The sequence below is a fragment of the Arachis ipaensis genome, chromosome B10 (genome assembly GCF_059453495.1).
Source record: "Arachis ipaensis isolate K30076 ecotype BB chromosome B10, ASM5945349v1, whole genome shotgun sequence".
Lineage (NCBI taxonomy): Eukaryota > Viridiplantae > Streptophyta > Magnoliopsida > Fabales > Fabaceae > Arachis > Arachis ipaensis.
Genome location: NC_142435.1, coordinates 4,571,908 through 4,632,855, shown reverse-complemented (window position 1 = coordinate 4,632,855; position 60,948 = coordinate 4,571,908). Strand labels below are relative to the sequence as shown.

The following is a 60,948-nucleotide window of genomic DNA, read 5'->3' as shown; positions in this document are numbered from 1 at the left end:
TCCGAGATTTTTTGTAACATTCATAAAAGAAAGAGCAGGATTATAAGGAGGTTACAAGAGATTACAGCTTGCATGAATCTCGAAAGTAATATTTTTCTTCAAGAGTTACAAAAGTCTTTATAGGCTGAATATGAAGATATTCTCCTGCAAGAAGAGATTTTATTGTTACAAAAATCGAGATGTAATTGGCTAGAGTTTGGTGACCGCAATACAAAATATTTTCATGGAAGTACCATGGCAAGAAGGAGGAAAAACAAAATTGAGTCCCTTCAAGGGACAGATGGCAGCTGGATTTCTGATAAATTAGTTCTGGAAGGTATGGTGACGACTTTCTATCGTAACCTTTTCACCGATGACATCCCGGGTGGTCCGTTTGTCCTGAATAACCACTTTCCTCCCCTCTCCAATGATGATTTGATGATGTTGGGAGGTTCTTTTAACCACCTAGAGATTAAGAATGCCATTTTTCATATGGGAAACCTTAAGGCTCCAGGCATTGATGGAATCCAAGCTATATTTTACTAGAATTTTTGGGAGAAAGTTGGCTCTAACCTCTGCATGCTGTTGATGGTATTTTTCGAAATCCGAACAAGGCAGAAGAAGTTAATGAAACTTTACTCACCCTTATTCCTAAGGTGGAACCGGTCACGGATCTGAAACAAATGCGCCCAATCATCCTGTGCAACGTCTCATACAAAGTGATTACTAAAGTTCTAGCTAACCACCTGAGAAGGATAATGGATAAAATGATCAACCCAAACTAATGTAATTTTGTGCCAGGGAGATAGAGCTCTGATAATATTATTATCTCGCAAGAAGTTATTCACTCTATGAGGCAGAAAAAGGTAAGAAAGGGTGGATGGATATTAAGATTGATTTGGAGAAGGTCTATGATAAATTGAAGTGGTCTTTTATCAAGGATACTCTAATTGACACAGGTATTTCGGAGCATATTATCAATTTAATATATTGTTGCATCTCAACTATGAAGATGAGAGTCCTTTGGAATGGGGAAGCTCTCAATGAGTTTGCTCCTACTCGGGGCATCCGTCAAGGCAACCTCATTTCTCTGTACATCTTCGTCCTTTGCATGGATAGATTGTCCCAATTGATTAATGCGGCAGTAGAGCAAGATTTCTGGAAGCCGATACAATTAACCAAAAACAGCCCCAATCTTTCGCATATTTGATTTGCGAATGATTTCGTCCTTTTTGCGGAAGCTAATACGAGACAAGCTGAAGTCATTAGAAAGGTTTTGGAATCATTTTGCTTGAGTTCGGGTCAGAAGATTAGCAATAACAAAATCAGAATTTTCTTTTCCAAAAATAAGGGACATAGTATTCGGGAAGAAATAAGTGATTTCTTGAACTTCAGGCGAATAAAGGACCTTGGCAAATACTTGGGCGACCCTCTCATTCATTCTAGAGTCACAAGGAATACTTCCAAAGAGGTGGAAGCAAAGATTAATGCAAGACTAAATAACTGGAAAGCCTCATCCCTATCCCTAGCTGGTAGAACCACTCTGGTGAGATCTGTCCTTTCTACTATTCCGAGTTATACTATTCAAACTGCTTTTCTTCCTGTATCTACTTGTGATTTTATTGACCGTAAATGCAGAAATATTATTTGGGGCGAAACAGAAAACTCAAAAAAAGTTCATCTCTTGAACTGGAAAATAGTGGGTGAACCTAAGGGAGCTGGTGGACTAGGAGTTCGGCATGCCAAGGATCTTAATCATGCATATATGATGAAAGCAGGATGGGGTTTTATCGAAAGGAAGGATTCCTTGTAGGCTCGGGTACTTAGAGCTAAGTATCGGTGTGGAAATGATACTGTTCCAAATGTTACTAGGAGACTAAATGGCTCTAATCTTTGGAAAGGCATATGCTCTTCCTGAAAAGACATTGAAAGCAACTTCATATGGAGGATAGGAAATGGGTCCTACATCAAATTTTGAAAGCATCAATGGGTGTCCAATCTTGGGTGACTAGATCAACAGATTCCGCAGGTAACTAATCAATTAGAGTCTAGATCCTCACTAACGGACTTCCTTTCTGTTTCAGGTGCTTGGGACATAAATAAACTTAAGGAATGGCTTCCTGAAGCTATGGTGCATAAGATCGTTTCCCTGTCCCCGCCCTCTCCGTGGAAGCAAGAGGACCACATTGCGTGGGCTGCAACCCCGGATGGTGCTTTTAGTTTGAAGACAGCATACCAAGCAATAAAAGAAAATGATGGAACAAATGACCAACTCTTTAAGCTGATTTGGAAATGGAAAGGTCCGAAAAGAGGTAGATTTTTCCTCTGGCTCGTGGCCCACGACGCAATTCTATCCAATGCTAAAAGGAAGAGAAGACATATGACTAATGATGCTGGATGTTCTCGCTGCAACCACAATGATGAAACGTCCCTTCATGTTTTCTGAGATTGTCCGTTTGCAACCAAAATATGAAAAATTCTGAAATCTCAAGATCATGATAGGAACTTTTTCCGACAAAACAGAAGAAATTGGTTGATAAAAAATTTGTCTAGCACTGATGAGTGGTCAAACCAATTTGGCATGACCATTTTTTCTCTTTGGTTCGAGAGAAATAAGCCAGTGTTTGAAGGCACCATCTCTCAACCTGCGAATGTTGCTGAAGGAATCAAGACCCGATGTAGAGAATACACCAAGGTGATGAAGAAGCAAGTCATGGCTCGTAAGGTGACCACAGATCCTGACACCTTAATCCGATGGTATCCACCTGTTGTTGACTACCTCAAGGTTAATGTGGACGGTTCTTTTTACTCTCAAAATGGAAATGCTGCTTGTGGAGGAGTTTTCTGTGACAATCTTGACAGATTTGTGAAAGGTTTTGCCTGCAACCTAGAGAGCTACTCGATTATGCATGCAGAATTATGGGGTATTATCAAGGGTATGCAAATCGCTATTGACAGTGGTTATAATCGTATTGTTATAGAATTCGATTCAACGATGACCATCAACTTCATCAAAAAAGAATGCCCAAGACATCATCCTTACTTTCCTCTGTTAGATGATATAACGGTGCTGAGCAGGCGCCTAATTCAGTGTCGTGGAAACATATTCTGCGTGAGGCCAATAGTGTTGCTACATCCTTGCCAGGAAAGGCCAAAACCTTCCGGTCGGCCTCTAGATTTTTGAATCTCCTCCCTCCAAAATTGTTCATAGTTTATATGTTAATAGCATAGGCTCCCTCAAGTTGAGGGGTTGCCGAGCGCTGTCCTTTTGTTTTTGTTGTCCTTTCTTCTTTACTGGGATCTGTGATCCCCTTTTTTCCACAAAAAAAAAAAAAAAAAGAAATACGAGGGAGACACAACTACCTTGATGTAACGTTCTTTTAGACACACATATATATCAAACACCCTTCTAAATCTTAGATTAATTTGCATACGTAGCCATCAAAGAAAGAGATTTTATAAGACTCACGAATAAAACATTAACACCCTCTCAAATTCATAAAAGAGCTAGTGGATGTTTCTTTGTCACTCTTTTTACGTTCCGTTCTTATCCACACTTCCAAAGTAAAGGCGTATTCCTTAGGCATTTACTATGGCGTTGCAACTTTGCTATCCCCTTTTTCTTTTTTTTTTTTTTTCAAAAGGAGAATTGCGTAAATCATGGACAATTTTTTTGGATACTAATAAAACTAAATACAATAAAAGCATTTAATAATTGTTGGGCCATCCTCTAGTTAGCCCAATGATATAATGGGTTACATCGTTTGGGCATAGAAGCTTTTTTGTTTAAGCACACTGTACAGAAAGATTTCAACCGGGACATGCAAGAGAATGTTTTTTAGAATGATATATATATATATATATATATAGAATTTAGGGTAAAACACACGATTAAACCAAACCCAACTCAATATTACACAATTCACCCAAATGAAAAAACGTTACATAGATCTCTCTATTCATTTCTCTATGTAAATCGAATGAGCTAGACTAGATTTAGCTTTCTATGTAAATCTAATTAGTCTGTTTCGATTTATGCATGCATGCATGCTATCCTAGTAAATCTAATCACCCTGTTTTGATTTATGCCCCTAGTAAATTTAAACAGGGTGATTAGATTTACTAGGACAGCATGCATGCATGCATAAATCAAAACAGACTGATTAGATTTACATAAAAAGTTAAAATAATGTTTAAAATTTTAAATTTAACTAAAACGAAAAAAAATTGAATACGAGAACAGAAATTTAAAATTTTAGTTAAGTTTAAAATTTTAAACATTATTTTAGATTAATAGTGTACACAAACAAAAAATTATTAATTTCTAAAAAAATTGATGTGATTTAAAATTGTTCATTTGAAACTAACATATTATTTTTATAAAAACAAACACATTTAAATTAGTATTAAAAAAATTAGTATTCCAAAAGAATAAAAAATTATAAAAAAATAAAAAATTTTGATAACTTTTATTTGAACATATATAATTAAAAATCCAAATGTGTTGGTTTCTAGAAATATAATGAGTTGGTTTTAAATGGATAACTTTAAATCACTACTTTTACGTAAATTCATCTGTTTTTCTAAAAACTAGTGATTTTTTACGTGTACGCTAGTAATTTAAAACTAACCGTCTATCTTTATCGTTATTTGAAATCATCTATTTTAAAAAGTTCAGTAGAAATAAACATGAAAAAGTTATTAATTTAAATTTTAAAATATATATGAGATATATAAAAAAATAGCCTAATTTTGTTGATATAGTATTTTAATTATTTTTCTCAAATTTAATATTGTAAATCTAATCAGCCGGTTTCGATTTATGCATGCATGCTGTCCTAGTAAATCCATGCATAAATCGAAACAGATTGATTAAATTTACATAGAAAGTTAAATCTAGTCTAACTCATTCGATTTATATAGAGAAGTGAATGAGGAGATTTATGTAACATTTTTTTATTTGAGTGAATTGTGTAATATTGAGTTGGGTTTGGTTTAATTGTGTGTTTTATCCTAGAATTTAATTTTAATGCACTATCAGTGTAAAATAATTTTATATATGTATTTAATTTATGTAATGTCACATACGTCACTAAAAATAACTATTTTACTGTGTGAATGATCATCTAAAAGAATTGATGTAATTATACGACAATAATCACAATATAAAATGCTTTATATTGTGAGTGAATATATATGTGTGTGTGAAAAAAATTAAATTTATTGCAAACATGAAAAAATAAATATACATGTGGTGTACCTGCCGACAATAATGAGGGGAAAAAAAAGGAGTTTTGCATGTTATATATTCTTCTACTGCTGATTATTAACCACTATTATCTAACGTTAACGATAGATACAAATCATCAAGCTTAGAGAAGATTCCAACTATTGTGTACCACAACAACTACCTAATAAATACGGTATAATATACTCTAGTTGGAGCTGGGATATATTCATCAATGTACCATTGGAGATGGACCAGTCACAATGTTGTCACAGTCCCAAGAAATTTTTAGATTAAAGCCACTCTATTGCATGTGTGGATGGAACGAAAAATGGACCAGTCACAATGTTGTCACAGTCCCAAGAAATTTTTAGATTTAATAGCCACTCTATTGCATGTGTGGATGCAAAGAAAATATATATATATTCAAACGATGGGAAATGAATGATGTTAAAATATAATTAGGATCAATTAAAATTATTTAGTATATCTAAATATTTATTATAAAATATTATATTTTTATTATTACGATTCTCTTAGTCTCTATAAATATATTTTTTTATTGTATCATTTCAGAGACAACTTGAATAGACAACTTAAATAGACTCAATAATACACAAATTCTTCATTCAATCTAGTCTCTTGTTTTTAACATGGTATTAGAATCATGGTATCCTTCTTGAAGATGATAAATTGTTTTCTTGCGGTGAAATTACCATAGTTTTTGCACTTTTCTTTTCATGCCATTTTTCTTTACCTTTTGTCACTCCTTTGATGTTTTTTCACCTCTGATTAGTCTATTTTCTCCGTCTTATGTCTTTTCGAGTCGAATGATCAAACACCAATGTCATCCGCTGTTTTCCTATTCTCACGAAGAAATTATATAGTTTTTGCTCTCTTTTGGCAGTTTCGTCTGTGTTCTCTCGTGACAGTTTCGTCTGCGTTCTCTCATGGCAGTTCCGTTTGTGTTCTCTCGTGGCAGTTTCGTCTACGTTTTCTCGTGGCAGTTCTACGTTTTTTCCGATAGTTTCGTGTGCGCTTCCTTCCGGCAGTTCCGTCTGCATCCGTTTTAGAGAGTTTATGCATTTTTTTCTCTTTATTTTTAAATAAGTTTCAAACTGAAGTTGTCACTTGAGTTTGAGGGAAGATGTTAGAATATAATTAGGATCAATTAGAATTATTTAGTATATCTGAATATTTATTATAGAATATTATGTCTTTATTATTATGATTTTCTTAACCCCTATAAATATCCTTATATATTGTATCATTCCAAACAATTTAAGTAGACAACTTGAATACACTCAATAATACACAAATCCTTCTTTTAGTCTAGTCTCATATTTCTAACAAATGATATATAGTAGAGATATATATAATATATGAGAGAAATTTATGGAATCAGTAATTTTTAATATTTTTTGTTATTATTTAATTAGTATAAATATTAAATTATTTTTAATAAATAAATTTTATTAATTTATATATATAAATTCTAAAAAAATATAAATATAAATTGTATTAATTTATGTGTGTAAAATTTTGATAAATATAAATATAAATTATATTAATTTATACGTATAAAATATTTATAAATATAAATACAAATTATTATTAACCAAATACTAACAAAAAATGATAATATTTTCTAACAATATAATATTTTACTCATAATATAATGCTGTTAACGGAGGCCAAGTTGCAGCTGATTGCTTGAAATTTCGAACACAAATCTGATGAACATTCTTAACAAACTCTCCATTGGCTGCATTACAGGAAAAATATTATTTATTCCAACCTATCTTTTAGAAAATAATGTTTGGGAAATAATAATACAAAATTATTTATTTAGTTTAATATTTATAATTATATATTTATTATATTTAAACTTATCTATTTATTTTAATAATAATTAATGACTATAAAATAAAAAAAAATAAATTATTTTAGACTGAATTTTATCATTTAGTAAATATTTTTTTTTAAAAGTGATAACTCAGCATCATATCATATCACATTAATAATACTGGCCTCATCATCCTAAGATGGCAAGTGAGGGAGGAATTCAATAATTAAACAACGACAAAACAAAATATACATTAAAAAAACTATACCGATATAAAAAATATCATTAAATTAGTTATTATGTATTATGTATAAATATATATTATTTAATTTATTTTTAACATATATTTTATATTAATAATTAATTTAATAGTTAATGTTTAGTGTACATCTATTATAATTGAAAAAAAAATTTATTTCACAATTATTATATAGAAAGCCTTGGTTTTTCTTCTAATAATTTAGTTCCGTTAATCATATATCCTAATTAAACACATTAGTCACATTAATTAGAGATTTATTTTAGTTATGTATTATATATTAAGTTGTCTTTATTTAAAATTAATATTTGATAATATTAAATTATCTAATAATTTTTAACTATCAATTCTATACAAAAATAATTGTACGCGTGAGTCTCTATTTTTTTTTTCAGAAAAATAAAAGTAATCCAATCCGATAATATTTATTCACATGTGATTCACAATCTTCATATGATTCAAGTTTTACAGACAAATTATTTTGTGTACCACACAAACCTCAAACTTGTATATATATGTACACGAAATTAAACTACTTTCAATTTGGAAGTTTCTAAAATTCTGTTACTATAAATAGGTTTCATTATTCATTTTGGCACATCTTAAGTCAATAAGCTACTACTCTATAACTATAGCACTAGCATTGTGTATACATACATACATACATACATACATACATACATACATACATACATACATACATACATATAAAGTTATAGTAACAAATACACACTTTAGGGTTTGTTAGAGTTGAAATTGAGAATTGAAATGAGGATGGTTAAGGAAATTTTGGGACGAAGTGTAGTGGCTGAAGCATTTTGTTTTGAAGTTTCTAGAAGATGTTACACTCATCAAAATAATAAGAAACACAAAATTTCAATGTTTCCGAGTTTCTCTTGCTCGTCAATTCTGTTGCCCATTGTGAAGAGGAGAACCACAACCACCGTTGATAATTTGAATAGTAGTAATAAGAGTCTCCATGATGGTGGTGGTGTAACATTGACGATAAGTGCAAGTGTAACTATAAAGAATAGTAAGGAGTTCATGGCAATGATGCTTCATTACTTTGATAGTTTCAGCCATAATACCACTGGGGATAGAGGAATCGTCATGCAGCTAGTTAGCACTCAAATTGATCCCAGTAAGCATGCACTTTTTTTTTACATAATTCTAGAAAATATTATTTTTTTTGATAATTATTATGTGTTTTTATCTCTTATTTTTGTTTTTCAACACTATCAAATTAAAGATTAATAAAATAATAAAATACTTACATATTTTTTTAAATTTAAAAAATAATTCTGTTAAGCAAATTATAACTATTTTTTTATTAATTTTCTCTAGTTATCAAATATTTTTAGATAACCAACTAGCATATCAACCAACTACAGAAACTATTAGTTGAGTTGAAAAAAAAATCTAAAAAATACCAAAAACATGTAATTCACTCTAAAAATTTATTTTTCTCTGAAATTCTAATCACTTCACTTTTTTCTTCCACATCTTTCTTTCAAAAAAAATCTCATTTTGCAGCATTTTCTTCCACTGTGTATGCATTTATTACAATAATATAGATTATTTTTTAGGGTTATATGTGTAAAAAAGAATTAAAATTTATCAAAAAAAATAAATTTTGACACTATTTTAACTATGAAAATATGTTAATAAAAGTTTTGTCAAAAATAATATTTTTAACGTATAAGTAATTATAAAAAAAGATTAAATTTTATTTTGATAAATATTAGCTATCAAAAATAATGTTAGAAAAATTTGAGAATATATTTTCTGTGATATTTATTAACCGTAAAAAATATTATTTATTTTGACACTTATTGACCATAAAAAATTTTCTACAAAAATTTTTAATAAAGAATGAGATGAGATCTTGAAATTGAAGAATAAACTGAAATTTTGAAGATAAAGAATGAGTAGTATGATTTCAAACTGAGAACAATGTGATGCCAAAATTGACGGAGCCTAAAAGAAAAGAGGAATAATGGAGTAAATTGAAAACAAATGAGTGTCAAAATTGAAGAGTAATTTTTTACGATCAAATTATTTATCAAAAAAACATAAAGAATTTGACATTTGTGATATTGGTCAAAAATATATATTAATTTTTACATTTAATTATGGTTGTTAAGAAAACTAATGTTAAAATAGTTCTCTTTTCTTGTAGTGACTTCTTTCGCCATGAGTATTGTAAAATACTTACATATTCTCTCCAAATTAAAAAAATCTTTAATATAAATAAAATTATAAACTGACAAAAAAAATTAATTATTATTAAATTTGTAATTTCTGTCAAATCTCAATTTTATTATTAAACTTTTTTTTTTATCATTTTATTAACTTTCTCACCTGCAAACATTTTCTCATAAAAACATGAAGCTAGACCAATATGAATGATTATTATTTGTGTTGACCTGAGTTGTGTGATTTGCCCTAATTGAATTAAAGCAACAATGGAGGGAAAGCTGAGCAAGAGAGCCGTACTGGATTGGACAAGAGAATTATTATTTAATGGAGGTGGGGATAGTGAGAGGTCCACTCACAAAGTTGACTTTGAGATTGACTCTAATTTTGGATTTCCGGGAGCCATTACAGTCACAAACAAATATAACAAAGAGATCTTCTTGGAAACCATCTCCATTGAAGGAGGCTTTGTGGAATTTTCTTGCAATTCTTGGGTTCAACCTGAAAAGGTTCACCCAGACAAAAGAATTTTCTTCACCAACAAGGTAGCCATTTGATTATATATTATTATATTTTAATTTGATTATTATATCCACCACAAATAAATTAAAAAATTAAAATTGTGCATTGTTTATTATTAGGCATGCTTACCATGTGACACAGCAGAGGGTGTGAAGGAACTAAGAAAAGAAGAGCTGAGACAAAAGAGGGGAGATGGAAATGGAATGAGAAAGGTGATGAGTGATAGGGTTTATGACTATGATGTCTACAATGACTTGGGAAATCCAGACAAGGGCATTCAACATGTTAGGCCAATTTTGGGAACCAAACAGTACCCTAATCCTAGGCGATGTCGAACTGGTCGTCCACCTGTCATAACCGGTGAGTTTTATATTCATCTTAATTGCTCTTTAATGGTATGATGTTTTCATATGAAAATATAGTAAAAAACTACTAAATAATTTAGTATGTTTGATTAAATTACTAAAATATAATATATATCGATATTTTAGTTATCATTTTCACACGAAAACTTTTATATAAGTAATCTATCACTGTTAAAATACTTAATATGTGCATTATCGTTAAGGAGATCACTTTGATAAAGACACTAAAAATGTCTTTTTTTTAAAGACATTTACATATATCATAATATTATTGGATATCTTTATTAAACTGGTTAATAATTTATTTTTTAATAAATTAGAACAAAATCGGTTTATCATAGCAACAATAATAAATCCAATTGTCCGCGCTATAATTATTAGATTCGATTTTATCCGACCGATTTACACAATCTTAGCAAATTATGTTTAAATTTTTTGATAAAAAGACAAATATATCTCTGACTAACCAAAAAAATCCATAATCTAGTGGGTTGTGTAAATTGGTCGGTTTGACCAGATATGATAACAATTGGGTTTATTGTTATTGTTATAAAAAAATCGATTTTATTCTAGTTTGCTAAGAAATTCAAAAATAACCGGTTCATTAATACGTCCAATAATAATGCGACACATAAGTGTCTTTACAAAAAGACGAGCATCCTCCTACTATTAATAAATATGATTAAACACATTTTACATAATTTGTAACCATATATATATGCATGTGACAGACGAGAAATATGAGTCGTGTGTGAATGCATTCATGGAAACATACGTGCCAAGAGATGAAGTGTTTGAAGGAGTTAGAAAGGAGGCACTTGATGTGGAGAGAGTGAAAGGTGTAACAAGAAATTTGATTCCCTTCATAAGAACTCATATAACTAAGTGTGGAGTCTTTAAGGAGCTATCAGAGATTAAGAACATATACAAAAGAAGGCATCAAGTGGATGCAATGAATCATACTAATGAGGAGAATGGAACACTTTCTATTGATGTTAACAAGTTATTCCAAGATTCCTTGGAAGAGTACTTCAAATTTAGCACTCCACACATTATAAGTGGTATGTCAGCTAATAATAATAATAACTTCAATGACTCAACGTGTTAAATGACAATTAAGCAGTTTCAAATTGAATATCATAATGAAGAAAATTTGTTTAAAATTTTATAGGGAATGGTTGCTGCATAAGAGATGAAGAACTTGGGCGTCAGGCCTTGGCTGGCGTCAACCCTCTAAGCATAAAAAGGGTTCAGGTATATTTAATTTTACTATTTGAATCAATTTTGAGAAGAAAATAATAATTCTCCATAAAATTATGTTACGTATATAAATGATAATGAAAAAAAAAAAAAAAACTATAGGAAGTTACAGCTGGCAAGTACCAAGTAGGAGATCAAGATATATAGTTAGTTAGTTAGTTAGTTATTTAACTGATATTTTTTTTTTCACGTTATATTTCTAACTACAAGAAGCAACCTTTCTCAGCCAATTATTAGAACATGTCAAGTAGTTAATTATGTTTTGTCACGTTCGTTTTCTAAAACTTTTATTCTGATTATTTGACACGTTTGTTCTAAAATTTTGTAGACTTTTCCACCGATGAGTGATTTGGACCCCTCCATGTATGGTCCACAAGAGTCCGCTCTAAAAGAAGAGCACATAATTAGCCACTTGGACGGCATGTCCGTACAACAGGTATACATACATAGTTTACATACACATATACATGGCCTTCTATGAATCCTTCTACAATTTATATAACACAAAATTATTTCTTTTTTGAATAGGCTATAGAGGAAAAGAAGCTATTCATTTTGGATTACCATGATGCTTATATGCCATTTCTAAAAGGGATCAATGCTCAAGAGGACCGAAAAGCTTATGCAACTCGTACCATATTGTACTTGACTAGAGTGGGAACTTTGAAACCTATTGCCATAGAGTTGAGTCTTCCTGAGGGGGAGCACCAACAACAACAATCCAAACAGGTTCTAACACCTCCATTGGATGCCACTTCTTATTGGTTGTGGCAACTTGCCAAAGCACATGTTTGCTCCAATGATGCTGGAGTTCACCAACTTGTTCATCACTGGTATGCAACTCAATTAAATCCTTACCTTTTTTATACTCTCCATCTTGTAATATTCATCGATCAAATGAACTCTATAACGTATAAAAGTAATACTTGAATATTTTTATATCAACATATTTATTATTTTATTTTGTCAAAAATCGATTTTTAAAGAGTATTCTTAAAGTATATCATGGAACTCTGTTGAGCTTTTTTTACTGTGTAACAAAATTTTAGCTTTCAAACATTATAAACCGAAAAAAAAAATTATAAATGTTTTCAATAGACACGTTAAATATGTTTTAAAAACATGAAGTAGTTCTGATTTTACACCATGTTATGAAAAAGAAAAATTATTAATGAATTTCTTATGAGAATAGGCAATTCTTTTTATTGTTTTGTTTAACAGGTTGAGGACCCACGCGTGCATGGAGCCATTCATCATAGCAGCACATCGCCAGATGAGTGTCACGCACCCCATCTTCAAGCTCCTAAAGCCTCATATGAAATGCACACTGCAGATAAATGCATTGGCTCGCGAGGCTCTTATCAATGGTGGAGGCATCATTGAATCTGACTTCTCTTCCGGCAGATACAGCACTGAGATTGTCTCGGCCGCCTACAAAGATTGGTGGCGTTTTGACATGGAAGCCCTCCCAGCTGACCTTATTAGAAGGTACGTGTACATTAACGATTCTTATTTAGGAACCTTTAAACATAATCTCATGATCATTGTCCTGAACATTATGCAGGGGACTAGCAGAACCAGACAGAACACAACCTCATGGGATAAAACTTACAATTGAAGATTACCCTTATGCAAACGATGGGCTTCTTATTTGGTTTGCTTTGGAGAGGATGGTTAGAACTTATGTGAACTACTACTACCATAATGGCCTAATGGTACGGTCGGACACTGAACTCCAAGGGTGGTACAATGAGGTTATCAACGTAGGCCATGGTGATCATGCACATGCTACTTGGTGGCCAACACTTGCCACTCCCAGAGATCTTATCTCAGTCCTCACCACACTCATTTGGATTGCTTCAGTTCAGCATTCAGCAGTGAATTTTGGGCAGTACCCTCTTGGCGGGTACGTCCCGATGCGCCCGCCGCTGGTGAAGAAGCTGCTACCCAAGGAAGGAGATCCAGAGTACAAGGAGTTCTTGGAGGATCCCGAAGGTTTCTTGTGTTCTTCCCTGCCAGATATGTTTCAAACCACCAAGTTTCTTGCAGTGCTTAACATACTCTCTCAGCATCCGGAGGATGAAGAATACATAGGGCAGAGAAGGGACTTGTCAGATTGGATTGGTGACCCTAAAATCATAGAGGCATTCTATGATTTCTCCATAGAGCTAAAGAGAATAGAGAAGGAGATTGAGAAGAGGAATAAAGACCAGAATCTTAGAAACAGATGTGGTGCTGGGATTCCACCATATGAATTGCTTATAGCTAGCTCTGGTCCTGGAGTAACTTGTAGAGGGGTGCCTAATAGCATAAGTACATAGATATCACACAATTGTGGCGTAGGATTTACCCAATTGTTATGAAACTAGGTAGTGTATATCGGATAGAAATAGTGCCAAGATACAAAATTATGTAATTATGTAGCAGAGGAATTTCGATGAACAAAGCTGAAAACCACTCGAGCAATTTATTTATTTTTCCACTGTAACTCTTAAAAGGGTTCCTAATGATGTTAGTATATGGCATTGTGTTAAACATAGATCTTGAGGGAACCATGCTTTTCACAGAATATAGAATGTAAAGACTTTCAACGGACCAAAGTTAGCTTTTGTATCTTCAATAGCTATCTGTCTACATATCTTCATTTCCAGAATGAAGAAGTGCCATTTACAACTATATGTAATAATACCTAGTCAGAGCCGTCCAACAAGAACCAATGCTAATGTACTCAGTTGCTTCTAACTGGTATTAGAAACTGACGAATGTCTGCGGAAGTGAACATCAGCTACATGAATGAAACCCTCTGCTTTAGAACAAACAGTAGCTCAAAGGGAGAACAGTATAATCTTATGATGACCAGAACAAGGAGCATCAGAAGCACTAGAAGTATGGAAATACAACGCATCACCTTAGATATTCACTTACACACAGTTACTCCACATTTGTGCACTATTCAACAGTAACTGCCCTATGATAGTTACTCAGTTTCAGATCAACTCCGGTCTCGCTGGGAAATGGTCACAGCAAATTTATACCTTCTTTGCACCACCTTAGATAAATAAACATCTCCACTCAACAGAACCAGAAAAACAATCGCAAATATGTCACAGGGATAGTTTACATATTAACACACAAAAGGTAACGTGACTTTGTTTTTCTTTTTCATCAAGGACTCTTATACATCAACATCACATTGGAGATCACTAGCTAATCCTAACTTAAAAAATGTCTTGAATGCAATGCGGATGACGAAAAATGTGAGGATAAGTAAGAAACAAAAATGATATGCATTGTAAGTAAATACAAGCTAAAGATTTCATCCATCTGGTGACCTTTAAGGATCCGATTTTACAGTTTGTATGATTTAAACAGAACTTAATAATACACAAATGGCTTGATCAGGACAACTCATCAAATTGCTCTTTCGAAGTAAAGGCATGAGAACATCAGTAAAATTCAGACAGTTTCTCACCAATAATTTTTTCCATTAAACAAATCTTCAAAACATAGCAACAAGTACGACCATCAATTTGATTAAAGAATCAGGTAAACTTCTACAATTAAGAAACAAAACCAGCACAAATCAACAGCAATCAGAATAAAAACGAGAAAAAGGAAAATTGATGAAAGTTTCAATGAGCTGCACTTCAGAAGACTGAGAAATAACATCAGGTATCATTTCCGATTTGAATTTTTCCTTTTTTTTTCCCCCCACCGTAACAGAACACACAGGAATGCAATTCACAACTTATAATCTATGTCTAAATTACTCAATTCGATCGAAAGAAGAAACAGAAGGGGAAAAAAAATGTAAGATCCGATTTTTTACAGAGTAATTCATTCAAATCGAAGGGGAGGAAAAACCAAAAAAGGTGGATGTTAAATCAAATTAATCAATCATACTTCTCTCTCCAAGAGTAAACGAGGAAGAAAACCCAAGAAAGGGCCAAGACAATGTCACCGACGGTTTGCCGGAGCCAATCCCAGGCGAGATCCTCCACCTTGCGCTCGAAGTAGATCCTCCATATGGCCATGAACACGTGCAGGATCATGCAACCTTTGGCGAAGAAAGACTGAAAGTCACGGTCTTTGACGAAGGAAACCATGAAGAGGAGGAACCCTATGGCAACGAGAAGCAATCCAGAGAAGGAATCGGAGGTCTTGATGAGGAGCTGATCGTGCGGCGTAGAGCCGAGGAGCTTCGTCGCGGTCTGCACGCCGTGCCCGAAGGTGTATACCTCCTTCATGTAGAACATCATCAGTGCACCGCAGGTTATGGCGATCAGCGAATGAAGGATACAGATCACGAAGAATGCCGACGACGATCCCATCGGTTCGACGGTGGAGCAGCGGCGATTGCGGTTTATCAGGTGGTGGTTGATTTGGATTTTGACATGGCTGGTTCTGCAAAACCCTAACCCTCTCAGCTCACGTTTTGGGGAAGAAGATGATTGCAGGTCGAATGATGTTTATAAAAGCTTGTTTATTTTATTTTATTTTATTTAAATTGATGAGTTTAAGGCAAAAGATTCGAAGGGTAGTGTGACGTAAGCGAGAGATTCTAGGATAAGGATCTGGTGGGGCCTACCTAACGTAATACTGATGACTAGATGTCCTGCAGGGTGCCACGTGGCAGAGCTCTTGTAGTGCCGACAGAGGAGATTCTGATCTGATCTCTACTGACTCGGTGGAGATTGGAGTTTGTGCCCTTTTGTTTTCAAATATTACGGCAAATTCTCTACACTGCGGCTGTTTTAATGCCATTAATTTCGGGATAATCTACATTGGGCAAATTTTTCCATTTACAGAAGTCGATCCTCAAGTTATAAATGCAACGATGGTAATGTAATTTTTACAAATTCGCCAAATGATTTTTATAAAAAATTAATTATTAATTCTTATTAATAAAAACTTTAAGAACATAATGTATTTTTATTTAAAAAAAAAATCAATTTTAGTTAAACCCTTAAAGAAACGTGATATATATGACAACATAAACTCATATGTTAGTAATAACTAATAAGATAAAACAACGGAAACAGAACCGTACAACGGAATGTATAGGATCCTTGGTAAATTTTCGTAACCTTTTATTTAATAGAAAGTAAGACGATGAATTTATCTGTAATGGGGTATTTGAGAGTGCAAGTACACTTTCTCCTATGGGTAATGGAACAACAAAATGGGTTACCACATTTGAGGGATTTGGGGGTAGGTGGTAAGTGGTAACCCACCTGATAAGATAATTATTCAACTTTTTTCTTTTTACTCTATATACAACAAAAATTATCAATAACAATGGAACAGTTGCACAAAGTGAAAGTAAGAACGCTCATCTTGCATATTTTTCCCTTCCAGCTCTGCCAACGAATGATTTGATCTTTGTAGGTGTGTATGCCAAAAAGAAAAAGGAAAAAAAATGGTATAACCAATCACCCAAAAAAACAATGGCTATTGAGTTGCTGCAATGTATCTATTTCCATACACAACTCTGGGACGGCGCCTTCTTACACGCCTTACAGGGCCTCGCCAAGGGCCTTTCCAGGGTCCTCGCCAAGGACCTCCCCTAACTGTTGGAATCACAACCCTTCGAGGATGAGTTTCAAGCACCGGCAATGGAGGTGGCAGAGACGGTGTAAGTGGTGGGGGAGGACTCGCTGCAGCAGAGTCTGGTGGAGACTGGCGCTCTAGTAGTAGATCCATGTGGTATTTCTGTAATCACAAAAGGAAGATAATTTGAATCACAGTAAGGTTGAGTGTAAAATAATGTTGCAAGGGAACTTTGAATAACAATAATAGTTATAACTTATAACAGAGGCCTTAGCGTTATGAAAACAAGGTAAAAATAATAATTGCCTGAACTACAAAGTTGCGCCTTTCACAATCCAGGAACATGGCAAAATGAAAATCAACCCTGGACAGGAGTTTGTCTCTGACAATTGCAAAACTAATCTGGTCCCTTGAAGTAAATCGGTCAACTTCATTGTGCCAAAGACAGGTAAAGAGGTTGCTAATAGGAACGAGCTCTCGTACAATTACACATCCTTCAGGAACATCTGCAATTCAACCATCAAGGTTTGGAGAAGATGTAAGTCCAATCTGAATCCTCAATCCCACAATGGAAGAGCTAGTTTAGCCTACCGCTTATTATACGAGGAAGTTTTGCTTCTGTGTATGGAGTCAGTCCCTCTTTCTTGTAAAAGTCTATCTGAAAGTCAATAGATGCGTTATCATACTTTCCAGCAGCTTTGTTTGCCTCGGCCTCAACAAATACATCAAAGCGTTTATAATGTCTAGATATTGCAAAAGTTGCATTCCTCCTCCACAAAAACCTGTAAAAGGATGAGAGATAAGAGTAACTTAGGTGCTGAAGCATGTACTGTAGCAAGACAAACAATAATAAAGCTAGTTCGCCCTGAGTATACACTACACATATAAATACACTCCCAACTAAAATGTATAGTCCTGAATGCAAATGAACTAGAAGGCCTTGGAAGGTGAATTCTCTCCATCTCCAGCATAAACAGAAACCAGAACCACAATGACATTCATTTAAGTTTCACATTTATCCACGTTTTCCATTGCCAAGCTCCCAAAAGTGACAATATTTCAGTTTGTAACCCACTTATAAAATACAGGAACAACAACCAAGTCTTTCTCCACTAGTTGGGAACAGCTCATGGATTAAACAATGCCTATGCCTGATGCAAACCATGCCTATGGACAACTAACTCAGAAAGATACAATAGGAGGGACTTCAATCAGTTTGGCAACCATCTTAAGGCCAGAAAGTGTATGTCAAGACCAGTCATTCATTTTCATCCTTAAAACTTATATCCATAATCAACAACTTATCCATAATAAATGCGGAAGCATTTTTGTGATCTAGAATGATTAAAGAGGCTAGTCATTCATTGTGGTAAAGAAATAAATATTATACTTTCAAAAATTTCAATGCCATGACAAAAAGAACCAGAAGAGATATTAGGAGCAACAACTGCAACAATCACACTGAATGAGAAGTACACAAATAAAACTTTCTTGGTAAAACCAAGAGACACAAGTTATAGTGAACTGACATTGTGGTAACAACATTCACTCAAATAAAAAAGAGATCCTGAAGTATACCTTTCAAGTATTTGATATGGATCAACAACAAGCTCAAGCTTCCCATCAAGCCATATAGAGTACCGGGCATTTGGAGTCATCCTATGAATCAGAAGCTTTGGAATCTGTGGGAATGGTAGTTAAAGTTACAAGTAAACAAGAATACTACTTATGCACAATAAAATATAAGGGTCTGGATTTGATTTTTGGTCATCTTAATCTTAATTCATATCAAAAGCCTATAAATATATTCTGAATGAAAAAAAAAAAAAAAAAAACATCATAATGCTCAGACAAGGAGATCAAGCCAATAGCTTTTTGTTTCTCTTCCATTTATGTGTTAAGAAGGGATGGTCAATATTGCATTTAAGTCCATCAACATCTAATGTATAACGACAGCCAACAATTTTAGCTTTCTATACCAATGACCATATCGAAAAGAAAGTATAATGATTTAAAGCTTAAGCAACAAATATGATTAGTAATCCCTGTGTAAGTTTCTATATTACAGTCGCACTGGTGCTTGGGAACTTATAATACTGACCTTTCCTGTGCGTCTTGCATCTGTGTAAGGAATATTACGAGCAACAATAATTCTCCATAATCCAATCCTTTTGTTGATCCCCAGTAGGCCAGATGCCCTCCAAGCTTTTTCTGTTTCTTCATCTATAAACATAAGGAAGCATACTGTCTTCTTTGAATAGTTACTAACGTTTGATGGCTCATTTATCGCATCAAAATTTCCTGAAAAACATGTTCAATGGATCAGCAAAACATCAGCCTAAACAACCAAGTAAAGTTAGAACAACATGATACACACCAAATATGGCTGATGCAACAACTACACCACGGCACTGCTCCATATGATAGAGGTCGTCTTCATCCATGTCAAATCCTGTGTTGCGGCCAGGTTTAGGTCCTTTTACAAATCTGAATGATCACAACATCATTGAAGATGCAAGAATCGACAGATGTGAGTAAAAGGGTTGGACGTATATCCTTTATAACCGGCATAGAAAACTTTATGCCCACAAAAAAACTCTTCAGTGCTTAATAGCTAACAAAAGGTAAATATCCAACAAAAATGAAAACTTACCCACAGTGCACACTCATTGACTCTCGTATATCAAAAGAATCACTTCTCTGTTTCAAAGTGGGGTATCCACCAAAGTCTGAACCACCAAACTCCCCATCTCTGCTTAGATTTTCCTCCCAGATATATGTTAGATTCTGAATTATTGGAGAAGGTGAGGGAAACTTCGGCATAAGTGCAATGGCTTCTTCAACGGGAAGGTAACATACAGGGCATGCTGAAACATAAACGGATATTTTGACCAATTAATTGATATCTTCACAGGCAATTGACTCCATTGCAAATTACTAAGTATATAATAACCTAACATCAGAGATGAAGGAACCAAATAGTTCAAGTAGGACTTACGCCGCGGCCCACTACGCTTCGGATCTGCTGGTGGTGGAGGAAGAGTGAAACTATTACATGGATGGCCAGGAGGAAGAGTGTAACCCAGAAAATGGCTCGGGGGAGGAGGGGGTAACACCAAATTCGTGGCGAAGCCCATGATATTCGCCGTAGAGATCGTAGATGGTGAATCACTCATAGAAATACTTCCTTTAACACTGATGTCACTTGCCCCATTCCCTTCTGGCGAATCACCTGAAAGAAGCAAGCCATACCACAAAGATAATGCCTCGTTCAAAAGCTAAAAAAAAAAAAATCATTATCCGCATGTAAATGAAAAAAACAAGTTTTCTTCCTTGAATATAGCAATTGGAATGCATCCCTAACAATAATGGTTACTCCTAATGGTTAATCAGATTCTACAACTTGTGTTATGAGACCAAGATACCTACCACCTTGACCAATGGTTAATCAGATGAGATGAATCCTAAAAACAATCAACTTATGAAAATAAAAATCAAACAAGCTAATTAAACTATGTATGTTCCTCTAACGTCATTACAATCCACTGAAGAATATGCAGAATTGAAATTCGAAACAATAACAAAAGAGGTGAGGGAATTAAGGAAGGTCACCTTTTCCAACGTAGAGAACCCAGACGAAAACGGCGGCGGAGATGAGAGAGAGGATGAGCATTCCGACCTTCCTCCTGCCGGCGAGCTTGCAGATCCAAAGGAAGAGTCTCTCTTTTTCTTTGAGCATCTTGGAAGGCTTACGCGCTGATTGAATAGCTGAAACAACAACTCCGTTCTGTTGCAGTTGCAGCTGTTTCTCCAAAGAACCATAACTCGCAGAACGAAACTCCAATGAACCGTTACTCATTTTCTCATCCTTCACCTCTTCAACATCAACAACAACACTTCATCAACTTGCCCCAACTTCTCGGAGCAGCACTCAATGCAGTTTATTACCAATGCCGCACTCACTTTTTCAACTCAGCTAAGAAAATTAGTTTTCGTCAATTTTGAATCAGAGAGAAAAAATTCAATCGAGCTTGCACTCCTACCTGAGTTTTTGAGTTCACAATTACGTGCCACCGAAACTAGCTCCCAGTGAAAACAAAATTCCCCGGTTTTTTCCTTTTATTTTCAATCAGCGAATGAATCTAGGGTTTTCTTTTTAGAAAATCTGATTGACTCTGCAGGGATTTTAACGAGAAAATTCTTTTGGAAATCTGAGAGACTTTGAAGAAACCAAAGGATCTTCTTCGAGTTCAAGTACTAGTATTATTATTATTATATATTTTTTTAAAAGAAAAAAAGGATAAAAAGAAATCAGAAAAGTGATGATCTGAGAGAAGAAAATTTCACGGGATATTTATAGGAGGGAATTTAGGGGGTGAGAATTATTTTGTTTTATTTTATTTTTGTTGGATTAAAAAAAAAAAGAAAATAGAAAAGTTTTGATAGGTTAATGTGCGCATATGCCCAAAGTTTGCAGGTTCAGACACTGATATGCCATGTCATATTCATACCCAAAGTCATTGTTTCTCTTTCAGTATTTATTATTAAAAAATTGTGGAACTAACTCTCTCTAATTAACCACAAATCACCTTGGATTCTTGGAACAATAATTTACTATATTTACTATACTACTACTAAATGCCTGATCCCTCATTCCCAAAACAACTTTTTTTTAATTAAATTTTAAATTTAAAAATAAAACTATATATTTTAGAAAGAACAAAATAATAAATATTAAAAAATAAATATTTTTTTCCAAATTTAAAAATAATACTCGAACCCTAAATGAGTATAAAAAAATTATGTCATTTAAAAAACTATGTCATTTAAATATTACTATTTTTTTATTAAATTTTGGTATACATGTATTCGTTTATTGAAAATATTATCATCAAGTTAGAAGTAATAATATATATTCTTGAATTATTAGTCATTAGTAATTACAAATAATTTTTAACAGTGTAGAATTAAAGAGTAATTAGTAATTCGGTAAATATTTTAGGAATTAGTTAATATGTATCTTTAGAAAGCTTATTAAGAAACTAAAAGTAATTTTTTTTTTTTTTTTGTGTTTTTATACATCTAATTATTTAAAAAGTGGATTAAAAATGTAAAAAATAATGATTTTCAATAAAAAAAATTTAACAAATTTCTTATATATTTTTTTAGTACATATTTTCAAACCTAGACCTGGGTGATGACTGATGATTTTACTTACTAAACAAATCACAGTTTGTGAATACCAAAATAAAAAAATAAAACTAGAGTTTGTTATAATGGACTTAACGATTTGCCGCATAACGTTTTGTCTTAACGTTGATTATTGTTTTCTACTTTTAAACATGGCATTACACAACACCTAATTAAGAGGAATGTTATTGTTGAGACTTGAGATACTGGCCTTAAGGCTATGTAAAGCAATTTTTAAAATAGTTTAACCTAAAACCAAGTCTTAAGAAGAAGAATAACAAAAATGTGCCACTTGACTTGAATTATTAACTCATTCTTTCTTCATTCCTATCAAATTTCAAAAGTTTTTATATTTAGAAACAAATTCAATTATTTTTAGAGATGATAATACTATCTAAATTTGCATATATTCACTCTGTCTTTAATTGTTTAATGCAGATAATTATCTACTTTAGAATAGATTTTTAATGAGATAGAATTTTGGGCGAACGAAACGAGGCCAAATTTAGATAATATTCGCCCTATACGTCTTAGTATATATATAAAATAATTAGTAAAATATTAAAAACATTATATTATTGTTAAGTTTTTATTTTAATTTATATTATGTATGTGATGATAGTTATACAAAAATTTAAATTTTAATAATTATAGAGATAGAGCAAATTAAATATCCATAAAAATGGATTAAAAATTAATTTTTTATTATCTATGAGTAAAAACAAAATAAATTCTATACAAATTATTGTTAAATAAGATGAAGTAAGATAAGATAAAAATTCGGCCCAATCATACTCTGGTATTACCCCTAATTATTTCATGATTGCTCTTTTGGATTGTGTTACTAAAGCACCAAGAATGAGATAGAAATGTTTCACATTTTGCTTTTAATGGAGAGAAATGGAAAATTATATTTGGTTTGGTTTTTTAAATTTTTAGCATGTAGAATTATTTAGATCGGCTATAATTTGTAAACTTTGTTTTCAACATATATGCCAAAAATATAAACAAAAAAAAGAAAAGAAAATAGTTCGATATTTTTAAGCCAGTTATCCCTTTTCCAATTTGAGTATACCTATTTATTTATAGGAACCAGGATAATAATATTCTTTTTCCTTTTTAAGAATTGCTTCGATACCTTTCCTTTTCCTTCAATACATCAAAAATTAACAGGCTATACATAATGAGAAAAATACAACAAAATGCTGACACAAATTACAATATCACCCCTCAATTTCTTCTCTTATTTTATGTATGTAGATAAAAAAAAATAATATATGACAAATGCGAGTTTAATTAATTTTGATCCCCAATTATATATATTGTTGCAATTCTTTTTTAAAAATATTTTATCAGCTGAAATGCTTAATTGAAGACACACTACACCCACTCAAAAATGATGTAATGTTTACAAAAACTATTGAGGAAATGAATTATTTAATTTCTCTTAAAATTAAATTTGAGTGAAGGATAATTTTCTATGAAGTACGCACTTTACTGAGTTGCTGTTTCTGCGTGTCGGACATATTTTGAACACGACACTCACCGACACTCGTCCGACACATGTGTCTGCTGTGTCCAAACTGTGTCTTAATAAAAAATAAAAAATTCTTCATCGGACACACCTAAATACCATCACGTGTCAGCGTGTCCAATCTTATTCTTAACATATATTTTTGAAATAAATTTAGATATAGTATATATTATTATTTATTAAAATAAAAAATATTTTAAATACTTGATATAATTAAAATAAGATATTAAAAATAATTAAAAAATTATTTTATATTTTAGTATCAATAAAATATCAAAATACTATTATGATTTATCAAAAAAATACTTTATATTTTGTATGTATGTATGTCCCTGTGTCTTATAAGATTTTAAAATTCGCGTGTCAGCGTGTCCCGTGTCGTATCGTCCCGTGTCAGTATCATTGTTTGTGCATCATAGATAAGTTTTCAACCGGTAATACTAAGGAGGAAAAAAAAAAGTTAGAATTTATTTTATTTAACGTTTATTAATTATTGTAACAATTAATACAAGTAAAATAAAATTTTAACTATTTTTTATTATCAAATATTTGCAATTTTTAGCCTTTTTTTTTCAGAGCATAGGACTTTCATAATAATGAGTGTCCAACTTTAAAACTTATAATTTCACTACCAACAATAAATTGAAGAATAGGATGTTAATTGTAGAAGAGACCCCCCGCAATTAAACCCTGGATTGTGATATGAATTTGTCATATATTTATTATCATTAATTACATATGTTCCTGAACCATGCATCTATAAGGAAGTTACCTTCCATAACTCGTCTGAATGTGTGGCATGTGAATAAGTTGAAAACCATGCCATTCTCATAATTATTATGACACCAAACCATCTTTCCTTTTGAATAATAGGTCAATTCCTCGATGATTTGGATTCTCTAAAGTTTAAATTTCACGTAAAGTATGATTTTTCATAATTTATTTATAAGTAAGACAAAAAATAAATATGAGAGAGAAATCATTTAAATGTAGAAGATTACACTTTACTCTCTAAAGTACCAATTTAAAATTTAGATAATCCAAATTCATTTCTCTAAGATCTCGTATTATTCATCTCTCTATATTTTAAATTTATGAAAATGTGAAAAGAAAAAAGTTAATACCCGTGAATGTGATTATTTATTCACTATTTTATTTATGTTATAATCTAAATTTAATTAATAAGTAATAATAATACTTGTTCATTCAGTAAAAAAAAATTGCCTACTATGGAGGTTATCTCCAGAATTAATTTACCTGTCTTTACTATAAATACCTCTACATTTTAGGTATTATATGTAATCCATTTTTAACTACATTCTATTAAAATTTTTGTTGACTTAGATATTAAAATTTTGTGTAAAAATTTGTACGTATCACTGTCTAAACATAAATGAATGAGCAATTTTCAAACGATTTGAGTCTAATTTAAAGGTCTAATTTTTTATATTTCATTTTAAGTAATATCTCGAAATAATATCTAACGTGTGAAATTAATCAATAAGATAAAATTTTATGGTTAATAGGTTTTTATATAAAAATTTAGATAAATTCAGCATAAAAGAAGGATATTATTTTAGTTTTAAACAAGTGTAAAACAAATTGAAACAAAACTATAAAAAGAATTATATATAAAATAATTTAGATGAATTCAACATAGAAAATAAACTATATAAAAAACATCAAAGGGATAACTAATGTACAGTTTTAAACTTTGACTTGATTACAAAATTATTTTAAGGGTATTGCTAACCAAATATTTAGGGAAGGGAAAGCTTTTGTACTCTTTTATTTTTTTTGTTTATTTAATGCATGCATGCAAATGCATGGATGGTTATTCTTATTTTAATTCAGGCTCATGCAACTTTGACTAGATGATGAAATTAAATTATTTCCAAGTAAACAATGATAAGAAAAATCAGTACACATTTTTTTCATACATAAAAAAGAAACAAAAAAAGACAAAAATAAACTTTCAAAAAAGAATATTTTTAAAATATTTAAATATCAATATAATTATTATTTAATTAATAAAAAATTTAATTATTAGTCATTATTTCACATTTTTATTTGCCATGATTCATAAGGAACCGAATCATGGATCGCTGAGAAGCAAAATATACTTTAGTGTCAAAAAATTCCATTATTCCATCTGATTATAAATAATTAATCATTTGAACAAACTCTGCAAATTAATATATTTATTTGAACACAAATCAAATTGTGTTTTTTTTATCAGATGGATTAGCTGCAATCAAATTGTGACATTGTGTATAAATTCATTAATTATTTTATGTATTTTAATTTGCCTGGATATAGAGTTATTTAATTTAATATAAAAATTAGAAGTAATCCATTATTTAATTTGGTATCGGAACTTAGAAGTAAAAAGAAATACGGAATAATGCATTTATGCATTAGCATATGATATTATCAGATTAATTTCTCTCTTAAATCTTTATGACACCACCGACTATATCTTTTGAAGAAATTAAGCAACTTCATTTCTGAACGCATTTGCATCATACAGCTCATCATGTTCCGGTATCAGTATAATGTATCACCATACCCAACTCAATGATTTATTGATGCAGCAATTTTAAAGTGTGCCTAATTAATAGGAGCCACTAAGTTAAGTTTATTATAGACCAAACTTAATTAAGGAACTTATATCAATGATTAATGTCTCCCTAATATAACACTCCTCACGTGCTTGTTCAATGCTTCATTTTTTGTTTTTGGGCGGGACGTGGGGATTTTGTTTGTTTTTGGTCAATAGGGCTTGAAATTTATTAGCCACTTGCCCAGTGGGTAAAATGTTTGGGCTTTAGCAATGTTTAGGGATTTTTGGTAGACCCAAGATAAAATTAAAATACCAAAAGAAAAAGTTTAGGCCCATAAGAGAAGAGGAAAAAGAACAACATAAAAGGATTTTTCACTCCAAAAAATAAAAGGATTTTTTTAATATAAAAAAGGATATTTTTTTGAGTTATATTTGTTATATTTCATTAAATTAAATTTATTTTTGAAGAGCCAAAATATTATTTAATTTCTTTCTTTTGAAGATTATTTGTCAAAACTTTTTGAAGATATGAACACCAACAAAGTCTTGACAATCAGTTCTGTTTAAGTGCTGTCTTTTAAGTCTGAAATAAAAAAAGAAAATAAAATAAAATGTCACCTTTTGTATTAAGATACTTCATATTCATATGTAATTTCGATATTTAATTAAAAAACTAAATGATTTATCATATTTAATTGAACTATAATTATTTTTAGAGTCTAATTAAAATTAGGACTTATCAGATTTTTTTTTTTTATATATTTTGAACCTTGGGCCGAAAACAATTAAGACTTGTTACAGACTCACACGATCCAGCCCAACAATCCAGCGGGTCGGGACCGCCGCCCCGACCCAAAGCCCGAACCATCCTCCATAATAGGGAACCTGCGCGGATCGGTCCCCCGCGTCCAACCCGAAGCGCGTGCAACCACGCCCAGCAAACTGGTCGGGTCAGTATCCTCGGGGCAGCACCCGAAGCCTCGACACAAACTCCAAAACGACCTACTCCCCCTACGTGGACATGGACAGCTCACAAGTATCATGACCAGTGGGCTAGGTCATTTATGGGCCCGTCCAACATAGTATATAAGGGGAGAGGCCAGCTCTCCCCCCAAGGTACACATCACCTTACCTAATTTGGCTATCATCTCGTACGGACACTGACTTGATCGTCGGAGTGTCCTTGCAGGTGGCCACCCCTTCGCCCGCTCTACCTCCGATTTTGCCAGTCTTCGGTTCAAGCCCGGAAACCCGCGCCAGGTCACTCCAGGGTCTCACCCTCTCATCCTTCCACCATCTTCCGACCCGTCGAGTACCCGAGATCTTCAGGTAACGAACATTGGGACCGTCTGTGGGGACCCTGGAACAGACATGGAGCGACTCCCCACGTCGGAAGAGCTCCGTGAAGGAGGCGGGGCCCGCCTGAGCAGGGCGAGTTCGACAGCTCGTACTGGCCAACAACCACGACCCTCTGTGCAACCAAACCAACCAATCTACACCAAGATCCCCGAAAGACGTCCTTTCGGAGGAACAGGAGCCGACAGCGCCAAGATCATGCAAGAGCTCAGACACAGAGTACAAAACCTTGAAAGGGAGCTGGCAGCGAGGAGTCGATCCCAAGGCGACGTCAGCCTATCCCACGATGACGCCAGCCGATCCGCACCCGCACCCGCTCCCCCTCCCGAAGATACGAGAACAGAGAAAGGAGCCTAACAAAGCGCGACGAGACACATACACAGGCGACCTCTCGACCTACCCAAGGCAGGTCCGAGAGCCACGGGGAGTCCCAAAGAGGGAAAGCCAAGAAACAACAAGAACCTATCATCATGGGAGCCACTCCTTTCCACTCCTCGATCCTCAAGGTCCGACTTCCGAAGAATTTCGACAAGCCAACGGACATGAGGTACGACGGGACTAAGGATCCCCAGGAGCACCTCACAGCTTTTGAAGCAAGGATGAATTTGGAAGGAGTAGGCGACGCGGTCAGATGCCGAGCATTCCCTGTGACGCTGGTCGGCCCAGCGATCCGATGGTTCAACGTACTCCCGTAAGGATCCATCACGGCCTTCGCGGACATCTCCCAGAACTTCCTGGCTCGGTTCACGACATGCATAGCCAAGGTAAAACACCCAATTAACTTACTGGGGGTTACCCAAAAATTCGGGGAGCCGACCAGGAAGTTTCTGGACAGATTCAACGACGAATGCTTGGAAATCGACGGCCTTACGGACTCAGTCGCTAGTCTCTGCCTAACGAACGGCCTGCTAAACGAGGACTTTAGGAAGCAGCTCACTACCAAGCCTGTCTGGTCCATGCAGGAAATTCAAAGCGTAGCTAAGGAATACATCAATAATGAGGAGGTGAGTCAGGTTGTAGCAGTCAACAAACGGCAGCTCCCAAACCCCCCAGGTCGACAGGCCCCCCAGGTCGACAGATACAAGGAAGCTCCCAGGGACGGCACCCTAACCAAGCAATCCAAGCAACCCCCACGGATAGGAAGGTTCACAAACTACACGCTACTCACGGCACCCATAGTGGAGGTTTACCAACAAATTACAGACAAGGGAATCCTATCCAGACCTAGACCATTGAAAGAAAGAACGGAAGGCAACAAAAGCCTTTACTGCGATTACCACAAGGGATTCGGTCACAAAACCCAAGATTGCTTCGATCTCAAAGATGCCTTAGAGCAGGCCATCAAAGAAGGAAGGCTGAGCGAATTCTCACGGCTCATAAGAGAGCCGAGGAGACGGGAACGAGAATGCTCCGAGGAAGATCGTAGCCGGACTGTCAAGCCAAGACAAGAACCCATAGGGGATGCCAACAACCCCCTAACCTTTGTGGTCAACATCGTGGTCGGGCGCGACAGCCCTCCTAAATCCAAGTCGGCAGCAAAAAAGGATACCCACATCCTCTTCATCTCGACAGAAGGTCCCGTCGTCAGCAGAAGACCTCCCACGATATCCTTTGGCCCAGAAGATAAATGGTTTCACGACCTTCCCGAGAACCCCCATGGTGGTTACAGCGATGGTCGGGACAAGGTTAGTCAGACGAATCCTCGTCGATACAGGGGCTGACTCTAACATCCTATTTAGAAACGTATTCGACGCCATATGGCTCAAGGAGTCTGACCTCAAGAATCACCAGCACGGGGTCATGGGACTAGACGATAACTACATAAAACCCGACGGGACGATCTCCCTCCCAATTTGCCTAGGAAATGGTGACGCCAGAAAGATGGTTATGGCAGACTTCGTAGTCCTCAGAGACTCCACAGCCTACAACATCATCATGGGGAGAAAGACCATCAATGAATTCTCAGCCGTAATATGCACTAAATTCTTGACAATGAAGTTCATAACAGACAAGGGAACAGTTGGCTCCATAAGGGGAGACCTAGAAGCGGCGGTCGCCTGCGACAATGCCAGTCTCTCCCTAAAGAAAGAATCTAAAAAGGTAGCTGGAGTGTTCTTGGCAGACCTAGACGTCAGGGTGGAGGACAAGCCGAGACCAGAACCAGAAGGGGACATGAAAAAATTTCAGATAGGAAAGTCGGGAGACCATTTTACCTTTGTAAACAAGAACCTGCCCCACGAACTCAAGGGCCCCCTCATGGAGGTCGTAAGGGAGAACGGTGACCTCTTCGCATGGACACCATCAGACATGCCAGGATTGGATCCCGAGGTCATGTCCCACCGACTAGCCGTAAAACCAGACGCCAAACCGGTAGCTCAGCGGCGAAGAAAGATGTCTCGAGAAAGGGCCGACAAAGTTGCCAAACAAACAGTCGGGCTGTTGGAAACAGGATTCATCAAAGAACTCGAGTACTCGACATGGCTGTCCATCATCGTCCTAGTAAAAAAAGCTAGCGGAAGGTGGAGAATGTGCGTTGATTATTCCGACCTGAACAAAGCATGCCCAAAAGACTCTTCCCCCCCCCCCCAACATCGACACCTTGGTAGACTCAGCGGCAGGATATCGCTTCCTCAGCTTCATGGATGCATACTCCGGCTATAACCAGATCCCAATGCACCGACCTGACGAGGACAAAACGGCATTCATAATCCTAGGAGGCACCTATTGCTACAAAGTAATGCCATTTGGGTTGAAGAAAGCAGGAGCCACCTATCAAAGGCTAATGAGAAAAATCTTCCCCGACGTCATCGGCAAGACAGTAGAAGTGTATGTCGACGACATCTTGGTGAAAACAGCAGAGCCGAACAAGCTAATAGACGACCTCCAAGCTGTCTTCAAGGCACTAAGGAAATTCAAAATGAGGCTCAACCGACTCAAATGAGCATTCGCCATAGAAGCGGGAAAATTCCTATGATTCATGATAACACAAAGAGGGGTGGAGGCCAACCCAGACAAGTGCGAAGCTGTCCTCAAAATGATAAGCCCTGGGTGTGTCAAAGACGTGCAGCGACTCACCGGGAAGCTCACGGCTCTATCCCGGTTTCTCGGTGCCTCGGCAGAAAGGGACATCCCATTCTTCAACCTAATGAAGAAAGGAATCGCCTTCGAGTGGACCCCGGCATGCGAAGAAGCGTTCAGCCACTTCAAAAAGATACTCTCAGAACCTCCCATACTCAGCAAACCTAGAGAAGGGGAACCCCTGTACTTATACCTAGTTGTGACCACACAAGCCATGGCGACAGTCCTTGTCCGAGAAGAAGACAAGACTCAACGCCCAATATACTTAATCAGCAAAGTACACTAAGGGGCGGAGCTGAAGTACACCAAATTGGAAAAGTTGGCTTACGTCCTACTAACCTCATCCAGAAGACTAAAACAGTACTTCCAAGGGCACGTGATCATCCTAAGAACCGACCAGGCTGTTCAGCAAGTCCTTCAAAAACCCGACCTCGCGGGAAGAATAATGGCGTGGACAATAGAGCTGTCTCAATACGACTTGCAATACCAACTCAAGCAGGCAATTAAAGCCCAAGCCATGGCAGATTTCCTGGTAGAGGTCACAGGGGAGGCTCCCGACATACCGAACACACGGTGAAAACTCCACGTTGACGGAGCGTCCAACCAAACGTTTGGAGGGGCTGGGATCATTCTTGAGAACTCGGCAGGAGTAGCTTATGAACAATCAATCAAGTTCGATTTCCCAGTCTCCAACAACCAGGCAGAGTATGAAGCCCTGATAGGAGGGTTAGTATTAGCCAAAGAGGTCGGAGCATCAAGGGTAGAAGTTAGTAGCGACTCCCAGATCGTCACCTCTCAGATAAACAGCAGCTACCAGGCCAGGGACGCACTTCTACAAAAATACCTGGAAAAGGTAAAAGAGCTATGCAAAAGCTTTGAGGAAGTCATAATTCAGCATGTCCCTAGAAAGAGAAAAGCCCGAGCCGACCTCCTTTCCAAACTAGCAAGCACCAAGCCCGGGACGGGAAACAGATCCTTAATCCAAGGGCTAGCAACTGAACCTGCAATCATCCTGTGCGCAACCTAAATACCGAACCCCCCCTCTTGGATAGATCCCATCCTCTGATATTTGGAGCATGGCAAAACTTTCGAGAATGAGAAAGAAGTGCAAAACACCAGAAGGGAAGCCTCCAAATATGTGATCATACAAGGATAGCTGTACAAACGAGGGCTCCACCAACCCTTACTCAAATGCCTACACCCCGACCAAACGAACTACGTCCTAAGTGAAGTCCATGAGGGATGTTGTGGTCATCACATCGGAGGAAGATCGTTAGCAAGAAAGATCATCAGAGCAGGATATTACTGGACCACAATGATGTCAGACGCCCAGGAGTTCGTCAGAAAATGCAAAAAGTGCCAGGAAAACGCCAACTTCCACAAAGCTTCACCTGAAGAACTCAGCCTGATGATGGCCCCCCGACCTTTCGCGCAATGGGGGGTCGACCTCTTAGGGCAGTTCCCGCCCGGGCCTGGACAAGTAAAATACTTGATAGTAGCCATAGATTAATACACCAAATGGGTAGAAGCGGAACCACTAGCTAGCATATCTTCAGCAAATTGCCAAAAATTCATGTGGAGGCACGTGGTCACCAGGTTCGGAATCCCAGAAACCGTCATATCGGACAATGGGACACAATTCACCGACAAAAAGTTCAAAGAATTCCTAGCAGGACTGGGAATCAAGCAAAAGTTCTCCTCAGTCGAGCACCCCCAAACCAACGGCCAGGTAAAGGCAGCCAACAAAGTCATCTTAAAATGGCTAAAGAAGTGGCTTGAAGGGAAGAATGGCTCTTGGGCAGACGAGCTAGCCTCAGTCTTATGGTCCTACAGAACCTCCCCCCCAATCATCTACCGGCGAAACCCCCTTCCAAATCACATACGGGGTCGACGCAGTCATCCCAGTCGAAGTCGAGGAGCCGAGTCCAAGATTACTCCTTGGAGGGGGTAGCGAGGCAGTCGAAAAGGATCTGATTGATGAAACAAGACAAATGACACACCTAACAGAGACAGCAATCAAGCAAAGGATAGCCCTAAGGTACAATGGCAAAACACTGAAAAGAAGTCTCGAAGAAGGCGACTTGGTCTTACGACGCAACGACATAGGTCCACCAACCCCGGGAGAAGGAAAATTGGCCGCGAACTGGGAGGGCCCCTACAGGGTAAGAGAAGTCCTCAGCAAGGGCGCCTACAAGATGGAGAGATTGGATGGAAGCGAGGTACCGAGAACATGGAACATGGCAAACCTAAAGAGGTTCTACTCATAAGAAGAAGCAACCACACGATCTAACAACCTCGACCCCTCCACTTTGACCTCCTTTTGCATTCCTTTTTTACTCCCATTTCTTTCACTTTATTATGTATTACACTACTTTCTTTGTTTTAAGTTCTACATATGTGTATATAATAAGTTTGTCTTTTTGCAAGATTTACGTCAAAAACGAAAAAGCGACGAAAAACAATGAACGGTCGACCTAACGGAAATCCGGAACTGGTCATCCCGGGAACCAAAGGGACCCAGAGCAAAAAAAACAACTCGAAGCGACAAGCAACAAAAATGGTAAATACCATAAAAACGGTAAACCAAAAGGCCGCGATGGCCCGAGCAAGCAAACAATAAACAAAAAACGGCCTAATCAAAATAAAGTGCCAAAGTGTTCATTACAACTAAAAGGCGCCTTAAACAGGCCCAAAGATAAAAACAAATTACAAAAGGTAAAGCAAGGAGTACAAAAGTTAAAAGAAGTATCCATTTCAAGGCTTGAGGATATCAACAATCTTCTTGTTCTCAACTGTCATAAGAGCTCCAACCTGAGAAAGATCGAGCTCAGGAGCCAGCACGGCCACTTGGAGCTTAATCCCCTCCTCGGTCAGCTTCACGGCCTCCCGGGCCCCGTTTGCAATCTCCTTATTTTTCTTCTTCAAAGCAGCTATCTCCTGACGAGCAGTCGCTGCCGAGCTCTCTGCCAACTTCAGCTTCCTCTAATTCCTTGGCCTTCTTCTGAGCAGCGGCAGTCTCACCACAAGAAGTTTTCAAATCCTTCATCAAGGCGAGGTCCCGATCCACCAGCCTATTGATCTCTTTGGCATCCTCCTCAGCCTTCTTCTTCTGCTCAGACAACTTTGTCTTCAAAGACTCCTCCCGATATCTTGAATCTGTCAAGTCTTTCTGGGAGTTTCGAAGTTTCCCTTCCAAAACATGATAATTTCTCAAGACAGGTTCCACCTTCTTGGCAATAGCAGCAGCTCGAAGAAGACTGCGATGGATCTACCTCGCCTGCTCAGAGAGGTCGACATCCCGAAAAAACTCTTCAGTACTAGGAAGTAACTGGGATTCGATGAAACCCCCGGCATCGAAGTTCTTTTCCATAATAGAAAGGGCCTTCCCGGAGTCCCGCTTCCTCTTCTTCGGGTTGCCAACGACCTTCAAGTCGTCATCACCAAACCCCAGATCCTCCTCATCAAAAGGAATCTCCGCCTCCACACTCGGGTTCCCCGAGGCATTCTCAGGAGGGACTTCAACCTTCTCCGGCTGGGCTTGGTCAACCCCGTCAGCCCGACCACTGCCTTCCCCGGCATCCTCCTGGTCCTGACTCGTCAAAGAAGTCGTCGAAGAGTCCTCATCACCCCCATCACCCTCATGGATAAGGTTCATCAAGTTAGCCAGGGTAGTCTTCCCGCCAGCCATGGAAACTGCAAGCAAAAAGCAAAGGTGTGAGCAATAAAAGGGCAAACACTAAATAAAATACAAAAAAGGTAAAGAACTCACCAACATACGACCGACCGGCCTCCCGTTCCCCCATAACCATACGAGGGTTAAGATTTTTCTCGTCAAAACTGGCCAACAAGATGTCGGCGATGTTACGCTCTTCCGAGCTCAACCAATCATATTATATTTTTATCAGATAATCGGATCCCGCCCCAAAACTCCAGTAAGTCGGGACCCGCCTTTCCCCCTCGGCGGTAAGCCAGAAGGGTTGATGACCCTCAATTGGCCTGACCTTGAAAAAAGTATATTTAAATCCATGAAAGGAGTCCTCAAAAAGGCCAAAGATCTTGCGACCTTGTTGGGCCCTGAAGGACATATACCCCTTCTTCGTCTTCCCCTGCCTAGAAGGGTTCGTAAGAAGGAAAAGGTAGAGGAAAACGTTTATAGAGATCAGAAGCTCCAGATACTCACAAACCATCTCGAAGCATCGAATGGCAGCCCAGCTGTTCGGGTGCAGTTACGACGGAGCAACATCACAATGGTTTAGCAAACCCATGACAAAAGGAGAGAAGGGTAAACGAACTCCCAAGGACGTGAACATGGGTTCATAAACCCACAACTAGTCAACAACTCGTGGAGCTGCCAGGTTCTTCTGGCAAACACGCTCCTAACCAGCAGGAACATAAACTTGATACAACGCTTCCTCGGGGCTGCCTCCACACAAGAGCCCAGCCTGGCGCAGATCCTGGAGGCTCTCCTTTGTGACCTTGGAAGGGGTGTCCTTCACGTCGAAAGAAACCCAAGCATAATGGTCAATGAAATCGGCTAGCGGCCGCTGAGCCTGATTCGGAAGAACGAGGTGCTCAGCCATACCTACAGCGGGGACACAACTTAGTCAGAACGGGAGGTCGGGAACCCGTAAAGCAGTAAATCAAGCTGCAACCAAAACCACCTCCTAGACACCCCTACGCTAACCCAGAACTTAAGCTAAACCTAGAAAAGTCCAGTGGCGCCCCCTCTAAAGAAAGAAGCAACGAAAAGCAAAAAAAAAAAAAAACCCAGGCATGCACAAAAAACGCACAAAGGCACCAAGAGAAACCAGAAAAAGAAGAAAAACTGTAACAACGTACTAGAGAAATGCAGAATCTAGAAAAGTTGAAGGAAAAATCCAAAAAAACCAAGCAGCAGCAAGAACAGGGAAGAGAATAGAAGCAGCGGCAATACGAGAAAATAAAGGAAGAAGAAGAGAAAATAGAGTTATGAGGGAGTTGAAAGATAAAAAAAAAGGCAAAAAGCGTAACTGCCGAGGAGAAGCGCCAAAAGACAGGGGCACATTTGTCATTTCGTGTAAATTTCAAAATCACAAAATGATGGGCATTTAATGCCCAGCGCAGAAGCCAAGGAGGCATCACGAGGGAGAAGCGAGATGACCACGCGTGGAAAACACGAACGGCATCAGCAAGCTCCCAAGATGAGGGATACGTCCCGACTTGGCGAGTAAGTCAAACGCGCCCAATCACGAGCTTCACACCTCAAGACTGACGCATTTGGGGGCACTGTTACGGACTCACACGATCCAGCCCAACAACCCGGCGGGTCGGGAACATCGCCCCGACCCAAAGCCCAAACCATCCTCCATAATGGGGAACCTGGCGGGTTGGTCCCCCGCGCCCGACCCGAAGCGCGTGCAACCACGCCCAGCAAACCGGTCGGGTCGGTATCCTCGGGACAACACCCGAAGCCTCGACCCGAACTCCAGAACGACCTACTCCCCCCACGTGGACAGGGACAGCTCACAAGTGTCCTGTCCAGTGGGCTAGGTCATTTATGGGCCCGCCCAGCACAGTATATAAGGGGAGAGGTCAGCTCTCCCCCCAAGGTACACATCACTTTACCTAATTTGGCTATTATCTTGTACAGACACTGACTTGATTATCGGAGTGTCCTTACAGGTGGCCACCTCCTCGCCCGCTCTACCTCCGATTTCGCCAGTCTTCAGTTCAAGTCCAGAAACCCACGCCAGGTCACTCTAGGGTCTCATCCTCTCATCCTTCCACCATCTTCCGACCCATCGAGTACCCGAGATCTTCAGGTAACGAACAAGACTTAACACCATCCCTTATAAAATTAGGATTTAATTTGACCGCTCTAATTGCAACTTGTAAATCATATTCATAAACTGAGGTGGGAAAAGCATCAGCTATATTTAGTTATTGACAATTCATTCATGAATCATGATCTGGGCAAAAGAAATCAACCATCGACAAACAATTTCTATTACGGCGCAGACATATGGAAAAAAGTCAGACATTTATAGTAAACTGTGAAAACAATGTGGCGGTTTATTTATTATTCCTTAAATTATTTGTGTTTTTTATGCATATACAATATTTGAGACAACAATTAAATTTTCTAAATTATTTTTAGTAATATTTTTAATAGTTATTCTAATTTTTTCTTTACATTTAATAGTAGAGTATATAATAAGTAAAAATTAATTAGTAATTTATTAAAATTATAAAACAATACTTAATTTGTAAAAAAATAAAATCAAATGAAACAAATAATTTGAAATAGAGGGAGTATTTTCTTTTACAAATATCCTGAGATTATTTGTTAAAAAGGCACAAAGAATTATTGATAAAAAGAGTACTTTTTAAGGATATCACAAATAATAAATTTAATTAAAAAATAATATTTTAACTTTTTTTTCTTATTTTAGTACTTGTTATATATAAGAATTTAATTTTAATATAATAGTGTAAATTTTTTTATATTATTAGATAATCACATCTATTTTTTAAATAATTATTTATATAATTAATATAAAAAATAATTATTTTTATATTATATAATTAAATATACCTATAAAATTATTTTATACTGTCAATGCATAAAAATTTAAAAAATCCACAAAACGTGTCGTAATCCTTCCGTACAAGGAGGAGTCATGGAGCTTGGAGAGTGAAAGTTTGCATTGAATTGTATCATTGTATGGACTATGGATTCCGTGTTTTCTTTGTCTCCGTTTTCTTCTAGTCAAAACCTTGTGCAGTTCCCATTATAATTCTAGGCCCATTCTTCAATAGGGTATAGCAAAGAAAAAATTATTCAATTTAAAGATTTTAGATTTTATTTATGTTTTAGCTAAGTGCATTTGTTAAGAATACAAGAATATTAATTATTTCTTAACAAGCATTTTGTTAACAAAATCTTTTATTTGGTATACGATTTATTTTTAAATTTGCTAAAAAGAAGTCAATACTCTCTTATTATTTTTATAGGTGAAATGGTGTTAATATTTTTGTTAATTGTTAAAATTTATTTTAAAGTGTATCCGGTGAATGTAGAATACTAGAATTAGTCATTTTTTTAAAGTCAATAAAACTCTTTTTTATTTTAGGGAGTAAATATTGATGTGAACCTGCCAATGAGTAATAGCTCAAATGGTATAAATTTCCCATACTCATTTAAGAAGTTGTGGGTTCGAGTCTTCATATTTTTGATAAAAAAAAATGTTTATGTGAACCTGATATTGGTTATCTCATTAAGATTAGATTATATTAATTATTTGTAAATTTAACCATTATAAATATAGGATTTTTTTTAGACTTGCTATACATACAAGTCTTTTTGGCATACAAATCTAGATAAATCAGCTCAAATCCAACAAAAACAACTCTCAATTTAAAGAGCGTGTAAACATGCGCTTCCTCAACTTTGAATATCACAAAATCAGAAACGGTTCTTCTTCAACGTTTGTATTCCACGTTTTTCTTCCTCCTCCTTCTCCTTCTTCTTTTTCTCCTTCTTTTTTGCATTCCTCCTCATTTTTTTCGCATTCTTTCTTCTTCTTCTTCGGTTTTCATCCTCATCGTGGTTCTTTTTATTGTTGTTATTGTTGCTACATTTTTTTCCTCCTCCTCTTTCTATTGATTTTGCAACATTATATATATTTTTTTCTTTATTTGATTTTTTCTCCCATGAAGAATTATAAGAAAACGAAATAAGAAGTTGAGGAAGAAGAAGCAGTAGAAGATGAAGAGGAGGAAGAGGAAGAGTTTTGAATTATGCAGAACTTATCAGAATAAAAATACGCCCAAATATCTTCTTGTTACACCCAAATTTGCTGCAAATACAGAAAAATGTTTCATCTAATGCTGCATTTTTTTTCTTCTTTCTTTCTTTGTTTTAGTTAAATGAATGTAAATTCATCCTCTTTCAAGTAATTTTGCAACATTATGTATTTCTTCTTCTTCTTCTTTGTTTGATCTTTTTGTTTTTATTCTTGTTAAGAGAATAAAACAAGAAGAAACTTGAGAAGGTAAAATAAAAAGAAAAAGATGAATAAGAAAAAAGAAGAAGAAGATGGTGATGATGATTAAATAAAAAAAAAAGAAGAAGCAGTAGAAAATGAAAAGGAGGAAGAAGAAGAGTTTTGAATTATGCAGAACTTATCAGAATAAAAATACACCCAAATATTTTTGTGTTACACCCAAATATCTCCGTATTACACCCAAATTTGCTGCAAATACAGAAAAATATTTCCTTTAATGCTACATTTTTTCTTCTGAATTGAACCACACCTCGAACGAGAATGTGCAGTAACGGCATGAAGTGCGTGAATATAAATGACTTATAAAGACTTGTATAGGAAAAAACGCTTGTATGTGGAGAATAATTCTTTTTTTTATATATAAATTAAATAATTCTATTATTTACCGATTTGAATAATTTCCAGCGTTTTTACCAAATTGCGTCGCATCTCACAATTCATTTACAGAGTAAACGAATTAACTTTACACGTATTTCGTTTATACTGTAAACGAAATACTCGAAGAGATAATTCGTTTACTGTGTGAACGAAATAGCAAAGGACAAATTCTTAGCGGCTATAAAAGGATGTGCAACCCATTGTATTCTTCACAACAAGTTCACTACTTCTCCTAAACATTATTCTTTCCCAAACTAGCTATAATGTCTACTAGTAGCAGATATTTGATTGTATACATCCCAATTGCCTTATAAGAAATGGTGATAGCGGGGTCGTGTTTGAGTGTGAGAATCCCGTTCTGTTGCGTACACAGCGAGTTACCTCGTTGTCGGAGTTGAAGAGTCTGATATTGAGAAACGTCAATCATAGTGGGAAAAAAGAGATTGGACGGGTAGGGTATAGGCTGCTAGCCCCGCTGGGAAATGGAGTTTTCCAATTTCATTTGTTTTGGCTGCATGGCGACAAGCATGTGCGGCTGATGTTTGACATTCATGGTAGAATCATGGCCAAACAAGTGATGGAGCTCTCCGCAGAGGTTGGTGATGTTGGTGGCAATGGATCTGGGCAGTCGAACTTTGTGCAGGATGATGTGCCTCTCACATCGCTGCCTATCCATGTTGTTAGTCCGTTGGATGACATGGACGTTGACGGTGAGGAATCTGACGAGGACTATGTAGCGGATAGCAACGACAGCGATTTGACACAAGATGATGAGGAGGAGCTTGTGCCCGAGACTCTGGTGCAGCCATCATGCCGGTATCTTTTGCCGGCCCCGCACCCAATTCTGGCATTGTCGTCGGTGCCAAGTCATTATCATACGTTGGACATGGATGCGATGTAAGAGAAAAATCCCATTTCCAACACGGGTGAAGACGATTACAAGTTAGATGGGGGTCTGGAACTCAGGGTGGGCCACAGATTCAAAAACAGAGATGTAGTGCTGCAGGGGGTGAAGAATTATAGCATCCGTCGAAGTGCATAGTACCGAGTGCTGGAGTCTGACCGATTAAAGTACCATGTGCGTTGCCGACAACACGAAGCTGGCTACCCTTGGAGTCTCCGCGTTACTCTCTGACAGAATCTTGGATATTGGTAAGTGTAAATGTCATCTATATTCTTCGCCGTTACTTTTATGGTAGATGTACATGTAAAACAATCTAGTTTTATTTCTTTAGGGAGGTTCGTAGGGTGGGAGGTGTGCACACGTGTCTTGCTCCCACGATGTGTCAGGACCACCGACAGTTGGACAGTACTCTCATATGCCTTGTCATCCTCCCGTTGATACAATCCAACCCGTCCGTGAGGATAGCCACCCTACAGGGAGCAGTTAGACAAAGCTATCACTTCAAACCATTGTACAGAAAGGTGTGGATGGCGAAGCAGAAAACTCAGATATACGGCGATTGGGAGGAGTCATATAACAAGGTGCCGAGGTTACTGCAGGCACTAAAGAATTGTTGTCCCAAAACAGTATGTGATATCAGTGTTGTTCCATACTATGATGGTCATTTCCTGCTGCGTGAATGCAGTATGTTTGACAAGGTCTTATAGGCCTTCTCGGCATGTGTAGAAGCCTTCAAGCACTGCAAGCCATTCATATCCGCCGATGGCACGCACCTACATGAAAAATACGGTGGAGTTTTGCTTATGGGAGTAGCAAAGGACGGGAATGGCAACATACTGCCCGTTGCCTTTGCAATTGTGGAATCCGAGACGACATAGTCAAGGTCTTTCTTTTTGACCAATCTGAGACATGTCACGCCACAGGAGGGTCTGTTGATTATTTCAGACAGATCTCAAGTAATAAAGGCTGCACTGCAAAGGGACGATAGTGGATGGCTGGCTCCTAGATGACAATGGTATCAGTTTACACAGTGGCTCCTGTCAGTATTAAAAAGAACAGGGATGAAATTTCAAAGATGCGCGTCATCCACTGTGACAGACGGGCGTCTGTGTTTCTCGTGGAGGAGTTAGAGCCTTTTGAGGGTTGGTCACAAGGATCTTTTCGGGTTTGGTTGACTACTGACACGTGCGACTGCGGCCATTTCCAGTCACTCCAAAGGGAATGGTACGTCCATGCTAGCACTGCAGAACCCCATGATAAGGAACAACACCTCTCGAAATCATCTAGAAGCAGGAGCCATCGGAGATGCATAGTGTTGTTCTACTTATCAGTCAGTAGGTAGCCCCCGATCATCAGCATGATATAGCACCTCGCATACTGTCGCAAGGTGTTTGGATTGGAGGCATCCGGTGGCATCTGTCGGAGCCGATCTCGCAGCCATGTCAGCTTTAGCGAGAACGCCTCTGTCCTCTGAGCTCCCTGCTGGACTACTGCAGGTGGCCTGGATCCCAGTAGACGCTCGACCAACCCCCAAGCCCCGGTATGGTACCAGGTCTGGAAGTCACGAAAGCAACCACCAACAGGATTACCGTCTGCGCGCAACCCGAGGTGGTAGGCGACGTCCTGGAGTGTGATCGTGCACTCACCCCAAGGCATATGAAAGGTGTGAGTCTCTAGACGCCACCGCTCGACAAACGCTATGATAATCGAGTTGTCGAAGACAAAGTCCCTCAATAGCACTGCGTCGCCAAATCCAGCCTTCATCAAATAGGAAAAAATGGCGTCCAGTGGTGAGACTCTGTGACTAACTCTTCGGGGGCAGAAGTAGACGTCCCAACTGGTAAACCAAAAAAAAAAATTGATACTCCAAAGTTAGCTATCATCCTATAAAGCCATAAAAAAAAAATTATACCTAATTCACATATATGAATAAATTTTTTACATAATACGCATCAATGTCGTATATTATTATTAAAATATTTTTATGTGAGTTAAATTTTAATATATAAAAAGTGTAAAATATTTTATATAATTATTTAATAATATATTATTTTAAATTATTTATGTCACTGATAAAAAAATAATTACTTTTATTAAATGTTACATTACATAATTAAATGTATTTATACAATTACTTTAAATTTTAGTGAAATCAATTACATTTGTAAAATATTTTTAAGTTTAATATAAAATATCTAGATAAAAATTTCGTAATTAAATCAACTAACGTTTATGTAATTTACAGTACATAGACAAAATTACGTAAACAAATAATAACATACATTTTTCATCTAATTCATCTGCTATTTTACATAAAATCATATAATAAAATAGTATAGACCAACCAAATTCATAACTCAAAATTCCTCTAACATTCTATCGGGTCATTCAAACTACTTACAGATATATATTGCTAGAATTAGTATCTATTGCACATTACTTCTACAATCAACTTAGCATAGGACTAACATGACAACTTGTTTCATATACTATAAACCTAAACATTAAAATAACAACATCAACCTAAAAGTTTTCTGTTTACCAACATGCCACATCGCATTCAGCTTGTTAATATTCGCATCGGGCTACTGAGCGCCCGCCATAACATTAAAGTCAGATAAGAATAAAGTGGGAGAAAAGTGTTGGAAAATCAAAGGTTTTTGTCTTCTTCCGAACATGTGAACGAAACTCCTTTTGTAGGCGTCGCTAAGCGTATTTAACGAATTAGAGTTATGCGTTTTTCGTTTACACTGTAAACGAAATAGCACGTTACACAACGCATGTGCACAATCACAGGGTCGTCTCGTTTTCAACCATATTTTGTATATAGTCGCGTAAAATCAATTTATTTACACTATAAACAAAATATGAGATACGACGCAATTTTGTAAAAACGCTGGAAATTATTTAAATCGGTAAATAATAGAATTATTTAATTTATATTAAAAAATCCTTATAATATATACTAAGCCATTTAACACTTTTTAATTTAGATGTGGGAGGAAAAATGGTGTAGAACGCAGATTTAGAGTGTATAGGTGCTTTACGCAAGTGTGGTGTCAGGAGTAAAAATCGGACCGTCCGATTTTTTAGTACGCAAATCGGAAGGTCCAATTTGTGTTTAAAAAATTAAAAAAATTTGATGTACACAAATCGGACTCCGATTTGTGTACATCAAATTTTTTTAATTTTTTAAACACAAATCGGAGGGTGAGCACGGGTAGCGGGTACCCGATTACCCATCCGAACCCGAACCCGAACCAATTAAATTGGTTCTGAAACCAACGGATAATCGAGTCTAACCCGAACCAAACCGATGACTTTTGTTAGTAATTGGTTCGGGTATCGATTTTGGGGGTGCGAAACCCGAACCAACTCGCGAACCCAATCATATATATATATGGCTTTTCTATTAGACAATGATTATTCATTATTGATATGTTTGAATTTTAATAAATTTAGTTTTTAATGTATTTGGTGTTTAACATGTTTGGATTATTTCTATTGATGTTACATGTTTATTGTACTTATTAAATTTTTAAGATAAAAATTTGGTTTTTCTTTTATGAATTTCAAAGTCATTGGGTAACCAATTATCCGAACCGAACCAATCCGTTCTTAATCGGTTTTGTTTGATTCGGATACATGTACAAAAAAATGTAAATCCAAATCAAACCAAACCAATTATATTTTGATCGGTTCGGTTCTAATTTTACCATAAACCCAAACCAAACCGATCTGTGTTTACTCCTAAGTCCGATTACCTTCACCAAAATGTAAATTTCCTCTTCCACACTAATCAAACTGTCTGATTAATAAGCTTAATTTTTTTTACAAAAATATCAAATGGTTCTATTTCTTCACCCCTATTTTAGAAAAAGCTATTCTCACATCCATATTTAGCACCCATATTTTTCACAATAATACACAACACACATATTTCTCATATCCAATAAAATGAGCCGCCATTTAACCATTAAAAATCACGACAAAAAAAAAACTATTAAAATTAAAAAATAAAAAAACGAGTGAGTTAAGCTATTGACGTACACTTAGCTAAGCCACCTACCCCGATGTACCCCACTCATAAATTCTTAGCTGTCACCTCACGGTTATGTTTATTAAAATAGCGTTACCGCCATTGGGAGGAACATTATTTAATTTTAATTTATATTATCTATCGTTGAATCTTTTTTAATTTTAAGCCAATTTCCTCGTTGATTTATATCAACGGTTTATTAATAGTTTAATGAAAATCAAAAGAAAAAGAAACATTATAATATGCGTGTTATTTGATATATCAATGAAAAATATATTAAAAAAAATAAATAATAATAATAATTATTATTATTGCAAAAGTCAACGAGGTTAAATTCAACTGGCAAATTAAAATTTGCTTCTAGTATGGGATACTCATTCACACAAATCTTGTTTAGCATTTAATTCTCCTTTCTCAATTGTCAACTCAGAAAATGTTATTATACAAAAAGTAATGTTAGGTAGTAAAAAAAAAAGACAGTAAAAATTTATTTTATTTAATATTAATTAATTATTGTAGTAATTAATGAATATTAAATTAAAATGCTAATGAGTAATAGTTCAAATGACATAGTCTCTCTATACTCAATTAAAAAGTTACGAGTTCGAGTCTTCTATGTGATAAAAAAAAAATACTAAATTAATGAATACTAAATAAGATAAATTATGACTCTTTTTAAATAATTTTCTTTCCGTTATAATAAATCCATGGTTACAAGTTATAACTCAACACTATTCATTATTTGACTGAGGAAACTTCAAATACTATCCAATCCAAAAGGCTCCTTTCTATTCTTACACATGATTTTCTTCAATCTTCTTCTCTTGTTCTGAACCAAGATGATGAAGCACATGAACTCGCAGCTTCTTCCACCATTTCTTGCATCAGTTGTTGTTCTTTTGAGCTCAATATCTGCCACTGATTTTGTCTTCAATGGCTTCAACTCCTCTGATGTGTTGTTGTATGGGAATGCAACCATTGACTCAAGAATCCTAACCCTCACACATCACCAAACTTTCTCAGTTGGTCGTGCACTTTACCATAAGAAGATCCAAACCAAGAAGTCAAATTCTTCTTCCTATGTCTACCCTTTTTCCACTTCCTTTATATTCTCCATGGCACCTTTTAAGGACACTCTTCCTGGCCATGGATTTGTCTTCATCTTCACACCAGTCACTGGCATATTCCATGGTACAAGCACTGCTTCTCAGAATCTGGGGCTCTTCAACTTCACCAACAATGGAAATTCAAGCAACCATGTGTTTGGTGTTGAGTTTGATGTGTTCAAGAACCAGGAGTTTGATGACATAAGCGCCAACCATGTTGGAGTTGACATAAACTCTCTCACCTCTGTTGCATCTCATGATGCAGGGTATTGGCCAGATGAAGATCATGATTCTTTCAAGGAATTGAAGCTCAACAATGGTGAGAACTACCAAGTTTGGATTGAATATGAGGATTCTTTGCTCAATGTTACCATGGCAAAGGTTGGTATGAAAAGGCCTATGAAACCTTTGTTGAATGTTTCTCTTAACTTGTCTCAAGTTTTTGTAGATGAGATGTTTGTTGGATTTACCAGTTCCACAGGGCAATTAGTTGAGAGTCACAAGATTCTTGCTTGGAGTTTTAGCAACACTAATTTTTCATTAAGTGAAGAACTAATTACTACTGGTTTACCCTCTTTTGTTCTTCCAAAGGATTCAATTTTCAAGTCAAAGGGGTTTGTTGCAGGGTTCACAGTAGGTATCTTCTTTGTTGTTTGTGTCTTTGTTTTGCTTGCAATGTTTTTTATTCGGAGAAAGAGAAGGCTTGAAAGGAAGAGAATGGAAATGGAAGATTGGGAGTTAGAGTATTGGCCACACAGAATGACATATGAAGAAATTGAGGCAGCAACAAAGGGATTCTGTGAAGAAAATGTGATTGGAGTTGGTGGCAATGGTAAGGTCTACAAGGGTGTTCTAAGAGGCGGCGCAGAGGTGGCCGTGAAGCGAATATCACAAGAGAACGACGGCGTGAGAGAGTTCCTAGCAGAAATTTCAAGCCTTGGAAGATTGAAGCAGAGAAACTTGGTTGCTCTGAGAGGATGGTGCAAGAAAGACATGGGAAATTTCTTGTTAGTTTATGAATACATGGATAATGGGAGTTTGGATAAGAGAGTGTTTTGTGATGAGAGCATGATGCTGAACTGTGAAGAGAGAATAAGAATCATCAAAGATGTGGCCTTTGCTGTGTTGTATTTGCATGAAGGTTGGGAAGAACAAGTTCTGCATAGGGACATCAAAGCCTGCAATGTGTTACTTGATAAAGATATGAATGGAAAGCTTGGAGACTTTGGATTAGCAAGAATGCATAGCCATGGCCAAGTTGCTAGCACAACAAAGTTGGTTGGAACAGTTGGTTACATGGCTCCAGAAGTGATCAAGACCGGACAAGCCTCGACTCGCACGGATGTGTACATGTTTGGAATCTTGATTTTAGAGGTCATGTGTGGAAGGAGGCCTATGGAAGAAGGTAAGCCACCTCTTGTGGAGTTTGTGTGGGGACTAATGGTTAAAGGGGAACTAATGAATGCACTTGATGAGAGGTTAAGAGCTAAAGGAGACTTCAATCTGCAACAAGTTGAGAAGGTTCTTCAGTTGGGATTGTTGTGTGCATACCCTGAACCAAAATCAAGACCAAACATGAGACAAGTTGTGAGTATTTTAGAAGGGAAGAACAATGAGGGAGGAGAAGAATCAGAGAATGAGAATGCGGATACTTGTTTGCTTCTAAAGTTGAAATCTGGGGATATTTTTTCTGAGTATTCTAATTATTTTAGCTATTCAACACACCCAACATTTGAAGATATTCGCCAGTCTAATACTTCTTCAATGTCTCTTACTTGGTCTAAATCTGTAGTTGAGGGTAGATGAATCTTTTCCCATCAATGCAACTATGGAGATGATGTGTTTAGGTGATGAATTTTTTGATCCATTTTATCACATTATATGATTGATGTAAATAATGTATCAGAGCATAAATGAATTGATGAACATATGATTGTGATCTAGTAATTCTTTTTAAACTCCTTGATTATATTATTGAGGACACTTTCATAGAAGAAATCCGGCTGTCAATTTTTTTCATATTACATGATGAGGAATGTTTAGCTTTTCTTTGGTTAACGTAAAGAAGCAAAATAAGCACAATGTTTTATTTATTTTTATGCTGTCTTAAGATTGCTGTTAGGTGAAATTTTTTGCTTATTCTGCACCTAATAAGCTAAAGAAAAGAAAGATACACATTACATAACCAAATGGTTTAAATATCAAAAGGCCACATTCCATAATTTCTGTCTTTCCATCCATAGCGCATTAGTGCAGCATACTTTTAAGTTTTGTGTTGAATGACCAAATTCTACCACCCTCAATGGTGAATGCTCCTGTACCAGAAAACTGTTTCTAATTTCATTCTAAGTATAACTTTAGTTTACATTGGTTATTTATTTATATTGGAGCAATATAAGATTAAGTGATTGACACTACCCACTATTACAATTATTAATTGTTAGTTATTCTTGTGTGTTAGATCTAATCTAAGAGCTTGTGTTTGGGAACCATGTGCTTTATGCCTTTTCATGTTCTTTTCATCCTTCCTCTGCCTCAAGTTTTGGGGTATCCTAGGGTGGTCAAAACCATGTACTATTCATTCATAAATTTGTCCCTAAGGCTGCGTTTGTTTCTGAGAACAAGACAGGATAAGACACTGAGAACAGGACAGGATAAGACACTGATAGACAGAGACACAAAATTTTGTGTTCTTGTATTCTATTTGGTGATAAATTAGAACAAACTATGAAAATTCAATTTATTCTTGTTTTTTTCATTCAAAAAATTTGATATGAAAAATTAACAAGAATAATGAAAGATAAAATAAAAAATAAGTTGTGTCTCTTGTTAGTGTCTTCGTGTCCTTTTTGTCAGGATGGACACAAAATATACTAATTCAATTCAGTGTCTCTGGACACATTGTCTCTGTCCATGTCTCTTCTGCTAAACACGATTTTGTATCTCTGTGTCCCTGTCTTAGTGTCCTATCTCTATAAACAAACGCAGCCTAAAATATCAAGTTCCTCTTAATGTAAGATGCAATTGGCAATCTAATGGTGGATTAAACTTGATGTATTGCTACATCAAATAAAACTAGGTGCATTCTAAAGTTTAGTCTGAAAATTGGTATCAAATATTTTCTATCTCATCTCATAATTCTTACAGTGATAGCATGTTTAACCTATTAAAATCATTTGGATGATCTTATTTTACCAACAAACTAAAACTCCAAATCAAGTCTCTATTAAATCATTGCATGTATTTGTGGGATGATTCCTCAGTCATTCATCCTTAAACCAAGGAGAACATTTTGGTGTTTTAACATTCCTTAGAGCCTTCCAAACAACACTATTACACTTGAATCCAGACCCAAATGCAATCTGGCAAACACGATCACCCCTTTTCACCCTTGAATTAAACTCAAGGTATGCCAGTTCATACCAAATGCTGCTGCTAGAAGTGTTGCCGAATCGCTCCAACGTCTTCCTTGACGCTTCCATGTACTCCTCAGTCAGCTCCAAATTCTTCTGAATCTCGTCCAGAACTTTCTTGCTTGTGGCCAGGATGCACATGTGCTCGAATGCCAGCTTGTAATCCGGAATGTACGGCTTTGTTTTCCTTTTCTTGAAGAGCAAGTTAGTGAAGAAATGAAGCTGCTCTGAAACCGGTAACACCAGAGGGCCTAATGTGGTTATGTTAGCCTTCAATGCATGCCCTCCAATTTCAGTTACATCTTTGCTTACCGAAATGCCCTTCCTTCCTTCACTATCTTCCCTTTGGTGTATACTTTTGTGGCTTCTATTGTCCATTCCCTTGTGAGTTCTCACCAACTACATAACAATGTCCATAGTATCATTATTTAAGATGTTCCAAAAGTAATACAGCGAAATCTGATTGCACGACTGTGTAAAATATTTACCTGTTTGAGTTCATACTTGGCGCGCCATCTATGAAGACGAAAATTGGATAGCATGACGGCTGCAGCCCCCATTCTAAAGAAGCAATTGGGAATAAGCATGTCAATGTCATTGCCAGTGTACCATGAAGAGCTCACAACTTCAGTGCTAACTACAAGGGCATAACTGCTTGGATATGCATCAAGAAGGTCTCTAGCTAGATCAATGGCCGTGACACCGGCGGCGCAACCCATGCCGCCGAGGTTAAAGCTGTGTATATCATGTCTAAGCTTGAAATGGTTTATGATCATTGATGAGAGAGATGGGGTGGTATTTAGTATTCCACAGTTTACTACAAGGATTTTGATATCATTTGGTCTTACTTTTGTGGCACCAAGGACTTCCTTAACTGCTCCAAACATCACCATGGACGCCTCTTCTCGCCCATCCTTCAACGAGGTTCTATAACCTGGCCGGAAAACTCCCTTTGGCATGTAGGTCTCGTCGCCTATCCCGGATTTCTTAAGAACTCGTTCTTTAAACTCAATGGTAGTATCATTGAAATTCCCAGATTTTCTAGCTAATTCAATGAACTCTGCCTTGGACACCTGCAAACAATGTCAAAACCAAAAAAAAACCATCAATAATGATATGTTACTAGCTTCAAGTTTGTTACTTGTTACAAGCTATGAAACAGGGACACTTTGTTGAATTGCCTTGTTAGTATATTTGATATATTTTGAACACAGACATTTATTCCATGTACATGCTTAGTTTTTATATTCAATTGTGTTTTAATAAAAATAAAAAAAAATCGAATACATTTAAATATCACCTGGTGTCACGCATGTCTAATCTTATTATTAATTTATATTCTTAAAACGAATTTTGAAATAATATATATTATTATTTATTAGAATAAAAAATTATTTAAAATACTTTATACAATTAAAAAAAAATAAAGACATTTAATAATAAAAAAAATTATTCTAAAAAATTATTAAAACGATTTAATTATTAAAAAAAATTAAATTATTAAAATTATTAAAAAAATTAATTTTTATAACATTTAAAAACAAAGATTAAATATTTTTTTATAAAAAAACAAATATACACTTATGTTATTCTTTTATTTATTTTAATATTAATTTATATTTTAATATCTATAAAATATTAAAAAATTATTATAATTTATCTAAAAAATACTTTATATTAATATATATATATATATATATATATATATATATATATATTTATTGTGTCTCTATCTTAAAAAAAAATAAAATTAGTATATTTGTCTATCTCGAATGGGGTCATATTTGTTTCCGTGTCACCTGTCAGTGTTTCATACGTTTCAAGTCAAAGTACATAAAAAAAATAGATAAAATTTAATATATATAATTGATTAAATTATATTATTTTTATTAAAATTAAAAGATAAATTGATTTGGTTAAAAAATTAGTAAACCAAATTTTGAAACTGATTCAAATTAATATTCTTTTTAAAAAAATTACTACAATAATTTTATTATAGAAAATAAATAAAATATTTTTATTATATATTTTTTGTAATTTTAAAAATCTTAAATTCTAACCCTATAACTACACAAAGAAAAAAAAAAGGGGTTAGAATTTAGGATTTTTAATATATATATATATATATATATAAAAGAATGTTTTAGTAATTTTTTATAATAGAAATATTGTAATTATTTTTTATAAAAAAATATTAATTTAGATTAGTTTAAGGTATAATTTATCGATTTTTTGACCAAATTAATTTATCTGATCTAATTTTAATAAAAATAAGATAGTTTAATCAATTATATATATTGAATTTTAATTTTTTAAAAACATCTTAAAAAAAAGAGATTTTAACCGTCTTTATATCTAGGGGTTCCCAAAAAAGTTTTATTGAAAATCTAAAGGCGAGTTCAGATTGCGTTTTGATGGAGTACCTTGTATTGATTTGGAGGGCGAAAACATGCGAAATCAAGCAAATAGGTAGAGCGAGGAGTGAAGTCAATATATAGATAGAGGAGGAAGAAGAAGAGTGGTGAGATGAATAGAGCCTCAGTGAGGCCATGGTTGTGATGAGAGAGATCTTGCCAAGTGAAGAAGTTTCCAAGATGAGCAACTAAAGCAGCAAGGAGTGGTGGTGCCAGCATCATTAACAAGTAGAGACGATGAGTAATGAGGTATCCATAACCCAATTTCACATATTTTAGGTTCACTGAACTAAGAAAATCTGGCATTCTAGGCCTCACTCTCACTGAGAATGACAGAGATTCACCATTCTGCACAATCTCTGTCGAAAACTCCTCATTTTCTTTTGACATGGGGAAATTCAAGTTATTATAGTTTTAATGCAACAAGTTAATGATAATGAGTATTGTTGAGACTTGAGAGTGAAGAATAATTAATAAATAAGAAATACATAAGCAACATGTGAAAAATATTGGACGGAAAAAAAGTTGATTTGATATACATATTTATAGGGTTGGATTATGGAGAAACATAGATGGTAGATGGTATAATAAGTTATGATAAGGATTTTAAGGAGCATGCAAATAGAATAGGGACATACATCAATTGTGCATGAATGCGTAAGACAAGCAGATTTGCAGCACCATTGAATTTGTATGCAATTATGGTAAGAGTAATTATTAAGTGCATGAATGCGTAAGACAAGCAGATTTGCAGCACCATTGAATTTGTATGCAATTATGGTAAGAGTAATTATTAATTGGAGGATGCTCTTATAAAGATGCATAAAACGTCTTTTTATAAAAACACTTATGTGTCGCATTATTATTAGATGTATTAATGAACTGGTTATTTTTGAATTTTTTAATAAATTAGAATAAAATCGATTTTTTATAACAATAACAATAAACTCAATTGTTATTAGATCCGGTCGAACCGACCAATTTACATAAACCATTGGATTATGATTTTATTTTGTTTTTTTTTAAACAAAAATCAGGATATATTTATCTTTTTATCACAAAATTTAAACATGATCCGATTTAAATTGTGTAAATCGATCGGATCAAATCGGGTTTAATAATTATAATGCGGATAATTGGGTTTATTATTGTTGCTATAATAAATCAATTTTGTTTTGGTTTATTAAAAAATAAATTATTAATCAGTTTAATAAAAATGTCCAATAATATCATGACACATATAAACGTTTAAAAAAAAGACATTTTTAGTATTTTTATCGAAGTGGTCTCTCTATTAATTAACATACTATGTTTAATAATTAAAATTCCATTATTCAATTAAAATATTGTATTATAAGTTTATTATAAAACAAATCATTAATTCATTATTGCTCTGTACTACATTATGCATGCATGCTTGTACTAATTTGAATAATTTTATCTTGGGGGTATACTCGTAATAAAAAAATGACTCTTGTTAATTTTGTTTAAAATATATTTATTATTTATGAAACTCACTAAATTTTATATGTATATGTCTAAATATGATAAGTTAAACTAGTATTTTTAGGAAAAGAAGTTTGAGTAACTTAAATAAATAATCAAATAAGATTTAACCAAAATTATAATCTATGATTTATTATTATCTGGCCTATTATCTATTTTTATTATGTATTTTTTTATTTGATGTTTAGCTATCGTCTTTCATATCATTCTCTTATATATATTTTTAAAACTCTTATTTTTTATCAACTAACTGTTCCTTCTGAACGCTTGGGTTTTTTTCTTCCCACTAGGTGGTATATTATCAATCCTTCTTTTGTATTTTCGTGAAGGTTTTTGGATAGTTTTTTGAAGCTTTTTGGCAGCAAATCATGTTAAGAAAAATTAGCCCAATAAAGTCTAGGCCTGCCCTTTGGACTTATGAGTGAGCTCTGTAGTAACCCATTGCAACTTTCTATTAATTTAGACCAAAAAACAATATTTGAGTGAATACTTATTGCGGCCATGATAATTTTTTCCAAGGACAATGAGGTTTCAATAAATTTTTTTTTTAGTCTTTAATTTTTTACTTCGTGAAATTTGTTAGCCTCTCCATTAATGATTTCTCTTGAGTTAACAGAGCATGCTTACTTACATGACACATTAATCAGTCAATTTGTTCATTAAGTGGTAATTAGGATTATCAGATTTTTTATTGGAGACTTCGTTGTCTTTCAGAATAATTGTTAGAAACAGTTTAGAATATTTTCCTTTCTATTATTGTTACCTTTTCATATACATTGGCTAAATTTGTTGTGTAAAAATTGAAAAATATTAATAATTTTTAAATTGGTTTTACTTATAGAAATTAAATAAAAAAGATACATATTAATAAGAATGACATCGCTAATTGTTATTATCAGTCTTATCTATTTGTTATTAGTTATTCCAAAATATTAAAATTTGAATTTTTTATGTTATATCTACATGGTTATTTGATATAAACATTCTTATTTGTTGTATCTATTTTAGATAAAATATTGTGATAAGTAAATTTTTTATTATCTATTATAAAATAAAATATGTACTTCTTTTAATAATAATAAAATGTGAATTATGATACTTAATTTAAATTGATTGCACATAAAACTTAACATAATTCTAATAATAAATTTTTTTTAAATAATAATAAAAAAATTAAAAAATATATACCTTCTGTTTAATTTTTATAAGTAAGAATAAATTTAAAAATTATTAATATTTCTCTGTTCTTACACAGTAAATTTAGTCAATGTATATATAAAAAAAAAATCTAAACGTTTTCTGATAATTATTTTCATAGACAATGAAGTTTTCAACAAAAAAATCTATCAATTCTAGTTCGTACTTAACGGATAAATTAACAATTTAACATATTACGTAAGTATGTTCTATTAATTCACAGCGAAAATATTAGACATAAAAATTAATCGATTTTATGAAGATAAAAAATCAAAAAAATATTTTTTATTAAAAATTTTTTTTTTTAAGTAATTAGCAGAACTGTTTAGAGTTTTTTCTCAAAATATTTTGATTTTGAGAGAATATGTTCTTGGAGGGAGCATGTTGGGAAGAGTTTTGTGTAGTTTGACAATATTTTTTTAAATAATTAAATAAATAATATCAATTTTTTTTTGGTATTCCATCGGGGCCTAGACCCAAAGAAAAACAAAAAAAATTACAAGTTTAAACCCAAACTTACAAGGTCAGCTCTCTTACAATCTTCTTCTAATAACAATTTGAAGTCAGGAGGAGGATTATCTATAAAATGTACTCCAGTTGTATATTTAACTCCATTCTTTACCATCCAATCTGAACAGGTGATGACTTCTCTATTTATATGATAAAAATTCAATTCCCAAGGTCTTCCCTTTAGATTAGCAATTTTATTCACTAGGGTATTGAAACTTCTGCAGCTTTATTAGGAGGCTTTGCTAATACATTCATACGCTTCTAGGGAATCTGTCTCTACCTTTATTCTTCGCATACTCATATCCCACGCAATTTGAAGACCATGATAAATACCCCATAGCTCCGCTTGGGTTGCTTGGCAACTTCCAATATTAGCGACGAATCCACCAATCCACTCCCCATGATGAGTTCTTAGAAGTCCTCCACACCCCCACAGGTTTTTCATTTTTTTGCACCGAGCCATCCGAATTGAGCTTTACCCATCCTTGAGGTGGAGGTTTCTAATTTGCATTATTTTGATTTTTTACAGACTTGTGCTGAACTAGTCGTTGTTTTATGAACGCTTCTCTATTGGTTCGAACCAGATTAAGGATTATTTTGTTCGCCATAGGGGATTTTGTGAAGGGTGGGCTGTGAACTTTCTTATTTCTCCATTGCCAATTCCACCAGCAAGTTTTCAAGAAATTATCGAGCCAAGAATATTGAAAAAATTTTTCAAGCTCATTTTCCAAGTTTAGATCAATCCATTGATTCAGCTGGAGGTTGAAAAATTTGGGGATATCACACAGGGTTAAGGAGTTGGTTCTAAATACTTGCTGTCTTTGGACAATCTCTAAGCAAGTGAATATCGTCTTCTCTGAGTTTGCACAGTGGTGGCAGTTTGGGTTTGTGCCCGGGAGCTTAGCTTTTTTTTGTGCTGTAAAAAGCCTTCCATGCATTATCTTCCACATATGAATCTTTATTCTCTCCGGCTCATTCCATTTCCACAGTATCTTCCATTTTGTTTTTCCAGCTCCATATAATCTCACTCTAATTTTATAAGCAGATGCAACAAATAATTCTTCATTAGCAGTGTGTTTTCAAGCTATGTTGTCTCTGTCAATGTTCTCTTTTGGTGTGGGCATTGATCGAATTTTTTCTATAGTTGTTGTGGGTAGAAATTGTTGCAATACCTGAATATTCCATTCACCTCTTTCATCAATAAAGTCTCTCACAGAGGCTTCAACTAGGTCTTCAGGTATGGTGTTGCTAGCCACATCAATGAGTCTTCCTTCACTCTTGACCCAATTGTCCAGCCAAAATTTGACATCTCTCCCATCTTCAATCATCCATTCAATTTGGTCTCTCATTACAGTCCACAATCTGGATACCTCTTTTCAAAGGGGTGAATCGTTTCTGCTATTTGTCAAAACCAATCTTCCATTGATTTTCTTCCCATATTTATTGAGAAAGATTTTCGACCATGAAGCTTCAGGTTCGGTTAACAGCCTCCAAATTAATTTCAACAAGAACGCATCATTCATCGAACTTAAGTTTCTGAAATCCAAGCCTCCCTGTTGTTTTGGCTTACACAAAGTTTCCCAATTCACATGGTGCATTTTTCTGTGGCTATCACTGCTTCCCCAAACAAATCTTCTTTAGGCTTCCTCAATTCTTGGCATATATTTTGTTGATTCTATCATGTTGTATTTCAAAATATGCCAGCAGACTAAGGACGGATTTAGCAAGCGTTATTCTTCCCGCTAAAGATAAACATTGCGCTTTCCATCCCTTGAGCTTTGATTGGGTCCTTTCTAGAATATTTTTGAATTTCTCCTTGCTCTTTCTGCTATTGTTAATGAGGGCTCCAAGATATCTACTCAAGTATTTGCTTTCCTGGTATTGCCATATACTCAAGACTTTTCTCTTCATCTCTTGCTTGACATTCTTAGAGAAAATCATTGCTGTCTTCGCTGCACTAAATTTCAGTCCTAAAACTTGGCAGAACTCATTCATAATATTTTGAATCATTTCTATCTGTTGCACACTTCCTTCTACGTAAACTAAGAGGTCATCCGCAAAGAGCAAATGAGAAATGGCAGGTCCCCTATTACTGATAGTGACAGGCTTCCAAACAGAGTTCTCCACCTGCTCCTCTATTAACTGAGACAACTTATCCATGGCAATTACAAATAGATAGGGCGAGATAAGATCACCCTGTCTTAAGCCACGTTGTGGACAGAAATCTTGCGTTTTTCTCCCATTCCACAAGACATTATAATTGACAGAAGATACATATTCCATTATCAGTTTAGTGAAGTTACCAGGCAATCCGAATTTCGTCAAGCAACCCTTGAGGAAGTTCCAGTTAAGGCGATCATAAGCTTTCTCAAAATCGAATTTGATCGTCATTATTCCTTTTTTCCCTCTTTTCTTCTTCATCAAATGAGACACTTCTTTGGCTATTATGATATTATCTTGAATTCTCCGTCCTGGTATGAAGCTGGATTGGTGGGGAGCTATCCTGTCTTTAAGAGCTGGCTTTAATCTCTCCACATTGTGTTGGGGTTCCATATCTATGAGCAACGGGTGATAATCCGACTTGGTTCTAGTTGGTACATCAATCCTTGCTTCCGGGAATCTGGTTCTCCAATTAACATCCGAGAGCGCACGGTCTAGTCTTTTGAAGATACGATCAAGCCCCTCCCATTTTGGCCCCCTCCATGTAAATCTGGTGCCAATGTAACCCAGATCTATTAAGGAGCAATTATCTATCCATTCACTAAATCTTCTGCAGTTACCAGAATCAACTCTTCCTCCTCTCTTTTTCTCACTTGGACATGCTATTTCGTTAAAATCACCCGCTAACAACCATTCACCTCTAATGTTATCCACAAGACTCCTCAAAGTACCCCATAAGTTACGCCTGGTATTCTCATGAGGGCTGGCATATATAGCCGCAAAGAACCATTGCTGTCTCTGCTCTTCTTTTATTTCTATATGAAAAAATTGAGTTTGGGAACTCACTATATTTACATTCAGACATGTGTCTTTCCAAAGGATTCAAATTCCTCTACTAAAGTCTCTGGCTTCCTCAATATGGAAATTGCTAAACCCAAAACTCCTAATAGCCCTTAGTGCTTGATCCCCGCTACACCTTGTTTCCAGAAAGACAACCATATCTGGTTTGTTTATTCTAATAATTTCTTTTAGGGTATGACCAAAGGAGGCACTGGCCGCCCCTCTACAGTTCCAAATCAATATAATCATCAAGAAGGAGAAGTGAAAAGCAAAATCAATTCAAGCGTACCTCGTCACAAGGAGAGGTGATGACTTCTTCTTTGACAAGCTCCATGTCACTGTCTTGCTGTTGCATCACCATTTCTGGATTTTGGATCTCCATGCCATCCATTATAGCTCCCTATTCTTGGGCTCTTCTTTCTTTATATTGAATTGCTGCTTCCATCATGATCTCTATGTCCATAGAGTGTGGATCGGGAGGCTTTGGTTCAGCCTGACTTTCCATCTCTTCATCCATGGGTGCTGTCTCCGAGACGAACGTATCTTTTATGGTAGGATCAGGGGATGATGCCAGGTTAGTGCACATGGATTCTTGATTTTGTTGTCTATGGTTGATGGTTTGATTAAGAAGGCTAGGTGGTTTTCTATAGTCTTGGCCTTGGGTAGAGGCATGTATTGTGTTTGTGTTTTGGTTTGGGTCATTTTTTGCTCTATGTTAGATTGCTTTGGGTTGCTGTTGGTTTGAGTTAAAGGCTTATCATTGTTTTTCTGGTTATTGGGTTTCTGGTTTTGGCCTTCATGTTTTGGACTTGAATTAGAGGCCACCTTTGTGGGCTGGATCTGCACTACTTCCTTTCCTTTTGTATTGTTGCGTTGATCATTGTGGTTCCCTTCTATTTTGTCTTTTCCTGCATGCTGGTTGGAATCTTCATGAGAATCCTCTCCCTCATTCATGAGTATATCGTATCTCGTACCCCTCAAGATAGGTTGCTCCTCTTTTCCACTATCTCCATTCGCTCCACTACATGTACCTTTGTCTGTCCTTGCAGTTCTTTTTCCTCGCACTGTCTTCGCAACCACAATCCAAGGGCCATACGCCTCCTCTTTTTCTCCAATTACTCCTTTGCCTTGTCATTGGCGTTAATACCAAGATTGTCCTTACCTGCAGCCTCCCCTTCCTGTCTATTTGTCTTCTCTCCTGCTTTTTCTCCTTGGTTCTCTGAAGGTATTCCTGGGTTTGGCTGTTGTAAGCCATGGAGTTTATAATAGTTTGAACGATCATGACCCACCAGTCCATAGTTGAAACATATGTTATATATGCCCTCGTATTTTACAAAGTATCGATGGCCATTGATAGAATACTGTGAAACAAGAGGTTCTGTGATGTTCAGCTCTATACATAGGCAGGCAAACTTTCTTTTGCACTTTTCTGCAGTATGTGTATCCACCCTTAGAGTTCTTCCAATGACATTTCGAATTCTTTTTAGCATGTTTTCTTCATAGTATTTGATCGCCAACCCTGGTAAGCGAACCCAAGCTGCAATTTTATCTATTATGGCCTCATTAGGCTTAAAGTCTGGCTTCCAAAAACATAGAATCAGGTAATGGTCCATAATCTTCCATGGCCCCCAGTGAGCGTAAAATCCAAATCTTCTTGTGAGTAAAATCTCACAATGAAGAAGTCGTTACCAATGTCCACCACTTCAATGCTCCCCTGTTTGCTCCACATTGCTTCCAGACTTCTTGTGAGGGCTAGCAATGAGATTTTTCGGCCGAGCAACCTCACTATTAGTGCTTCCCACCATGGTTTCCGGAGGTGTTCCAATGCTGCGTCATTGAGCACAAAGTTATGTATTCCCCCAAGCTTCTCTAGTCTTATCTCTGGTTCTTCAGTGCCCTTTTTCTCCTTAACTCCAGCTTCTCCCTTACCTTGTTCTGGATTACTTTTCTCTACTAGTGCTATGAGAGTTTTACCCCCTCTAACTGTCGCGCTAAAGGACCTCCTTAGTTGTTCTCCCTCTTCGGGTTTCTCCCTCTCGTCATGCATCCATTCCTCGTCCCTTGGAACTAGAGAAGTGTCTCCCAAGAACTCGTCTTCTCTACCTTTTCGCACCTTCTTTGCTTTCTTGGATAGCTGGTCCTGCTCCTGTATGGGTGGTTGCCATGGTTCACGTGCCCTCCACGGACATAGCCGCCTCGCATACGGTTGGCCTCAACGAATAGTCAACTAGAAAAAACAAAAATGATTTATATTCTCTCGACGCCCAAGAATATCAATTATTTTAGTTTTGGCTTTCTTCTTCCATTTTATTTATGTGGATTCCTTTAATTGGATCATTTTCACAAACAGATAGCGACAAGTTAAGAATCCCGTTCCTAAGGAAAAAAACAAAAAAAAATGTTAGGTAAATGTTGAAGCAATAATGCTTGAGCATTTTGTTGATGTATAGACAAGGCCTAACTATGTTAAGTAGAAATAAATGCAATGAAACAAGTAAAAGAAAAAAGGTAAAAAAAATAAAATTAAAAAAAGCAAGGCCTAGCTGTTTAGAGGGGTAATATATATAACACTAGGAGTGTCTATAGGCACCGCTAATTCGATTACTAAGAGCGGTAAATGGAGAAGTCTGTCTCATCCCGCCAAAAGTTCATCATCTGGTGGGTTGGACTGTTCTATCTTACCTAATGAGACGGTCCTAAATTCTTCTCCTATCTTGTCTAATGGCGGGTGGTCCATCAACAACAAAACAAAACAACAACAAAGCCTTGTCCCACTAAGTGGGGTCGGCTACATGAATCAAATCTCTTTTTTTTTATAAATGATTAAATATTAAATAATATATATAATTTCACAACTATTTAAGTAAATTTATAATTTCTAAAGATATACAAAATTATAATTTTTAAATTCACAAACATTAAAGTCTTTATAATTATAAATATATAATAAACATAATCATAAACCAAATTTTTTGAAACAAAATAATATAACCAATATTGTCCAAAACAAACAAATATTGTTCAAAACATATAATTAAACATCTTTAAGTTTATAATCAATCAAACATAAAATATAATCCAAAATATAACTTAGAACATCTTCAATTATCATCTTCATCATTTTATAAATCAATAACATTATAAAAATTTGTAAAAAACGGCTCTGACAAAAAAAAATGGCTGGCCTGCCGGGAAAGCCCGTCCCCACCCTGCTAAAACCCACATATTAGACGGTGCGGGTTAGACAGACTTTTTAAGTTTGCCGATTTCAAATTTTCAATTCATCTCGCCTTTTTTGGTGGGTTACGCAGGTCGGACCGGCAGATTTCGTCCCGTTTGCCACTCTTATCGATTACCTGTCCAAAATCAATTCGATCCAATTATATTGGTTTTGGACCTAATAGGTAATCAGGTACAATCGGATTATACTTGATCAAACCCGACTTTAATTGGTTTATGTATTGGTTCTGAGATCGCAGACCCCTCGATTTTTTTTAACCAAAGATAGGGA

The 60,948-nt window shown here is 35.6% G+C and overlaps 6 protein-coding genes across 7 annotated transcripts; 3 read left to right on the top strand and 3 right to left on the bottom strand.

The window, feature by feature from the left end:
* Positions 1-7,932: 7,932 nt before the first annotated feature.
* On the top strand, positions 7,933-14,120 carry LOC107623649 (lipoxygenase 3, chloroplastic-like). Its single transcript, XM_088503793.1, has 9 exons — positions 7,933-8,452; positions 9,772-10,052; positions 10,149-10,389; positions 11,126-11,455; positions 11,566-11,648; positions 11,983-12,090; positions 12,183-12,487; positions 12,876-13,142; positions 13,219-14,120. Exons 1-9 carry the CDS (start codon positions 8,080-8,082, stop codon positions 13,973-13,975), a joined length of 2,745 nt encoding a protein of 914 aa, XP_088359919.1. The 5' UTR covers positions 7,933-8,079; the 3' UTR covers positions 13,976-14,120.
* Positions 14,121-15,118: 998 nt separating this feature from the next.
* Positions 15,119-16,139, bottom strand: LOC107623648 (uncharacterized). The gene has a single exon (XM_016325992.3). The coding sequence runs from the start codon at positions 15,983-15,985 to the stop codon at positions 15,548-15,550; it is 438 nt and encodes a 145-aa protein (XP_016181478.1). The 5' UTR covers positions 15,986-16,139; the 3' UTR covers positions 15,119-15,547.
* A 578-nt stretch (positions 16,140-16,717) lies between these two features.
* On the bottom strand, positions 16,718-21,533 carry LOC107623686 (putative hexosyltransferase MUCI70). Of its 2 annotated transcripts, XM_021113020.2 has the most exons (10): positions 21,248-21,450; positions 20,817-21,180; positions 20,203-20,436; positions 19,858-20,071; positions 19,582-19,691; positions 19,306-19,505; positions 18,783-18,886; positions 17,796-17,986; positions 17,511-17,710; positions 16,718-17,366 (listed from the first exon to the last, which is right to left on the bottom strand). In XM_021113020.2, exons 2-10 carry the CDS (start codon positions 21,061-21,063, stop codon positions 17,106-17,108), a joined length of 1,761 nt encoding a protein of 586 aa, XP_020968679.1. In that variant the 5' UTR covers positions 21,064-21,180; positions 21,248-21,450; the 3' UTR covers positions 16,718-17,105. The 2 variants fall into 2 exon arrangements, with proteins under 2 accessions (XP_020968679.1, XP_016181519.1); XM_016326033.3 differs by having other exon boundaries at positions 20,817-21,533.
* Positions 21,534-29,647: 8,114 nt separating this feature from the next.
* LOC148578987 (uncharacterized) lies at positions 29,648-30,508 on the top strand. Its single transcript, XM_088487960.1, has one exon. The coding sequence runs from the start codon at positions 29,648-29,650 to the stop codon at positions 30,506-30,508; it is 861 nt and encodes a 286-aa protein (XP_088344086.1).
* Positions 30,509-45,024: 14,516 nt separating this feature from the next.
* Positions 45,025-47,395, top strand: LOC107624318 (L-type lectin-domain containing receptor kinase VII.1). Its single transcript, XM_016326817.3, has one exon. It carries the CDS (start codon positions 45,131-45,133, stop codon positions 47,201-47,203), a length of 2,073 nt encoding a protein of 690 aa, XP_016182303.1. The 5' UTR covers positions 45,025-45,130; the 3' UTR covers positions 47,204-47,395.
* Positions 47,396-48,642: 1,247 nt separating this feature from the next.
* LOC107622224 (3-ketoacyl-CoA synthase 15) lies at positions 48,643-51,614 on the bottom strand. The gene is made up of 3 exons (XM_016324105.3): positions 51,234-51,614; positions 49,299-49,883; positions 48,643-49,209 (listed from the first exon to the last, which is right to left on the bottom strand). Exons 1-3 carry the CDS (start codon positions 51,612-51,614, stop codon positions 48,661-48,663), a joined length of 1,515 nt encoding a protein of 504 aa, XP_016179591.1. The 3' UTR covers positions 48,643-48,660.
* Between the last annotated feature and the right edge of the window lie 9,334 nt (positions 51,615-60,948).

What these genes read in the sequence shown, in the direction of transcription:
- LOC107623686 (XM_016326033.3), bottom strand. Translation starts at nt 21,063, where the DNA reads ATGAGTAACGGTTCATTGGAGTTTCGTTCTGCGAGTTATGGTTCTTTG. An exon ending in TCAATGAGTGTGCACTGTGG is followed by an intron (nt 19,692 to 19,857) that starts GTAAGTTTTCAT and finishes GTGATCATTCAG; the next exon opens with ATTTGTAAAAGGACCTAAAC. An exon ending in ATGCAAGACGCACAGGAAAG is followed by an intron (nt 18,887 to 19,305) that starts GTCAGTATTATA and finishes CCATTCCCACAG; the next exon opens with ATTCCAAAGCTTCTGATTCA.
- LOC107623649 (XM_088503793.1), top strand. Translation starts at nt 8,080, where the DNA reads ATGAGGATGGTTAAGGAAATTTTGGGACGAAGTGTAGTGGCTGAAGCA. An exon ending in TCGTCCACCTGTCATAACCG is followed by an intron (nt 10,390 to 11,125) that starts GTGAGTTTTATA and finishes TGCATGTGACAG; the next exon opens with ACGAGAAATATGAGTCGTGT. An exon ending in CACTCCACACATTATAAGTG is followed by an intron (nt 11,456 to 11,565) that starts GTATGTCAGCTA and finishes AAAATTTTATAG; the next exon opens with GGAATGGTTGCTGCATAAGA.
- LOC107622224 (XM_016324105.3), bottom strand. Translation starts at nt 51,614, where the DNA reads ATGTCAAAAGAAAATGAGGAGTTTTCGACAGAGATTGTGCAGAATGGT. An exon ending in GCCCTCCAAATCAATACAAG is followed by an intron (nt 49,884 to 51,233) that starts GTACTCCATCAA and finishes CATTGTTTGCAG; the next exon opens with GTGTCCAAGGCAGAGTTCAT. An exon ending in CCAAGTATGAACTCAAACAG is followed by an intron (nt 49,210 to 49,298) that starts GTAAATATTTTA and finishes ATTGTTATGTAG; the next exon opens with TTGGTGAGAACTCACAAGGG.
- LOC107624318 (XM_016326817.3), top strand. Translation starts at nt 45,131, where the DNA reads ATGATGAAGCACATGAACTCGCAGCTTCTTCCACCATTTCTTGCATCA.
- LOC107623648 (XM_016325992.3), bottom strand. Translation starts at nt 15,985, where the DNA reads ATGGGATCGTCGTCGGCATTCTTCGTGATCTGTATCCTTCATTCGCTG.
- LOC148578987 (XM_088487960.1), top strand. Translation starts at nt 29,648, where the DNA reads ATGGGACTAGACGATAACTACATAAAACCCGACGGGACGATCTCCCTC.